This window comes from Papaver somniferum, chromosome 7 (genome assembly GCF_003573695.1).
Source record: "Papaver somniferum cultivar HN1 chromosome 7, ASM357369v1, whole genome shotgun sequence".
Classification (NCBI taxonomy): Eukaryota; Viridiplantae; Streptophyta; class Magnoliopsida; order Ranunculales; family Papaveraceae; genus Papaver; species Papaver somniferum.
The window spans coordinates 79,913,313-79,985,401 of NC_039364.1; the positions used below are offsets into that span (position 1 = coordinate 79,913,313).

The window sequence follows — 72,089 nt, forward strand, 5'->3', positions numbered from 1 at the left end:
GAATACGTGTGATAAATGCAGAATATGAAGAGGAAAACAGCTGCGACATTTCTCACATCATTCTCTACTTCGCAGAGAAGATATGAGAAGATGCAAGATGTAGGATCAGAATCTCTCAACAATAATGTCTCAGCGAAATTATTAAAGGCACAACACAATAGCGTCGCAGAACAATTTTAGGAAGAATATAACAAACGACGTCAGCTAGGATCATGAGAAAGATGTGATAGTCCTGCGAAAATTAGAGAACTTGCGAAATTAACATTTGTAAGGTTGGGAGAATGTCGCAAGCCATATCCGAAAATAAAGGACAGATTAGTTGTCATCCACTATGTATTTCCCTATAAATAGTCATTCAAGTTGTAAAGATGAGGGAGATCTTTTTTGAGTAAGAAACAAGTAAATAGGAGAGAGAAAATCTAGAATAGAGGTCATTCTTGATTTCTTTATCTTTTCTTGTAAGAATATTCAAAGATTGTTCAATAAAATAAAGAGTTTAAACCTAAAATGATTTGATTAATAATGAAATCATACGAGGGGTGTAGTGTAGGATTTCCTGCAACTACAATGATGATGATGATGAGGATGAGGATGATGATTTAGATGATCCAGAACACTTATTTTGGTTTGGGCCAGCGCTTGAGGATGAAGATGAAGACGATGATGTTGATGAAGACGATGATGTTGATGATGACGATGATGATTGTCCATACAAAGATGTGGTTACGATTGTCGACAGCAGCAGTGAAGAAGAAGGGGATTATAACTGATCTAGTCCTCTGTTTTCATGGTTCTACTATGCAAGAATGGTATTCAATCATATCTTGATCCATCATCTTTTGTTTAGTTAAATATCTTTTTAGTTTTTGTGTTATTAGTGTAATCTTTTTTTTTGTATGTTTAATTAGTCTGTTTGTAAAGCTGCTTGGAAGTATAGTTTTTGTGAATGTTTAATATTTACGGATGCAATATTTTCTTTAGATTCCAAGTGCATATGTTGTTTATTTTATGTCCATTGTTCATCTGTTGGAGTATCAATCTTTTGACAAAACAGAATGAACGAGTAATGTGTTTAAGGGGGCTTGGTGTAGAGATTTAGATGTTAGGGTTAACCATGATTTTGTTGTGGGTTTGTTGTTAAAGTGATAGGATCATGAATATGATAGGGATTGTATATTGAGTCTTGTATCCGAGAAAATAGCCAGATTTTTCATAAATTGCAGTGCCAAATCTGACAAACTTTACCAAAAAAAATAATCAGAATTGAGAGCACAATTGATCAGTAGGCCTAGGACTGCTACATAATTGTGCTTACACATTAATAAAATTAGTATACTAAAAATAATGTAAAAAACTTGAATTTAGTCAATGCCGAGTGCTCAGCCATAAATTTGTTTGTCTTGGTGGCTTCCCATGTTCTTATTCATTGTAATCATTATCCAAATGTTCACCATAGCTTTTCTCAAATGCATCCCAAGAAGCAAAACCCTTAGGAGGAGGATCATTTTCAACATGGATAATTTTCTTATTATGAACTAATTCCCATTCTTCATCGACAAAATCTTCTAGTGTATCACCAATGCTTTCCACAAAGTCATCCCATGAAGCAAAGCCCTTCGGAGGAGGAGGATCATTATTAATAAGACCATTGGCAGGAACAACACATTTCTCATTAGAACTCATCCTCTCAATTCCTTCTTTCTTTTACTTACGAGCGAGGTATCTAATTTCTAATTTCTAGGATCCAAATCTAGCTAAATATAGTGTTTTTTTTTCCTATACATATCTAGTATGCAAATCTAAATATAGTGGGTGGGTTATGTTTACCATGAATATAACAAACGAAAATCAAGGTGATATATGGAAAGTGGGATTTTGCGGATTTTGCGAGACCGAGCATAAAAATATTGCATTTAGGATTGTAGGATTAGACTACTGATTGTCAGTTCTAATTAGACGCCTATAATCTTGCCGTAACCCTAAAGATATCTCTAAATATCCTGACACGTTAAGCATTCATGTCAATGAGATAGATAGTACACTTGTTAAAATTAAAATTTTACATTCCTTATTTAACAAAATACTCCTTCCTTATTGAATTTCAGACGCAACTTTTCCTACTACATTATTACTACAATAATAATTGATTTTTTGCAAAATTCATAGACACCAGCATTTGTTGATCATGCACGGTTTACCAGGGTTTACGCGTTTTTCATAGAGCCAGCACATGTTGACATGCATTATGTGACGCTGGTGTATTCCAATATCTTGAACTGCAGCATGGTTTGGCTCATGTTTCATGGTTTATTTTTATGTTGTTGTGAATTGTACCCTGATTTGAGAATCTTTTGGTGATTATGAACATCTCATTTGCATGATTTATGAACATCTCAGATTGTAGATTCAGACTGTAGGTGATTTAAGATTATGAACATCTCAGATTGTAGATTCAGACTAGGTGTGTATATGCCTCTCCATCAAGTGAATTAGACTGGATAGAGAATAATGCTTATTTTTTTTTCAACATACACCACAGTTGAAATCACAAAGAGAAACCGAAAAAAGACAATTGCAATTTCATTAACCACATTTACAAACATCATCACCATTACAGATCAGACCACTAATTACTAAGTAGTTCCATTTACAATCAAAGCATAAGAAAAAGAACTAGACACACTACCAATTCCAGTTCGACTTACACCTGAACAACCAACTCTGATGTCGTCCGATAAGCAAAATTCCCATAACCTCCATAACAAGTACCAGCAAAATACCTACCACTACTACTACCGAGTTTGATCTTTGTCAACACCAAAACAACACCTTTACAAGATAAAACCTTGTGCCGAAATAAAAAACCCCAAAAAAAAACACTTACCATGCATTAGAAGATGTATCATGTATTACAGAAGACTAGACCTCTCCTTCAGTTCCAACAGCACCAGCAACTACAAGCATTAGGAAAATCTTTGTGAATTTTCACGAAGATGATCTGAAGACTTCAAGGAATGAAATCCTCCTAAGTCTTCCTCAAAAGATTTTCCAAATTCTCTTCAGATGATCACCACTGATCATCGTCATCGTCGGTGTTAAAGCCCTCTTCTTCATAGGAGAAGTCTATGCCTCTATCAGTGCTGGTAGAAGCTGCAGGACCATAACCTCCATCCTCATCATCTTCATCATCTTCACCATATTCTGATCCTTCATTTTCTTCTTGTTGAACCTCTGCTGCAATAGGATTTCCATCTACATCCTTCATATGTCTGGCGAAACTTGGGCCAATCCGAGGAACCCGACGAACATAACTTGGGCGGACTTGGGGGATGGGTTTTTATTATCAGATTAAATTTGAACTTACTTGTTTAATTTCATGAATGGGGGATGGGTTTTTCTTAACTTAAAATCACAATCGCTAGGGTTTCAGGCAGGGTCGGCCCTGTGGTATAAGCAGAGCAAGCACCACTTGAGGCCACAAGCTAGAGGAGGCCACACAAAAAAAATTACTCGTGATAAATTATTATTTTTTACTCTTAATATAAAATATTAGATGAGGATTTGTTTCCCTAAGGAAACTGGGAATACCGAACACGTTCTGAAAATAAAATCAAAGGGAAAGTGAAAAAACACCGGCGAAAAAGCTTCTTAGGGTTCATAAATCTCAATCAGAGTTACTACCTGGTAAGAGAGATTACTTTGTTTTCTTGTTTCAACTTGAAATATTGAATAGATTATATTAATTTTATAATTTTTATTGAAATCTGTTTGGAAATTGATCTTGATTTGTTTTGTTTTGATTGATGTGTGTGATTTATTTTAGTTTCTTCTGTTGATTAGTTTTTATTGATGTTAATTTGGTGACAGTTTGAATTTCGTATTGACGATTGATCCGATTGTTTCTCATCTTGAATTGATTATGTTGCACCTTTATCAATTCAATTGTGTATGACTAAAATGCATTATGTGGTCACAGTATGATCAGAGTAATTTGCAAGAAAAAGAACCAAGATCCACAGCCTTCACTCACAGAAACCCTGATTTTGTTTGTTCAAATCATCATATTTTTGGACCACGTCCCACAGTAGCAAGCTAGCAGCAGCAACCTTTAAATGTGGGCAGTGGGCATTTACGGTGAGTCATGGAACACAATCATCGTTAAGCAATTAAGGAGCTCTTTATTTACAGTAATGGAAACGTATATGATACCTTAGACCATATCATAATGGACTCGGGGAGTATAAATAATGACTCTTGATTCATAGAAGACCATCATTATAAAGTGAGAAGACACTTTTTAACGTCGACCAGATAGATATTAAGCACATAATCATTGAATAATGAAGGTAATTACATAGTGAAGGTAACTACATAGTGACTACTGACAACCTTGCATTGTGTTTCTCTTCTAGACCTTAGCTAATTCAGCACATAACTTGCCTTCTGCAATCCTTAGCTGGTTCAAGCATATGAATTTATAGTTCGCTCATCTCCTTTTGGTGCTAGATAGAGGATAATTTGATGAAAACTATTGTTCAACATTCCCAAGGAATTCCTTAAATATTTAAGAATCTGACATGTTAAATGTCCAATTCCTTATTGAAATTGTTGCAGACTAATTGTGGTGGTGAAATTTGGGTTGAGGTTGATAATCTAGTTGGTGTGCTAATTCTGAACCTAGGCTAGGAGTATGATGTATCAGTATGCTGGTACAACCGCATGAATTAAGAACATAGCCTCATTAGTCAAGAGTTGATTGTAAATCTTTATCTGTTGGTTTTTAGTTTCGTGCTTGATGTTTTCCTTGGCTTTTCTTTTTTGTTCAAATATGTTGTTCATGTATCTCATTCATAACCATTTCTTCTGCTTTCTGGTATAGTGTTTTGGGAGAGGCTCTCTATTATCTTTTCTGATAAGTTTGAGATGTTTGATTTTTTTTTTGCTTTTATTCCATTACAATTACCCTGCCCATCCTCCTTGAAAATCTTGGATGTCTCTTTTTCTGTAAGTGAGATCACTAATTTGGGTTATCTTTTCATATATGTATGGATGGGGTAATAAATCAGTGAATCCAAGTGTCGTAGTTTTCTAGTAACAAAATTTGCAAACTAAATACCATCTGCACTCCACTTGTATCCTATTATAGAACCTACTCATTCCCTACCTCCACATACGACAAATGGCATCGTTTGACTCCGCAAAAGATTTGGCAATCACCAAAGCATGGGCAGCCGAAAGTCGAGTTGTAGATCGCTCCTCGGCCGAGACCTTTTGGGCGAAGATACATAACAAATTTATCCAAGATTATGGGAACCCGAAAAGAAGAAGTGTTCAACAAATCGAGGATAGGCACAACATCATCCTAGATGCGGTAGCTGGGTTTTTTAAAATCAAACATCGGATATCACACGCAAGCCACCATAGATTGTCACCTCTACAACTTGTACGTATCTTTATGGTTTATTCGGCACAATACTTTTTTCAACTTATACGTAACCAAATAAGTTGTTTTTGTAGCACGAAGCCGTGAAAGCGTGCTACTTAGAGGAAAAGGGGGAAGCATTCACATTTGATGAAATCGTTTACTTCATAGTATTCATATTTTCGGAGTACTACCAGCTACGGAGTACCACCAGAACTCAATGGTGGGTGAATCGGACTTCATACTCTTATTTGGCATTGCAATCGTTTACTTCATTGCATTGTAGTTTGTGTAATCATCTTGTGGAATCCAGTAATCACATATTCCTTGAATGTGGTTATGCTAGATCTATTTGGTTGGTTTTAAATATAAATATTACCTTTGGTGCAGGAATTACTAGACATGAGATTAATAAATTGCTAATGGTTTCAGTTTGGACAATTTTTGGTTTTTAAGCATCAGTTTGGATTATTTGATGTTCAAAGATTTTTCAGAACATAACTCCAAATAGGTCAATGTCAATAGATGGCATTAATAAACTTGTGTCTCCTGGAACTAATCTTGTTTCTTCTACATTTTGATGCTTCTTTGATCATCTGATTCATCTCCTGGATAAACCATATATTCCCCTGTCAGTTTTGCTTTGTGGAATAATCGGATCGACCGTGTAAGTAATTCTTTTCAGTACTGCTTTGTTAACTGAGATTGTAACTCTAATGGTCATAGTAGGGTAAATATTGTCTTCACATGCAACTGTATGTAGGTAGCTAACTTCTGATTATTTGTATGATTCATATATGATAACTGAACTCACATTGTGATTTGTGATTACTCTTTGTGTACGTATTACTCTTTGCAATGATATTTCGTAGTTTTATTCGGACCACAATAGCATTTTCACAAGATGTTCACAAGTTTTTTCTCCGTCCAGGTATCTGAGAATTCATAATGGATCCTAGAGTAATGGATAAATCTTGGATGTATACCGATAGAACCAAACCTCGTTATCAAGACGGAGTTGATGCATTTATAAAGTTTGCTACGGATACATACCAACAGGATATTGCGAATGGGAAACGGAAACCATACCACAAGGGCAAAGTTAAGTTTTTATGTCCATGTGTGAAATGTCTCAACCTCTACGCGCATAAGGCAAGTAAAGTTAAGTATCATTTATTTTCTTCTGGATTCATTCAAAATTATGCGGTATGGACTAAGCACGGAGAAGGAGATGAGTCATCAATGTGGACACTTCTGGATGGTAATGGCAGCGACGGTCCGCACTCTGATGAACCAACACATGCTGCAGAGACTAGAGAAATGGTTAGTGCTTTATTAGGAGACAACTTTTCAAAGGATTCTGAGAAGATGCAACGGATACTCGAAGATGCTGGGAAACCCCTATACAAAGGATGTGCCGATTTTTCAAAGATATCTGCTTGGAAAATAGATGACCTATTTATAGCTGGATAGGGATTGCTTTCCGTGAACTGTTTAACCTGAAGAGCAAGCACGGAGCTTCCGACAAGTTATTTAATGAACTTCTATCGCTGTTAAAATCCATGCTCCCTCCAGGAAATGAGATGATGAAAACATATTAAGCTAAGAAGGTGATGAGATATTTGGGTTCAGGTTACGAAAATATACATGTATGCATCGATGACTGCATTCTCTATAGGAAGGATTACGAGGATCACATCAAGTGTCCCACCTGTGGGGAATCAAGATGGAAAGTTGACGACACCACCCACGAGGTTTATGAAAAATTCCGGCAAAAGTCTTGTGGTATTTCCCAATTATCCCAAGACTGAAACGGATGTTTCAATCAAAGAGAAATGTCGAATATTTATTGTGGCACGACACCAGAAAGAAAGAAGAGGGTGTTTTACAGCATCCGGCGGACTCACCAGCATGGAAAAATATAGATGAAAGATATCCCGTAATTCGTGATGATCCTCGAAATCTGCGGCTAGGAATTTCGGCTGACGGGGTTGACGTAAACAAAGGCATGCAAAAACAGCACAGTGTGTGGCCAATTATGGCAGTGATTTACAACCTTCCGCCAGAGTTGTGTATGAAGAGAAAGTTCACCATGCTGTCATTAATTATCGATGGGGGGCCTTGTAAGGACATTGATGTTATGTTACAAACGTTTGTCGAGGATCTCAAGGAATTGTTTGAGGGAGTCCAATGTTTTGATGCGCTGAAACAGGAGATGTTTACTCTACGTGCGGTTGTTTTATGGACAATAAATGATTACCCTGCTCTCGGTACACTGTGTGGTTGCCCCTACCAGGGACGAGACGCCTGTAAGGTGTGTGGGAGAAATAATTACTATGTCAGGCTAAAACATTATAGAAAATAGGTTTATACCGGGCATAGAAGATACCTACCATACGATCATCCATTCAGGCGTCAGAAGGGGTTCAACGGAAAAGAAGAAACTGAAAAGGCTCCGGAACTTATGACCCCGTCACAAATATACAATGAGGTAAAGATTATAAAGAATAAATGGGGAAAGGGACGGAAGAACATTGTGGTGGAATTCGTGCAGGATAACCCTGGAAGAGGTGGAAAGATGAAGAGAATCGAAAAGACCATCGACCCAAAAAAGGGAAAGGAGAAGGAGACCGAAAGGCGCTACTGGAAAAAGTTCAATATATGGTTCTGGCTCCTCCCCTACTGGAGGTATCATGTTGTCCACCATTGCATAGATTTCATGCACGTCGAAAAGAATGTATGCGAGAGTATCGTTGGAACATTGTTGAACAATGAATTTCAGTCGAAAGACCACCTTGCTGCTCGAATGGACCTGAAGGAGATGGGTTTTAGAGACGAGTTGCAACCTCGGGAAATGGCAAAGGGGGATATATACTAAAGGCATCATGTCACTCATTAATCCCGGAGGAAAAGGACAAGTTTTGTGCAACATTATCCGAGATAAAGGTTCCACAAGGGGTATTGTTCAAACTTTTCAACACTGGTGAATCGAAAAGATCGAAAGCTTATCGGACTAAAATCGCATGATTATCACATACTAATGCAACATTTTTTGCCCATTGCGATTAAATTAATTATGCCGCAGCCAACAAGATATGTTATTATCAGGTTTTGTTTCTTTTTCAGGGAAATATCTAGCAAAGAAATCAAGGTGGCATAGCTAGAAAAATTGCAGTCGGATCTCGTTGTGACGTTGTGCTTGCTCGAGAAATACTTTCCTCCATCCTTTTTCGACATCATGGTTCATTTAACTGTGCATCTTACCAGGGAAGTGCAAATTTGTGGTCTTGTATTCTTTCGATGGATGTATCCGTTTGAAAGGTGCATGAAGGTCATAAAAGGCATGTGCGAAACAGAAACAGACCTGGAGGAAGCATTGCGGAAGAGACAATTGAGGTTATCAGTGAGCACCAACAAAGCATGAATGATACAGTCGGAATTCCACCAGACAAACTCAACACATCTGACAATGGCGAAGATTCTTATTCTTTCAGGGGAAAACCAATGTCAAATCCTAAGTTTCCTCGTGTTGATAAGGATCCATTTGATAAAGCGCATTTCTGTGTATTGCGGAGGTCGCCTGAAGTTGCTCCTTACGTTGAGTAAGTATAACTAGATCTAACCAGATTACCTCATTTTTTATTTAGTTTTTGATTTTGTGTCCGAATTTCTGTAAAGATAATAACATTAATCATTGCACTGTCCAGCCGACACCAGAATTTTTTGAAGGATAAATATCTTGGTATGAGTGATAGACATCTAGATCAAAAACATCGTGAAGAGTTCACCAATTGGTTACAAAAAGTGGTAAGAGTTTGCAGAAAATGTCACTCTTGCTATGTAACTTTTGCGTTGAGATGGAGGCTAATCCTTATAATGTATTTCAGGTTGTGGGCAGACTCTAGGGAAAACTTCAATCAGGACTTAAGGTGCTATCAATCCCACCGAATGCACAAGTAGAGACATACGAAGCATATCATATCAATGGATACCTGTTTCGCACAAAATCTCATGATGGTTCTGTTAACCAGAATAACGGGGTTTACGTAGAGGCAACTGACACGCACATTAGACAAGCGGGAATTACCCTTAATCTGGCGGATTATTATGGTGTTTTACAAGATATATGGGTGCTGACATATCATTCGCTGAAAGTGCCACTTTTCAGGTGTAAATGGGTTACCAAAGCAGGGGTCTCAAAAGACAAACTTGGCTATATTTTGGTTGAGCTTGATAAGTTGGGACTCCAGGATGATCCTTTCGTTGTAGCCTCCCAAGATAAGCAGGTATTTTATGTGCCAGACCAGGAAAATAAAAGAAACTCTATTGTGTTAGGTGCACCTACCCAAATCTGGAAATATGCTGGTGGTGAAGTCGACGAGGAATTCAGTACGGCAGTTATTTGTCGGAATGAGTATAAATTTCCAAAGGTATATAAACTTGACCTACAAAGGACATCCAGGGATGATTACTATCGGGACGACATTAAGGGTAGAACTGCAAGGAAACCACCAGCACCAACAGAAGTCCCTGCTTCTCAAACGACTGTATCTAAGCAACCATTTCCAAGGACTAAGCGACAAGCCAGGTGATAGAATGTAGTTGTTTGGATTTTTCTGTTAACTAGAGAATGAATGTATGGATTGTTGAAAAAAATTGATTCTTAAATCATGGTGGGGTTTTGTATGCAGATGGGTTTTAGCAATGTTGGATGAGTTTGGATTTGGCTATACTGATTATTGAATTAATATTCTGTCATGCTAGGATTAGTAGTAATAGTACTAGGCTTGCACATAGATTTTTTTTTTGGAATTGGGCCTAAAATAGTCTTTGAATTAATATTACTCCAACAGCATTTTATAAACTGGAGTAATACCCACCATCTTAAACAGCATTTTATATACCCTATTGATTCATTAATTCAGTCATTCCTACCTATCTCTACTTAACAATCATTGGAATTTTAGAATCATTCACCAAGAACATTGCTTGTTTATACATTTACAAAAACAAGAAGACAATAACAAAAACAAGTCCAATACTACAAACATTCCTTTAACATTTATCAGCTCATTGAGCATTATATCAAGTTTTTTCAATTTCCGCATCAGCACCACAAGTTCACACAACTATCAAACCCTCAAAAGATCAAAGCTTTAAACTACCATTACAACTACCATTACATTTTCTCAAAATACCTTCACCAAAAGGCCATAACCCAAACCCCTTTCATTACAAACCATTACTACAAACTTGAAACAACGACTACCCCTTTCAACTTTACAATCCAAACACAAGAAAATTCCATGTATCTTACTACTTGCCCACAAAATCAAAATAAAAGGAAATCCAAAACCGTTCGCATCAACTTTCAAAATACAAAGAAACTTACCATCTTTCGCACCAACATCAGGAAGAGTAGAAGGAAGGAAAATTACCAGAAAAGCTGTTTTGTAAAAAACTTGTTGATCGTTTTTAAGATTTATGCAATGCCTGAAAATCTAGCCTTTCCTGGTAACTCTGATGAGCTTACCACCGTTCATCCTCATCAGTATCCAGACCCTCTTCACAATAGTCCTCGTTATCAGATGGTGCAGGATAAGTCCCACTGGATGATGATTCATCATCACTATCCTCATCCCCTTCTTACCTTTCTTCCTCACTTGATTCATCATCGAGATCAGCGATTCGACGGCTCACCTTCACTGCAACAGGTTCACCCTCACTCATGGTGCGAGCAAAAATCTTGGGATTGGCAAGTTCATATTCAAATCGCCTTCTCGTCTTCTCATCATGATAATAATTCATCCTTTGCTTGTCCCCCGCAGCATCCGAATCTAGGTCACTGGTATCCACTTCCTCCACTTCATACTCATACCCTTCTGAGGCCTCGAAATCACTTTCTATTGAACTGACAAACTTTAGGGTGTTGGCCTGCTTCTCAGCCTTTTCCTCATCCTTCCGTTCTTTCCATTCTAAGAACTTGGGTAGCCATGCATTGTAGAGAGCCTCAAATCTCTTTTTCTTCCGCTCCTTAACATCCTCTTCTGCCTCTCTCTGACGAGTTTGCTCTTGAATCCGATGATCAATTTCAGACTGTGCATCTTCTCTTAACTGCTGCAATTCCTCTATGCTCAAAGAAGGGAGAATTGACTTGGCTTGTGCAAATTCAGGTGTTATTGGTGGTGCATTTGGAAGATTTCCGATGGAATTGGTTGAATTCTGGGCAGGATCAGCCATACTCTCAATTTAGTTTGTTAAACCTAAACCTTTCCTCTTCTGTTAAAAATCTCTCTGAAAATGGTAATCTCTCTGCTAATTAACCCCTAAAATACCCCATTGTGCCAATTCAATTCCATTTATGGCGCTTAGTTAGCCGTCATGTCACTTTGTTAACTACGCCCATTCAAAGCCATCGGTATCCCCTTCACTCTAATAACCATCGTTACCCTATCAAGACCTATTTTCAACACCTAATTGTCATTAAGACTTTTACCCTCTTTGGAACTGCCATTAAGGGAGTATCTGGTGGGTCACCAATTTGATGTTTATCTTTGGGGTCTAATTAACTTTTTATGTTTTATGCATACTAGGAGATGGCAGCACCAGTTGGGAGGCTTCATTGCAACCTGTTAAAAATGCTCTTCCTGCTAGAACAGTCCTTCATATAATAGCGTGTCCAAAAAAGGAAAATTTTGGCCATATTACGTTTCCAAAGTAATATTAACAATAATTAAAGAAAATACTAATTAACCACTAAAATCAAAATGGATATTAAGAGAAGTAATAAGGGAGAAGGGAGAATTTCTTATTCACTTAAGAAATTGGGATACAAAATACAATAGCCTAAGGGAGCTATTTATACAAGTCTTAAGGTGTTAGCTTGTATACACCACCTAGTATTACATGTCACACTACATGTAGGATGTTATGTAGCAATAACACCTCTAGATTGCAAACCATGCAATTCAACACCCACTAGCTTTAGGTGTTAATCTCATCCAACAAAGTAGCTTACTATTGCTTAAGTAGCTTATACAAGTTGCTTATACAAGGTGCTTGGTGTCACAAGGTGCTTATGCAAGGTGCTTGGTGTAACTAATGGTGCTAAGTGGATAGCCACCATATCCCATGCATATTATAACAGGCCACACTTTGATTTGGTGTGTTTATTAAAATGTTGAGTAGCTGAACTAGTAACACCCTATAGACGCGTCTAAAGATGGGCAGCTTGGTGGATTGATACGTTACCTAACTTCTTTGAGGTCATGCGTTCGAATATTGTGTTCGAAATCTTTTTATTAATTTTTTCAGAAGGATGGCCTTGTTCAGAAGGATGAAAGCGTCTTCTTTTATAAGTTTTAAGGTAATTGGGCTTCCACTTGCCACTTCAATCCCTTCTCTGACGAAAATAGTTGAGGGCAGCTACGGTTCGGTACTGGGTTTCGACTTCGGGTCACGGGTAGCCCGCTTAGAGAGTTCGCTTGCCAAATAGCTGCCAAGTGTTTGTTGCCGCCTCTTAACGGACAATAAGTTGGGGTGGCGTTCAATAGGTCTTTGCATGCACTTAGTAGGCATGTGCCTCCACGATATCTCAACTAATTGATCTCGAGGATTGAAAAAGGATGGGTGAGATGTGTTAACTGTTGGTCTTCTCGTCCATAAGGCCTGTTTGGAAGAAATCAGTTTTAATTTCCAATTCTGTAACTCTGTAACTTCCACATTCCATCTCCGCAAAATCCCTTTAGTGTTCCAATTGTTGAAGCTATGTCTAAGCGAGGTTATAATGCATATCTAAATCTGAATGATTGCCCATCCATGTCTACAAATCAGGAATCCATTGGTAGACCAGAGAAAAAGAAGGCTAAGATGAATATGCAAGAAAACCAGGTATTGATTTTTGATAATCATGGAAGAATTGTTGGGTTCAAGGTGTTGAAAGTGAATTTCATAGTTTTAATTGGCTTTATTAGTAACTGTGATGGTGTTATTGATTGGGATTCCCCCATTTCTCCAATTTGACAGGTAGTAGAGATAAGCAGTAGCAGCAGTGAGGAACCAAAGCCAAACATGCAAGTTGGTACTGGAGGTGTTGGAGAAGTCAAAGAGGATAGGGTTGTTATGCATGATAGTGTCAGTGTTTATGCGTTGGATCCTCAACTTCCTCAACTCCAAGTGGCTGATGAAGGGTGGGTGGTGTATGCCGTTCATCCTGAAAAAGGTCGGTTTGTGATTAATGAAGGTGTGGTGCTTGTAGGGGAGCAGCAGGTGGTTTGTGATGGTGCTAGACAGGGGTTCTATTCTGCACCAGTTCCAGTTGCATGCAAAGCTAAGATTCGGGAGAATGACACTCATGGTCTCCCCAATGATGTGGTAGTATTCCCCAATATCTTCATGCTGGCACCAGTGATGCGACAGTTGGCAGAGGATGCTTATGATATTGCAATCTTCGGACCAGGGGAGAACTGATTCTAATGAGATTCCTGAGGATGTAGTAGTGCCTATGCCTCCTCCTAGGGGAAACTATTATGTGCCAAGGAGGAGGGCTGCACCAGAAAGGAGTGGAGCTAACAAGAAGGTTGTTGGAAGTGGTGTGGGGACCTCTGGGGTTGCACCAGGAGCTTGACCAGTATTCAACCATCCCCTTCCAGATGGTAAAGTAAGTATTCCTGTAAATGTTTTTTGGCTGAATATTGCATATGTTTCTCATGGATAAACAGTTAATGCTAGTGGTGCTGATTTTGGATTTGATAGTGTTGGTTTTAAAGACAATGATGTTCAATTGAATGTATATGTGGTTCTGGGTTATTGTATTATGCTTGGTTGAGTGGTGTTGTGTTTAATTTTGGTTTTGAGCTTGATATGGTGACTATAGTAAATAGCAGGGGGAATTTGAAAGGGGGTTATGCCCAAAAGTGTTTTCTACAGAAAGTTATTTACTAAAAATGTCTAGTTTTTTAAAAATTCCGAAAAAGGTATAATGTGTACACATTATAGGTGTGGATTCTTGATATTGTGTACACAATAAGCAATGGGTACATATTCAAACATTTTTGGTAATTTATAACATTTTTGGGAATAACTAAAGAAAACTAGACACCTTTGGAAATTTTCGTTATCATGAAGGTTTGAAATTGTTTTATGGGGTTAATAGTTTTATCTGGGCATTCATATGAACTACTCCAACTGGTAGCATAGGCAACTTTGAAGTTATAGAGATAGAATAACATATTAGTACAGGAATGCTTGAGAGAGCAATGAAAAATCTTACCAGAAATGCAGTGTGGTAGCTGAGAGGAAATTTTGATAGCACACATAGTCCAGGAGTAGGATCTTTTAGAAACCAAATTGCAGACTCCCAAGTTTTTTATTGCTTTCCAATGCAACGGATTACCAAATAAATTTTGATTATAGGTGTTTAGAAGATTTGCAGAAATAGTTTTGGAGAACCCAATAACTTGCAGAACATGCAAGTCAGAATCTATTCCAGAGAAATCTAGGGAATTAGTCTTGAGGGTTTTGGGTGTACTTTTTGGCCACACTTTCAACTTGGCGTGTTTATTTAAATGTTGAGTAGTTCAACCAATCTAGTATTTTCAAAACACTAATCAAAAACATCTAAAGATGGGCAGCTTGGTGGATTGGTACGTTATCTAAATCCTTCGAGGTCATGCGTTCGAATATGGGCGAAAGATTTTTATTAATTTTTTCAAAACGAACCTTTTAGCCACGCTATAAAACCGACGTGTCTATAGAACGCACACTATGGACACACATATACTAGCGTGTCCAAAGAAGAACTTTTTGGCCACACTTTCAACTTGGCGTGTTTATTTAAATGTTGAGTAGTTCAACCAATCTAGTATTTTCAAAACACTAATCATAAACATCTAAAGATGGCCAGCTTGGTGGATTGGTACGTTATCTAAATCTTCGAGGTCATGCGTTCGAATATGGGCGAAAGATTTTTATTAATTTTTTCAAAACGAACTTTTTAGCCACGCTATAAAACCAGTGTGTCTTTAGAACGCACACTATGGACACACATATACTAGCGTGTCCAAAGAAGAACTTTTTGGCCACACTTTAAACTTGGTGTGTCTATATATCCTACACTATGGACACGATATACCTGGCGTGTCTATAAACGCATTAGACCGTACACCTATGTACACACATATAACCACCTAGGCCAACTTGGCGTTCTACACGAAGAACTTTGACTTGTTTTGGCCACACTTTGAATTTGGCGTGTCAATCATCGTACACTATGGACACGCATATGCTGGCGTGTCTAATGACCAACTTTAAAACCACACCTTAAATGGCGTGACTAACCTTTTGGACACGCCACAACTCCCTAATGTGGCCATAAACTGGTCTATAAACACGCCCAATACCTAATGTGGCCATAGACTGGTCTATAAACACGCCCAATCAAAAATTTGAAGTTAATGTGACTAAACGGTTGAAATTTTGACACGCTAGTAGCCCTGGTGTGGCTGAAAGCACTTATATGAACACGCACATTGAACATTGTGTGTCTATAGGGTAGAAGTATACCCTATAGACACGCCAAAAACAAAAAGGCGTGACAGGCAAATTTATATTTGGCATGGCTAAAGGCCATTTCTGTACTAGTGATACTATCCAGATCATTTTCACACACACAGCATCTAGATGCTAGTTCATACCCCTTGCTTGTCATAACAGCATCATCAATATATATTCCCTGCACCAATTTCCAAATATTGCTTGCAATGCTTGGATGGAGATAAGAATTCCATACATACCTTGACCAGTGTTTTTTGGATTCCTTGTGTCTAAGTTTATTAGTTCCTGCAGACATTGTAAAGGCTCCTTTAACATCTCCATTCCATATCACTTCATCTTTATCTCCACTAATCACTAGCAATGATTGGTTCATTAATACTAATTTAATTTCAGGTGGAATAGACCGTGTACCATTCACTAAGATGTCAGTTATCCTCATCTTCTTGTTTTTTAGGAAAAATTGAGAGGATCTCATTTTCTCAACTAATGGAGTGTCACCCATCCAAGTATCATACACACAGAGATATCTTGTCCTTGTACGATGTTCCATCTAATATCTTCTTTTAAGATTTCTCATGCCCATTTAAGTCCTGGCCAAACTGAAGACAGTTTCCACTTTGTACTCCATTGCCCATTTTTATCAATGTATTTAGCCTTGAAGAAAGTTGCACATTCTTCTTTTGAGTGCAAAATTTTCCATATCATTTTCATTAAAAGTGCTCTGTTGATGATCTCAAGTCTTTGAATACCCAATCCTCCCTTTTCAAATGGAGTGCACACTTTTTCCCAAGATAAGGTTTTAAATTTTCTGACATCTCCATCTCCAGACCATAAAAAATTTCTAATGATTTTTTTCACGAGTTTTAATAACTGACACAGGCCATTTGTAGATTTCCATATTGTAAATGGGAATGCTACACATAACTGACTTGATAAGCACTAACCTTTCTTGAAAAGATAGAATTCTCCCTTTCCAAGCATCCAATTTACCTTGTAGCATCTCAACCATGGGCCATACCATTGAAGATTTGACTCTACCAGCTGATAATATAACCCCAAGATACTTATCAGGAAATTCACTTCTTTGCATCTGCATTAAGTCTTGAATCACAGTTTTTCTTAACTCAGTGGTGCCATCAATGAATATTTTGCTTTTACTCTTATTGATAATTTGCCCTGAACTTTTTTGGTAGTCTTCCAGTAGCTTCAATAAATATTGCATACATTTTTTTTGCTCCATTGCAGAAGATGAAGACATCATCTGCAAAAAACAGATGAGTTGGACCAGTTCCATTTCTGACAACCATAGGAGATATGAATCTTTCTTTTACCAATTGTGTTAGTCTTCTACTTAGAACCTCTTCCATTAGAACAAACAAGATAGGAGAGAGAGGGTCTCCTTGTCTTAATCCCCTACTTACAGAGAAAAAACCACAAGGTCCTCCATTTACTAAAACTGATATTCTTGCAAATTTAAAGATAGTGTGCAACCAATTGCACCAATCACTGGAAAAACCATACCTTTGAAGTAATTGAAATAGAAACTCCCATCTAACAGAATCATATGCTTCAGAAATGTCAAGATTAAATCCAACATTGCCTCCCCTTCTTTTCTTTTTCATTTCATTGACCATTTCAGAAGCTAATAACACTTCTTGTATGTTTCTACCCTTAATGTAAGCAGCTTGTTGAGGAGCTACCAATTTTTCCATTAAAGTACTCATCCTTGTGGTTATTATCTTTGTAATAATCTTGAAACTTACATTGCTCAGGCCAATTGGCCTAAATTGATTTGGGGATTTGGCTCCTTGCACCTTAGGAATTAGAAATAAGAAACTTGAATTGAGGCCCTTGGGAATAAATCTTTTGTTCCAGCAAAATTGAATTGCATGAAATACATCTTCTTGTATTATTTTCCAACATTCTTTGTAGAAAAAACCAGAGAAACCATCTGGTCCTGGAGAGCTATCAGGATCCATGGAAAATATAGTATTTCTTATTTCTTCAAAGCTTGGAATAACATCCAACATTTCTTGGTCTTCTGCAGTAATAATTTTTGGGATCACCTCCAATAAAGAATTATTAGCTTCAGTTTTTTGAAATTTGAATTTATCTTCAAAGTGATTTACTAAAAGCTCAGCAATCCTCTTTTGATCTGAAATGATATTCCCATTACCATCCTCCAATTCACTTATATAATTTTGTGCTTGTCTTATTTTAAGAGAAGTATGGAAAAAACTTGTATTAGAAGCTCCTTCTTGAACCCATTTTGTTCTAGATTTTTTGTTTTAGCATTGCACATAGCTGAACTTCTTTGGTGTTATACTCATTTTGTGCAGTTACCAACTTATCTAATTTTTCTTCATCAAAAGGATTATCATTAGAATTCACCATAGCTTCTTGTACTTTCATTTCAGCTTCTTTTAGTTGGATATTAACATTCCCAAAAACCTTTCAGTTCCAATCTTTAAGAACATGTTTTAACCTTTTCAACTTTGTTTGCAGTACAAAAGCAGGATCTCCTACAGTATTCTCTGACCAGCATTGTTGAACTACTTCCATAAAGTTAGGATATAACAGCCACATTTTCTGAAACTTTTGAGGATAATTTTTTGGCTTTGGAATATTTGCACAACCACCTAGAATAGGAGCATGATCTGAAGCTACTCTTAATCCAACTTTATAAATCCAATCTTCATAGTTTTGCAGCCATAATTGATTGAATAATGTTCTATCTAAATTACAAAGACTTCTCTTGCTACCATGCTGACAGTTCGACCAAGAATGTTAAAGACCAGATTTTGGAGCATGGAGAAGTTCACACACATTTATACAGTTGCTAAAATCTAACATAGATCTTCTCTTAAGTGCTTTACCTACAACCTTTTCCTCTGAACAAGTAATAGCATTGAAATCACCCAAGACCAGCGAAGGCTTTTTCAATTCACTTATTTCCTCCATTTCAGACCACAAATATCTTCTTTGAACAATTCCAACATGTGCATGTACCCCTGATATTAAATAATCTCCTATACTTACATTAATCATTTGGCTTGACATGGAAACGACTTGTGGAGTTGGTAATGCGTTATTCCAAAATAGACATATATCTCCCTTTTTATTTGAAATTGAATTGTGAATCACCATGTGTTACATACCAGGTAGATTCAACTTATTGCAAAAAGAAGAAGTACAAAAAAAATTAGGTTCCACCACCCAAACTAAAGAAGGATTGAATTGATTTACTAAAGACCAAAGTTTATTTTGAGCCCTAGGTCTTTTAAGGCCCCTTAAATTTCAAAATAGGACTTTCATTGTTTAGGTAGAGGGCCTTTGATGCCCCCTTTTCCTAAAATTTTATTTACTTGGAACTTGTTGAGTGGTTACCTTTGTTTCTGTAATTATTTTTGGAGCAACTGAAGAAGAACTTTGTGTTGCTGATATTGGTTTTTGAATGACTCTAGACCAAGAGGTAGTAGGAATTCTCTCCTCTGAAGCTGGACCATTTTTTCCATTGATATACTTAATTACACTTTCTTCATTAGAGTTATCTCGACAATTTTTAAAACCTTTGCTAGACTTAGAAAATCCATGTCATTGTTTTGTTTCTCTTCTTCTACATGTTGCAGTGAACCAAACCTGCCAGAATTTATAGGAATGTTACTTGATCCCCTCTGAGTAGCTTCTTCAGAAATGCATATTTGAGTTACAGGTGTTTCACATATGTCAAACTTCTCCATAGTTTGCTTTGGAGTTACATTAACTGGATTTGCTGAGACATTACTCTCTACTTTCTTATAGGTAACTTAGTAAGTAATACTCCTTGCATAAAACCTCCATATTTAGTTTTGATCCACATCTTGTTAGGAATTTTCTTTGCCAAATCAATTTCAACTAAAACTCTTGCATATAAACCATTTTCATAATTCAAAGTAACTTCATTAACCTTGATTGGAGTACCAATTGCTCTGCTAATGGTGAAGAGAGTTTTTTCATCCCAGTATTCTAAGATGAGACCAGGATAGAGAACCCACACCATAGCTAGAGATGTTGATTCTCTGGTCTAAAATTAGGTATCCAATTTCGAACTCTTAAATCCTGACCAAGAACTTCCCATTTACCAAACTTGATTAGATTTTTGTCTTCAATATTCTCCAACTTGATTGTAAAGAATCCCTTTCCTAATGGAATCATTTTACATCCACCCACTAATTTTCATTGTTTTTCTAAAATCTCAACAGCATCAACAAATTTGATTTTAAGAAAATCAAGACGACCAATTAATGAAAACTTCCACGATTCATATCTATCTTCTGAAAAAATATTAATAAGATCAATTGATAAACTTGTTTCGACTGGGTTTATCAAATCTACTTCAGACGTATCCATCGATAAAACCCTATTATCTTTCAGAGAGAATCATTACAGATAAAATTGACTCAAACGCTAAAATAAGGACCAGATTTAATTATTGAAACTTCAATCATTGAAGATTTATGTAAGAAAACCACCTGAATTTATGACAGATTGACCTGAGAAGATGATGTTTTCGAAAAACAAATCACCAAGTTGATCTCCTATCCGCAGAGCTCCGAGTCAACCGAGTTTCCTTGATTCAGTTTAGAGTATGATGTTTTCCAACAACACAATATCTCTAACACCCTACCTGCTAGCCTACTACAACTATCACTTGTTCCTGATCAAGTCTGGCAACATATAAGTATGGATTTCATTACTAGGTTACCAAAGTCAGAGGGCAAATAAGTTATTTTGGTAGTGCTGGATAGGTTCACTAAATACATCAATTTCCTTCTCATCAGTCACCCATTTATAGCTTCATCTATTGTTAAAGTATTCTTGAGCACAATCTACAAGCTGCATGGTCTTCCTTCTTCTATAGTGTCAGATAGAGACAACATTTTTTTGGTCAGTTTTTGGCAGAAATTGTTTTCCAATTTTGGTACTGCTTTGCATATGAGATCATCCTATCACCCACAGTCTGACGGTCAGACTGATAGAGAGTGAATGCATACCTTGAAACTTATCTCAGGTGTATGACTAGTTACAGACCAACTAAATGGGTGAGTTGGCTCCCAATGGATGAATGGTGGTTCAATACCACTTAACACACTAGTCTCAAGCTTACTCTATTTCAAGCTCTGTATGGCTACACTCCACCACAGTATGGTCTTCATTATTCTTCAGCCATCAATGCTTCAGTTGAAGATTACTTGCAGTGGCGATAGGAAGTTGGCATTGTTGTGAAGTCTTCCTTAGAAGAAGCACAACATCGCATGAAACAACGGGATGATAAAAAGAAAGTCGAGCGAGAATTCCAAGTGAGGGATTGATTTTATTTACGGCTGCAACCTTATCGTCAAACCTTTGTTCAGCTCAGAAGGAATCTTAAACTAGCTGCAAAAAAAATTGGCCCTTACCAAGTACTGGAAATAATCGAGACAGTTTCTTACAGACTTCAACTTCCTTCCACTTCGAAAATCCACCTGATCTTTCATGTTTCTCAGCTTAAGCTCAAGTTGGGGTATATGTTACTTCCTCAAACCACTCTGCCCACATTGGACTCTAATGGATGCATGAAGGTGATTCCATTGCAAGTGTTGGATTCTCGTATGGTGCTCCGTAACAAGCAGTAAGTGGCTCAGGTTTTGCTTCATCGGTCCCACTCTACTCATGCTGAGGCCACTTGGGAGGACTCACTTTTCATGAAAAAGAGTTTCCCTAAACTAATTCTTGAGGGAAAAAATCGTTTCAAGGAGGAAGCAGTTTTCATGAACTAGTTGTTAGGTATCTAGCTTATTTAGGCACCCATTATCTATCTAGCTTGGTAGACATTATCTTAAGTAGTAGTCCCCTTGTAGAGACTCATATGTTGTACGTGAGTAGTTGTTATATGAGATGTTTTGCTCAGACTTATCTTTCATGAATTATTAATAAAACTTATCCTGCACCTCTCATCTTTAATCTCTCTCTCTTCTTCTTCATCTTCTCTTCTAAATCTCCTCTCAATCTCTATCCTTCTAACCTTCGACCCTTCTCTCATTAACTAACTGAATGTATTTGTAGTATTATCAATACAGTGTCCTACAATGGTTGGTGATGGGGGAAAATCTGTATGAGAAGAGAGACTTGTAGTGGGAGCGAGCATGGATAAATATAGGATTTCTAGGGTTCGTATAGAATAAGCTATAATTCTTGATGTTCTTCAAGATCTTGTCTAAAGTAGAAGCAACCATGGTTGTGGAGGTTTGTGGAAGAAGAAGAACAAAGGAAGAGCTAAAATCTTCGTAGTGGGTTATAAACTAGCTGGGTTATAAATATGTCTTGTTGTTTCTAAGTCACTTATCACTAGTGGGTTATAAACTAGCTGATTATATGATGTGTATCTATATAATAACTTGTTATGATAATGAAAGATTCTCGGAGTGGTTTTGGCCGTGGATGTAGCTTACAAGGGTAGGTAAACCACGTCATCTTTGTATCGTGTGCGATTGTCTATTATCGTATACTTTTTATATATGCTAATATTATCAACCATGCTAATCTGAAGATATAAATAAAGGATTCGAGCTAAGTTATCTAAAGTAGGATGTTTCATGGAATTTACTTCTATGGAAACATGGCGGTTCGAGATGAACGTAACCTCGGTTTCCCGACAGTTACAAATCTTTCATTTTCAGTATCAGTGAACATTTGATGAATGTTGTGTTACTAGTAATTTTTTGTACAAGTATGTTTAGGAAGACCTTAATTCTCTCAATGAAAACCAGTGCAGGATTAAAATAAGTCTTATACTAGAATCCAAGTTAAGTTTGGGAGAATTTTGGATGATCAAGTCTAATAGTTCTTAAAAATCGTGTTCCAAATACGTTCAGGATCTTCCGGAGAGAGTTACAAATCCAACCTAAAGCATTTTTTTTTACAATGAATGCCTCTTGACACCTAGTTTGACGGTTTCAGAATGTTTAATAATTTTGAGCTCTTTTTTTAACCGTTGATCTCGTGGTTTAAGATGGAGGGTCTCTTTGGAACCCCCACCAGTAGACTTGTTCTTCCATGATTAGTGGCAAGGATTTCTAAGCAGACTAAAATCACTTGAACTATAGTTGAATGGTTGCGCACACTCTTATCTAGCCTGACTGATGACCTGTCTCGTGATGTAACTATGCTAGTATATGGTTCGTTGTTTGTCTTAACAAAAAAACTAAGACTATAGAAAAATTGCCACTAGCCAACTGAATTGTCTTAACAGAGAAACTAACGACATGTTTGTTGTTTGGTGACTTGGCGTTTGACATCTGACTGGGCCCCAGTCAGATGTCGTATAGTTCTTTTTTATTAGAGTTAGATCTGACTCGCGATCTGAGTCAAACCTAACCCCTGACTCGGATCCGTTTGAATCAGGTAATAAAATACTCCTCACTCATGGGAACAAACCACTGACTCATATTTTTGACTCAGATCCAGAAGAGTCAGGTGATTTCAGTAAGATCCAAACGAGTCAGAAGAAAACAGACAAGGTGAAGGTGCAATGCTGGTAGAAGCTTGCCACAAGTCAACTGAGTCAATTTAGAAATTTACATGGTCTGATAATATAAAGATAAAGATTATTTAGAACAATGATTCTAAACGAACCGGGCGAAAAAACCACACGAAAACCGCCCCCCACATGGGGGCGGGTTCCACACCCCTTTGAAGTTAGCAGGGGGCCCCACCATGGGAAGATTTGTGAGACACCCGGTTTTGTGTGGTTTTTCAAACGGTTCGTTAAGATTTTTTGTATTTAGAAATTCTCACGGGAGTAGGTCGGCACCAAGTTACTTAGCATCAAATACCGAGCAGCTGGGTAAAATTCTGTTTGAATACTCTTGAATGAGATCACCGATTAATTTTAGGGAAAATAATTATTTGGTCCTTTTTTAGGTGGGCCCATGTCAGTTTAGTCCTTTGGTCAAACGCCCTTACTGTTTGGTCCATAATTATTTAAAAATATTAAATGGACAAAAGTACCCTTCTGGGTTAATTTCTACTTATTTTTTGTAGCAGTTCATTCGTCAAAATGAACTCCTGTTAATTTCTACTTATTTTTTCAGAAATCACCTAAAAATCAGAGTTCATTCCAGAAATGAACTCCGTATAATCACCTAAAAAACAGAGTTCATTCCAGAAATGAACTCCATATAAAAACCTAAAAAAACAGAGTTCATTCTTTACATGAACACACAAAAAAATCCATAAAAATCAGAGTGCATTCGTAGAAATGAACTGCAGTAGCATCATCTTCGTTGTCTTCAAACAGCAGCAGCCATAGATCCATGAAATCGTCGTCATCGTTTTCTTCTTCTTCATCATCATCAACAACAACATCAAATTCAAGATCTTCAACATGAGCAGCAAACATCAAAAAATCAAGATCTATCGTCTTCATCGCCATCTTCAACATAAATCTATCGGCATCTTCATCTTTTTCATCATCATCTTCAAAAGAAAACAGAGTTCATTTCAAGAATGAACTTCATCAAATTCATCATCTTCAACAATAGCAGCAGCAGCGATGAAGAAAAACATAAATCTATCTTCACCAAGAAAAAACATCAAAATCTTCATCACAAACCAGCGTTCATTCCTGAAATGAACTCCGTCATCTTCATGTTCTTCATCAGCAACAACAACTCATCTTCATCATCTTCATCCTCTCAATCATCAGCAACAACAACAGACGGAAAAACATCAAAATCTTCATCACAAACCAGAGTTCATTCCAGAAATGAACTCCGTCATCTGCATCTTCTTTTGTAGATCCGAAACTTAGCCAAGCATGTAAGATGATAAAGGTTCATCATCATCATAAATAGCAGCAGGATCTTCAACCTCACCGTCTTCATCATCAAAACAGAAGCAAAACATCAAAACAAAAAAAAACCCAAAACTTCATCGTATTCATCATCATCATCGTTCATCGTTCATCTTCTTCATCACTAGCAGAGAAAAAAATAGAGAGAAGAGAGAATCGTTCATCATCATCTTCATCTTCATCATCACTAACCGGAAGAAAATAAAAAGAAAAAGAGAGAGAGAAATTCTAGATCTAAAAATATAGGAGAGAGAAAGTAAATCTTAGAATGATTTTTTTTCTTTTACTTTTTGACTATATATATAGTCCTTATCCAAAAGGGTATTTCTGCCACTACAAGATGACATTTACATCGTCCATGACATCACCCTAGGACCAAACTATAATTTTTAGGACCAAACTATAATTTATATTACCAAATAGGACCAGACAGACAATTGAATAGGTCAATTGGACTAGACTCTCTAATATATTATTTGTAGGACCAATTGGTATTTCCTACTTAATTTTAGATTCACAGGTAGGAAGGAGATGAGCCATATTAAAAGCTTTTTTAGGAGTATTACTCTATTAGTCCCGCTCGATCGATCCATCCATCTCCTGTTAAGATTAGGTTCTAAAAATGCTAGGACGTCATCACAAAGGATGTAAGATACTCTATTTGGAACAATTACAAATTTGGTTTATAGGGGTCAACTGCGATTACTTGGCATTTTAGATGCCATATATACAACTGCGATGAAGCACATTGAGCAATATTTGTGCGACAGTGTGCCAAAACAATATTTGTCCACTTGGAATGGCAAGTGGCGAGTGGTTAAGCTTCGTAAATTCTATTATCATTTTTCTGGCTTTTGGGGAGGTAATATTCACATAAATTCTACGACCATATTAATCCAATTTAAGTTACAGGCCTGAGTAGTGGCTGTACTGAAACCAAGAGATTTAAGGTGCAAAATTCTGCAATCAGCACTGTTTCAACATATGCTACAAACAGAAAAAAGGAACAGAAAAAATCAGCAAACTCTGAGATATTACATTGCTAAGTACAGCAAATGAGAAGGTACTTCACCGACCGCTTCACAAATGTACAGTTCTAAGAAAATGAACAGAGACGTCTAAGGGTAACCATCTGATATCACAAAAAGTCTCCTATCGTTGCAACAGTTTCAACTAAAGGGTTTTACATAAAACTACCCCCAAATCTTGTGTATTGTTCGCAAAAATGCATCCAAGAGTGCTGAGAGAAACTATTTAACAAAGGAAAAAATCAAGAACACGCAATTATTAATAATTTTGTTAATAAAAGAAAAAGAAAAAACTTACTGTACAGGCAAGAACTGTACAACAACAGGCCTCCCACCCCCTAAGAGCCAGAACAGTTCCGATCAGTTCAGAACTTAATATTTCGCTCGCGAGGAAGACTTCTGCAGCGTACATGGTAACTGTGGTAGCTCTAGAAGAATCCTACATCAGGATCTGTTAATCATCCAACTCGATTAGTTGGGCTCGCTTTTCAGCAGCTTTTTTCCTGATAAAAATTCCCCATCTCATGGCGGCCTTAATCTTTAGCCACCCAACAACAGCTTTTCCAGATGGACGACCACGATCTTCGTCATAGCTGTAATTTGGTGATGGAGAAGGTAGGTAAGACGAGAAGGGATTCCCATCTTCAGTTGGGTTAAAAGAAGCGTGTCCACCCATGTTGAAGAGACGAAGCAGATGTTGCATGTCTTCATTTTCGAGGATCTGATGACTTCTCATGCGGATATCTTCCTCGGAGAACATGTCATCTACTCCCCTATTATCACGTTGGAGAGCCCAGTCATCATAAGGAACATTTGATGGTTGCACAGCAGATGGACCGCCAATCTGGAATCCTGAGGTGGATGGTTGTGGCGGACCGAGAGCCAACCCAGACGCATTATTACTGCGTATGATTTGATTTTCGTTGGAAGTGTTGCCATCAAACTGAGCACGGCTGTTAGAGTTTACTTGGTGAGGTTGCATCGGGTATCTGTTTGCTGGATTGTCATTGTAACCTACAGCTGAAAGAAGCAGACATTAACTTTTCCACTTAGGAGTGCAACTTAATTTGTTAAACATAAAGCAGTGAAGTAAAATCGTAACAGGGTGCTGGCATCAAACTTCATTAAGTTCACTAACATGATCTTATTATCATCAAGGCAGCAGGCAGAAACCCCAACTCTCCGATACCTATATGAAGCTATATCTTCACTGATTGACACCCTAATTTCTTCTCTCTTCGGAAGTGAACTAATAAAAATGTTCTGTTTGATATTAACTTGTCCACCTAGGAGTGCAACTTAAGATGTCAAACATAAAGCAGTAAAGTAAAATCGTAACGGGGTGCTCGCATCAAACTTGATTAAAACTAACATCATCTTATTATCATCACGTCAGCAGGCAGAAACCCCAACTCTCCGAGAACTATATGTTTGCTGATTGACACCCTAATTTCTTCTCTCTTCAGAAGTAAACTAATAAAAACATTTTCTGTTTGAAATTCCAAGACACCCTTCGAAATTACAAATATGAAATATTTAACCGCCTCAACTTACTAACAGTAGATAAATTTTACCCAATAACAGGTTAAATATGCTCACCACCGACAGTCAAGTTTGGCTCCACTGTAGAATGTACTGTAGGACCTGGAACTGGAACTGTAACTGGAACAGGACCAGGTAACCGAGGAACAGAGACTTGCTGATGTTGATCATATGCAGTAGTATAATCTGGTACATTCATCGCAACTTCTGATCGAGTAGAAGGACCTCTTTTGTTCTGGTTGAAACCTAGAAGATTCTTGCCATCATATTCCACAACATGCATCCAATTTTCATATGCCCTCTTTACCAAGGTATCCACATAAACCTGTAATACATGCAGGGATTCAGCTTTGGATAATACTAATGACTCGGGATTTATTTTTTCCGGTAAGATATCAATGACATCACCATGTTCAAATGCTTCAGATCAGAAATTTTTGAAAAGAAAGTTCATAACCAAGGGTTTGATAACCTAAAACTTTAAATACCCAATAAATAGAATTATACAAGCTATCCCTCCGAACTTTTACAGCAAACCCTTATTCACGCAACTGACTAATACAGACTCAACGAGTTCAGGATAGCTCTGTCCTCATAAAATTTTAGGCTTCCTTGCTTGCCTTCTTGCTTTTATCCTGCTGGATAAGCTGGATATTTCATACAATCCAGTACAAAATTCTAACAGAACACCACTTCACAATCATGACGGCTAAGGACAATGTTCAGCTTTCAGCACAAGGATTGGCGTAACAAACAGGACAATGGTGAAACTAAAGCAAGAGTCTACATCTAGTTCCACAAAAAAGTTCAAGGTAAGTAAAATTACCTTCTGAGATTCAGTTACAGAATCAGGAGAAACATACTGCCCAGAAGAAATAAGACCAGTGAACTCATAGATATTATTAAAAACGACACCCACATTCCTTGTATCATCAGCATAATAAACATAAAGCATTCCACCCAGGACACAAGTCTTTGCATGATCCACAAGAACTTCCCACATCTTGTTCGACATGCCACTGCCAAGAATCTACAAAAATCAGATAGACGCATCAGACAAAAGCAAGAAATTAACATACGGGGTTAATAACTCAGCAACCATATAATACATCCTTACATTTCTCAGCTTTTGAGCATCTCTGACTACGTAACGGAGAAACTGTTCGACATTGTATATCCCAGACTTATTCAACCTCTTATGAAATGACCCGTCCTTTCCAATCTTTTCCAATCTCCACACCTCATCATTTAGCGCAGGTGGGTAGTGCTTCTTGTAAACTGAGAAGAACAAACAAAAACTTCAGGGCAATGACGATAAAAATTAAATAACATAGCATCAAGTTATGAACCTACGTTCTCCTCTGTGATCTTTCACGGTAAATGCATCTGTTTTGGCTTCTCGGATTCGAACACCCTCACAAAATCCAGAAGAAATTTTAAGGCCAAGCCTAAACTTCCTGCTTCGAATCCAGCTAGAATTGTCAGTAAATGTGAGCTCCCCTAGGGTTCCTACACCTTCCCTGAGTGTTACATGCACATCACCTGTCAGAAGCGGTCTCTTGCCCTCCCGCTCTTTGACCAAATGTTTTTCAAAATCATCTTGAGTCCACCCGTCTTCGTCATCGTTATTGAAATCTCCTTCAAGGACAACAATATCGAGTTTAGCTGAGGACTCTGGTCCTGATGTAACGACACGGCGTGTGCTTGCATCAAACAGAACGACATGGATTGCTGCACCCTGCTCCCCTTCTACTTTCCCTCCGGTAAATAGGGGCAGCGATAGCCTGGACCTGAACTGCAGCTGCAGGTTTCTTCCATCAGGCCCTTCAATTCTTACTGGAGAAGACCTGGAAATGCATAGGTTAAGAGTTAGAAGTAGAACAGACAGGTTTCTCAATCAGCAACATCTTAGATGACTAAGAGGTCGGCAAGGTAATGGCTCTTTGGCTGAATATCAAGAGAGGCCAATTTATTTTAACCGACCTTATATAAGAAATTGTGAAATAAATTACCCAGAAAAAAAATTGCGTTCTGAATCTTTTGATATAAGCAATAAATCCTAACCTGAACATTTGAATATGCTCTACTTTTTAAATTTATCAAAAAGCATATGTTGCTCATTTTGTGTCACTCCCTTCAGAGCTAACCTTATGATATATGCACGCTGCGAAATGCAACTTATAACATATAAAAGACAAGTTAATTCATATTTTCTGAAATAAAATCAAGATTATCTCTCACCTTCCATTGATCCTAGAAGGACCTAACTTTGCAAGAGCACGTTCAACCTCTTCACTAACCTGTCACAGAATGGTCATCAATCAACAGGACAACAAACCATACACACACTAAAACAGTGCATCCAGTTAACAAATAGAGGAGTCGGCATTTGACTATCTTATCAGCTCGCCGAACTTTAAAAAAAGAACCAGTATTACATCTCTTTCGTACATCTAAATACTACATATGTGCAGACTGTAGAGTCCTACAAGCCAAACGATTCACATAGCGATTAAAGATTTAGAGTCCATGAGAGAGAAATAATAACATTAGAGCTTGGAAGAATGATTTAAGAGTACATCTATGTTTTAAGCTACCCGAAATTACATGCGGCACAACACATAAATCATGATCACAGTAAAAGAATTGTGGTTCAACAATAGCCATAACTACTTCAATTTCTCCTGCTAATTCCAAAAAGTTCCCCTATGAAACTAGGGTCGCGATAGGCTTGGCGAGCCAACGATAGACCAATAGAGGGAGAGAGGAGTACCAAGATGGGTGACTGCTTGGGAAGTTCTCGTGTACCTTTGTTTGGTTGAAAACCAGCCATTCCCTTAGGGAAGGGAGGGAGCAGTACCAAGATGAGTGACTGCTTGGGAAGTCCTCGTATTCCCTTTCTAGCCTACCAACTTGTTTGGGACTAAAGGCTTAGAAGAAGAAGAAGTTATTTCTCTTTTCCACAGTTCAATCTAATACAAAATATACTTTCTTACAGAATAAGGACATATTCTTTCTGTGTTTTGTGATCAGTCTTTTCTTTCTGTGTTTTGCGAAGTTTCTTATATCATTTATAAGAAGATCAAACTGGCTAGTGTGTTTAGAGCATAGATCCCATCTTCTTTGAGAAGTCTCTACACCCATCTCCACAATTAGGTGACGGAAGCATACCAACCAGATAGCAACTTAAGAATTGAGGATAGCTACATAAATACATGCTAAAAAAATTCTATGTCACATCTCCGAGAATTGAGGATAGCTACATAAATACATGCTAAAAAAATTCTATGTCACATCTCCACAAGAATTTTAAGAAAGATTTCAGCATCAAGGGTTGTGTATCTTACAACTCTACGAAGAATGGGCTCCAGAGATGAGCAAAGCTTCTGAAGACTATCCACCTTGAGAGCTTCCACAATAACACTGCATTGCATACTTATTAGTGAACAGTGGCCTAGTAATTACAAAGCAAACGAGAAAAATACCCCACTGGAGTGTCAAATAAAAGATAATAAATATAAGAAAAGCATGCCTATAGTACTGCTGTAGTGTAGAGAAAACCTAAATCCAAGCAGAGGGTTCACAAGCTAGAATGCATACAACTAAGACGGAATCAGATTACACATCCAACCATAACTATGTGACAGAAAATGACAATATATCTGAGTCTTAGAGATTCAACATCAAGACAAGACAATATTATAATACAGAAAGAAATACAGTACATGAAAAGTTGATACATAAATAATCATGAGGTCCGTCTAAGGTACTCAATCTAAACAATGATTATATCATAATGGGAACCACTTTCCATTTGTCATGTACTCGACATGACATGATGGGCGTGTACCAAACTCAGGTAATAGAACCATAGATACTATAAATTGCAATCCTAAGTGTATTTAATGCAGATTAGCAAATATTTTTAAACATGCCAGATTCTATACAGTTCCAATTGTAAAGTTGTAGGGACTCAAGAGTTGACCCCAAACCCCATTGAAGCCAAACCGAAAAATGACATACTAAACAGCTCCTAAACTGTGATACTTTTCTGGATTTTCTCCCCAGTCCATCATCTAGTATATACTAGTAAAATTATGTTTTCACAGTTACTTCAAAGTTTACTGTTCTTCTCGTAAATAAGATCTTAAAAGTTTATTAGTGCAAAACTAGAAACTTAAATAGACCGTTCTGCACGAGCAAAATTTCCTAATATGCAAAATTAGAAAATTAAATAGACCTTTCTTTAACAAACCACTAAAAATTTCCTAATTAAGGAAATCAACTAAACCTTATCACGCAAAAATTCCTAAAGTCTAACCCAAAATAAATTATAGACAGTCACATATAACAAACAAACAAAAAACATCAGTTTATAGAACTAAATCGAAGACTAAATTATTACCTAGCAAGAGCAGGTCGTTTCTTCTCAGGCTGACCCTCTTCAGCTTCACTTGTACCTAAACCCCGTTTTTCTCTATTCATAGTCGGTCTCTGCATTTCCCCCCAAATCAAAATTTCACAGATCTGAATATAACAAAATTTACCGAATCAAATCACTTCAAGAAAGTCCAAATTCTTCTACAGAGTCAGAATATTATTCCAGATTCAATTCAGATCTAACTAAGAAAACACAAAAGACTCAAATTCCTAAACGAATTTCACAAGATTCAAAGCGAAATTAAAATCATCGAGTGAAGAATTAAACAAACCAACCTTAATAAGTAACTAAGAATTTAATTGACTAAAAACTAAAAAAAAAAAAGTGATTAAGTCAAGCTTTACTTCTTCTTCTTCTTCTTCTTCCTCTTGTGTTTTGTTGTACACTCTCTTTATATTGTATCTTCTTCCGAGTTTGAGTTTACAGTGACGGCTAAAGAGAAGAGTAGAGAGAAACAAATGAAAAGAAAAATCTAAATCTTATCTCTTATTTTTCTCTCTCTCTTAGTCGTCGCTTAAGGTTATTAGATCTGAACCGTTGTTTTTGTTTAGAACGTTGATAATTTATTTAATTTGGGCTCAAAATGACTTTAATATCCTTTTGCTTTTCAGGGAAAAATAAATATTCGCACTTTGAGGAGGAATGTTAACATACGACTAGGATGATAATGGTATGGGTATAGCCGTATAGGTGAGGTGAAGTACTGGTCCGACTGGTAAAAATACGGATATAGACCAGCTCGTTAACAGGCTTATGTCACTCCTATATACGTCACTTTGTTCGTGTACTTGTGTGGTGGGACATTGGCGTGCTCTCACGAACATCGTGATCTTTGTCTCGTCTTTGTTGCTGTTAAATTATCGGTAAAATATGGAGACATTTATCGTCAAATTTCATACCACTTCATCAAGTAGTTGATAAAAACCTAGCGTCATTAGGGACGATCCTGAAAGAATTAGGGGTGTCTAATAAGACAAAATAGGATCACCCAAATTTAAAATTATGTCATTTCTTATCGGTGATTTTTCGAAATGGCAATTATACCTTCCATAATCGGTAGATAAAACTACAATCGGTAGTTTAATTTCGTAATCGATAGATGCTAGGATAATCGGAGGTTATTGTGTACATATGTAGTTTGAAAGTTTTGTTATTTTGAAAAGAACCTATAATCGGAAGGTATTTAGTTACCATGTCTCCTGATTATGAAGTTGCCCCAAAATTGATATTTGAAAAAATCTCAAGTTTTTCGAATTTGGGAAAACCTACAATGGAAGGTATTTAGTTACCATGTCTCACGATTATGGAGTTGCCTCCAAAATTGATATTTGAAAAAATCTCAAGTTTTTCGAATTTGGGAACTACCATAATCGGTAGATTATGAAGTTCACCTCATTTACCGATTTTAAACCCCGCGTTAATCGGTAGACAATGATAAAATGTTGTGTCCAATTATAAGGCTATTTAGATTCAGAAGACCAATAAAAATGAAGCAACTATAATCGGTAGAAATGGTTAATATTTGTACTTCCGATTATGGACCTGCCTGACTTGTTTTTTGAAAGTCATCGGAATCGGTAGTTAAGGTTGATAGCATTACTACCGATTCTGAACATATCTCACAGTTTTTTGAAAATGTACCAGAATCGGTAGGAAAAGTTGATATGTATCCTCCGATTATGGTGAAAAATTAAGCAGTTTCAGATAATCAAGTAATAAACATAACTCAAAATACATTATCCATAAACTTAAGAACATATAATCCAAAACAAGTATTTAAAACACCATAATCCGAAAGAAACTGTTAAAACAACATAATCCATAACATCGAACAACACATTATCACCTAATTCCTAGTTTTCTTCTTAGTATTGTCAGCTAAAGTTTTAGAACGCTCAACACGACCCGGACGACCCACATTATCACCAGCATCACCTTCATTTCCCTCAATATTTCCTTCAACATGAGAGCTTGAAGAAGCCTGGGATCTTTTGTTCTTTTTTGATGCTTTTTTCTTGTGCGGGTTCTTCGTCACTTTCTCCCCAAACTCAGCTGCATACTCTTCATTATCAATCATCTCCCTGTGCTTTTTTATCTTCATTATCCAGCCGTTATGCAATCAGCGCACCATTTGGACAAAGACGTGAACCTATTCATCTGCATTTTTAATTGACAAAACATCAAATGGAGTTCACCTATGAAATTGAGTCGTAATATTAGAGGGAAAATTCGTAACCATACGCACCAGTTTATCATAGCCTGGGGGTTTTTCTTTGATGATACATCTGTAAATAGAAGACGCCGAGGTCGACTTTGCTTTAAGTTCACGGATTACTTTTAGATGTGAATGCTCCCGGTACCACTCCATGTAGCCTGGAGCATTTTCATCACTCGGGTGATAGCTCTCCCAGTGTTCAGCAAGTGGTACTCCCTCTTATCCCAATGTTCAGTAACAGATGGTGTACCAGAGTAAACTACCTTGATGTTGTCCTGGTTAGACTCGCTATGCTCCAAGTCCAACTTGAACTTGCCATTCATGTGATGCCATGGTACTGTTTAGCAAGCACCATGTTGACGCATCACCCTGGAGCCATTGTACATCATATAACCTGTGTGGTGCCACAATGGTCCAAAATAATGGAACAACTCGAAACGAGGCGCTATATGTCCACTAGCTCGGTCTTCCTTGTATGGATCAAAGCATACCTCTAAGGCCTTAAGTGAGTCTAATTTCTCCCTCAAGCTAACCAACTGCTGCTCCTTTGACCTTGAACGGTTCTTTGTGAACATGTACTTTGTTCCTATCGGTGCACCTCTCTCCCACGTTGTGTTCACATCTGCCAATTCTAGACCGGGGTAGTGGTCACAGATCCATGTCTACATAGATATCAAACCAAGTATTAGAAATTGATTCTTAAAGTAGAAAAAAAATAATAACGATCAATGGATTAATAGAGTTGAGAATATACCTGGAATAGACTCACGTTCCCGGCAATTTGGCTAGTTCTAAGCCTCGGCGCTTTTCTCAACTCTGCCATCAAGAATGCAATGGTTGTCGTGCCCCAAGAGTAGTCTGTGACCTTATTGAGAGGATGCAATAGTTGTAGAAGGTTGGCGTCTACTCGGTTGCCACTGGTATTGGGGAATATGACACATCCCAATACAACCAAGAGATAGGCGGTGGCCGCGGCATCCACTTCGGCATCACTTAACGGTCCTTTCTGTTCTTTCTCGGCAGTGCCTTTGAACAGCTTGATCAACTGGCTCATGTTAAACTGTCTAGTTTTGTAAGAGGAGCACATGTTGAACTCAATGTCTGTTGTCTGTTTATCCCAACCAAAACACTTTTTACACAAATCATAAAGTTGTTCCCAGGTTAACTGCTTTGTGTACTCATACTTGACAGCTACACCATGGTCATTGAGATTAAGAATCTGCTTCGTATCATATGGAATAATGGCCATCTCTACAAACGGCATATGAAAGGTGTCAGTCTCGGGATACAATCTCTCCACAAAAGCCGATATCGCGACCCGATCATGGTCCAACATTGAGTTCTCGGCAGCACTAGCTAATCCAGAGTTGGCTATAGTTCTCTTGAACCTCTCACATTCACCGGATAAAGGCCAATCTTTCAATACTTTTGCTGGTGCGGCAGTGGGCTTGAGTAGACGAATCGCATCGGAATGATACTATTAAACATACAACACATTACAAAATTAATAGAGTATTATTAAGAATAAAACGACAATATGTTAGTAAAAAAGAATACGATTATTACCTCGGTATTGTAGATTTCTTTGGCCTAGGAGTCTTTGTAGACAAATAACAATGCTCCTCCATCTCTAAGCAGCCTAGGGATTTATTCTTCAAAATCCGTCTTCTTCAAAGAAATGGGTATAAGGTGTGATGCTTTCTTCGCGATTGGCTTCCTTGTAACTCCTCCTTCTCCTTGGGTACCACTTGGTTGTCCTTCTTCTTGAGTGATTACTGGAACACTTTGTCCGACTTCTTGTTGAATAATTTCTAGAGTGCTTGCTCGTACTTCTTCTTGAGTTCCTTGTTGAGCGCTTGGTTCCACTTCTTTTTGGCTCATTTCTCTCCTCGCACTAGCGCTTAGTTTCTTACCCCCTTTTTGAAGAGGCCATGTAACAGTTGTATCTTGGTCTTTCTACCTCGCCTCTCCCTAAACAATAAAATTTAATGAGCCGAATCACATTACAAACTCCACAATCAGAAGTCATAAATAAAATATAAACTTCCGATTATGCACAATCGGGAGACATGGTAAAAGCTTTGTTTCCGATTACACACAATCAGAAGTCATATTCTAATCTTGTTCTCCCGATTATACATCAATTTGGGTTCAGAAACTTCTAAAGTCATGAGACATATATAATCGGAACAAAACAATATAACGTATCACCGATTGCATATACTCGGAAGTAAATAAATAGCCTTTGGCTTCCGATTAAAACGTACCCCCGAAATAGAATTTTGCTAAAATCACAAAATTTTCAAATTTTACAACTTATATAATCGGTAGTATATTGAATTCGACTAACCTACGATTATACACAATCGGAAGACAAATACTATATAGTATCTTCCGATTCTGGGTACCAATTGTGTGTCCCTACATGTTATATTCTCTGTTACAATCGTAAGTCAACATATAACCTATCTACCGATTATATCAATTTTATGGTTCAGTGGCAAACAAATTTGTATAATCGGAAGTAATCTATAAAAACTAACTCCCGATTCTGGTCGATGTTACCGAAAACCTAGAAAATGGACAAAATCGGGAGATAAAAATAAGATTTAACTACCAATTCTGGGAAATAACTGAATACCCTAGAACTTATTTTCATGGATTCGTCAAATTGAAGCAACATAAACACATAAAACGATAGAAAATTACCTAAATGGGGCCATTTGCTGGAGAGTTTGATTATCAGAATCACCACCACCACCTACATAAGCGGCGTCATCCTCTTCATGTTCTTCGTGTTCGTGTTCTTCGTTGTGTTCTTCGTCGTTTGTAGCCGTTACAATCGATTTGTTCTTTAATTTTTCTAGAGCTCTTGTGGGTTCATTAGTATCAGTCATCGTTTTATAGAAGAATCGATGATGTTTTTGATTCGGCAATGAACGACGACGATGAATGAAGTTTGAATAGGGGGGAATAGTGTTTTTACTCTCCACAATCGGAAGGGAAGAAGAAGAGGAGAAGAAGAGTTGAAAAGAAAAGAAAGAAAATGAAATTCCTAGGTTTTGGGTGGTCTTAATCGTCCAAAGGTTGTGTCGGAAATTACAATCGGGAGTCATATGATGTTCATTTGCTACCGATTATACACGGTTGCCCCAAATTCATTTTTTCTTAAAAACAGATAAAACTGAGTTTTTCTACTTTAACAGTCGGTAGATATGATATGTTAGTATTCTACCGATTATGGCAATTTTTTTGAATTTGGGAACTAGAATAATCGGTAGGTTAATAAGTTAATCTTACGTCTGATTATAAAGCTGCCCCAAATTTCGTTTTTGTCGAAATCACCAATTTTTCAAATTTGGGAACTACTATAATCGGTACTTAATCAAGGTAACTTAACCTCTGTGAAAAAGCGGGGGTCTAGCAACACCACCCAATATTTTGCTTAGCAATCTGTATGGACTAACTCCGAAATACTTTGCTAGAGAATCAACTAGACAGTCAGACTCAATCCAGATAAAAGTATCTCAAGGAGTTAATATCTCTCTCTTGATTTGATTTTTCTCAAGCTAAAAACAATAGCGAGTCTTTATCAAATACAATGAATAACTTGGACGGTACCAAAGACCAATGTCTAAGTGTTAATCAATGAAATCAACAACCACAAGGTAGGATCTCTAATTGATTAAACTTTAACGCACAACCTGTACTATTTCAATTATAAAGAGAAACAATATAACGCGGAAAATGAAATAACACAGACACCAGAAATTTTGTTAACGAGGAAACCGCAAATGCAGAAAAACCCTGAGACCTAGTACAGATTGAATACACACTGTATTACGCCGCTACAGACACTAGCCTACTCCAAGCTAACTTCATACTGGACTATAGTTGAACCCCAATCAGTCTCCCACTAATTCAAGGTACAGTTGTACTCCTACGCCTCTGATCCCAGTAGGATACTGCGCACTTGATTCCCTTAGCTGATCTCACCCACAACCAAGAGTTGCAGCATCCCAAAATCGCAGACTTGATAATAAACAAATCTGTCTCACACAGAAAAGTCTATCAAAGGATAAATTTGTCTCCCACAGAAAAACCCTAGGTTTTTGTTCCGTCTTAAGATATGAAATCAAGGTGCACATGAACCAATTGATAATCCGGTCTTATATTCCCGAAGAACAACCTAGATTAATCAATCACCTCTCAACAGTCTTACTTGAATACACAAGAGGACGTCGAGGAATCACAAACAGTGAGACGAAGATGTTTGTGACTTCTTTATCTTGCCTATCGGAGAACTCTCACGATCTCAAGACAATCAAAGATTGTACTCGTACTATAGAAGATGCAAGATCAGATCACACAACTACGATAAAAATAGTATCGGTCTGGCTTCACAATCCCAATGAAGTCTTTAAGTCGTTAACCTGGTTTTAGAGAAGAAAACCAAAGGTTAGAGGAGAATCGACTCTATCGAGCGCACTAGTATCACACAGATGTGTTGGGATTAGTTTTTCCCAATGCTAGATGTCTCATATATATAGTCTTCAAATCAGGGTTTCGCCTTAGTTACAAATCAATCAATATTCACCGTTAGATGAAAACCTGATTTAGATTCAATCTAATCTTTCTCAACCGTTAGATTGAAAACTTAGCTTGTCACACACACTTGAGATATACGTTTACTGGGTTTGTGAAAAACGTGCCCAAACGTGTACGTGTATGTTGATTCAACATAGTAACCCAAAAGGTCAACCATATGGCATTTCATATTAACCTTGTTCTTTTTCACCATAACTAGTTCAATTGACTCAAATGAACTAGTTAGAGAGTTGTTCAATTGCTATGAGATCTTATGTAACTACACAAGACACAATTGAAACAAAGATGATTCGATTCGATTGAATCGGCTCATGAACTTTATAGCCACGGTTTGCATACTGCATTCCTTAGTAATTTAAGTTTCATGTTCAGAGCACATCTTTAGATCATAACCCGCTCAAGTACGCAAAAAATTTCACAAACTTAAGACAACCGACAGAGTTTTCCAAACTCAGCAGAAAATCTTGGCAAGGAGACTTCTGCCAGTTCGCGGACTAGGTTCGTGGACTGAGTTCGCGGACTAAACACGCAAACGAGTTTTTGGAAAATCCCAGCAGAAATTCTTGGCAAGAGAACTTCCGTCAGTTCGCGGACTGAGTTCGCAAACTGAGTTCGCGGACTTGGCAAAGCCAATTCCTCCGGTTTCTCTTAATCAACAAAGTTCGCAAACTTCGGATTAAGGAATAGGAGTTATGCACATATGTGTTTCCACACAATGCTTATATTCATCATTGGTTATATAGACCTAAACTCTCATTCCAACCATTGAAACATTCTTAGAGGACGTTATATAGTTGTTACACTATTTCTCGTCAAAGCGATTTTCAAAGTGATTGAAACATTATGACTTTCGTCATTGGGTGAAGATAAACCCGATTAAAGCGAAACGCTTTACCAACACATGATTTCGAGATATAGATAGGCGAGATATACTCGGCTCGAAATATCAAATGTGTATGATCCAGTCTATATAGCATACGACTTTTGTCTCATAAGAAGTAGGAGATATAAGAGATAGACTTTTGAATGATAGATAAGTTCAAGTCTCCGCATACCTTTTTGTTGATGAAGTTCCACGGTTCCTTGAGTAGATCTTCGTCGTTGTATGATGAATCGCCATGAAGTCCTTGAGCTCAACTACACTTTTCTATCCTAGTCTGAGACATAGCTATGTATCTAGAAATCAAGACTCATAGTTTTGATCACTAACATTGACAAACATTCTTGATATAGAAACGCATGCGAGGTTGACTGAGTTATGCTCCAACAATCTCCCCCTTTGTCAATTTTAGTGAAAGAACTATTAATACATATGGAATACAAAAAAGATAAACTTTAGTGGCTCCTATTCCATAGTCTAATCTTCAACATTCCCTGCAATCTTCGTCCTTCCAAGTACTCCAATGATCCCAAAGGTTATAAGCTTAGCATCACCGTTGTTGAAGATCCGTAGATATAGCAATGAGAGAAATCGAGATTCTCGATCATCATTATACAGTGACATAGTATTATTATGTAACATCAAAGTCCAATTGCATTACGACTTTAATAATAATACTACGGTGATATGTATCACTCCCCCTTAGTCAATACTCCATCTCACATGGAAACCACTCCCCCTTACACAATGATCCGAAAACCATATGTATACGTAGTAGAACTACACATTAATTCTCCCCCTTTTTGTGAATAAAATTGGCAAAGGTACAAGAATGGGTTCCTAATGAAATTTCTGAGAATAGACGTTTCATAGACTAAAAGAAGAAATACATACCAACTTAATTTAGATGAAATCATAAAGTCGAAGCTAAATGCATTCATCAAGTAGTTTTAAGATACAAGATAACCCCTATAAAATTCCACAGCCGCACACCCCGCAAGATATTACCATTAAGCACAAGTTCAAAAGAACTCTCCCCCATTGATGTCATTCCCGAGAGAACAACAAGAGCGACCTTAATTTCGAAAGAAAAGAAGGATTTTTAATTGGACACCAAAAACCCTAGGAAAATTATTTTCAATATTCAAAACTCAATCAAATTAATCATAAGTAAACCCATGATTAATTTAATTGGAATACGCAACTAACTCAAACCACAAAAGTGATCAATTTAATTGACTGTGCTCAACATAAGTAAACTTACGGAGCTACGACCAAGGTAATCATACGGAGATGACTAACTTAATCGTTCACATACTCAACATAAGGAAAAGCTTACGGAATATACGACTACATCAACCAATAGAACATAGTTAGTACAGACGTTCATATATTCAACACAAGAACTTGTGGAATATATGAAAACTCAACTAGACTAATTACAAGAGAACCCATAATTAATCTAATTGGAATACAAACAACCAAACTAATCACGAAGGTAAACAATTTAATTGTCAAAAGTTTTGCTCGACAAAAGAAGACTTTCGGAGCAAATAACTAAATAACCAATCGAGATGATTAATTTAGTTCATAATGCTCAACATATAGCATCTTATGGAACAACCAACAAAGCCAATAAGAATAATCGACTTAGTTGTATCGTGCTCAACATAAGACACACAATGGATCCTTCACGGTAATACAAAAAGAATGGATCAATGAAGATCAATACCGTGGAATACATAAAAGGATCTATTCTATCTTTCCATCACTATATGCATAATGACATAATAGACTTTATCCTTGTCACACAAAAGATTTTATCCTATTTTCCATCAAATAAATGACTGCATAGGCATAATTTGTATTTGTCAAAAGTCCATTCGTCCTTTCATCAATACGAAAACCAATTCATGAACGACTTTACTTTTGACAACATATGTGACCTTCAAGTTCACGGACGCAAATAATACATATCCCATAAAAATATTGCAATATCACAAAATCATAAAGATTAATACTGCAATAACATCACCCTCCAAATATTTTTAGAATTTAAAACCAATAAACCTAAAAAATAAACATAAGAAGATGAAAACAAAATAGCTATGTGTAGTCACAATCTTCGCTATTGAAAACGCTAGTTATTCTTCCAACTACTCCAAAAAGAAGATATACTAGGAAACAATTCCTTTGAGAAATTCTTTATCATTCCCGAACTCCTTGTTATCGACAGCCATCAGGACATAAGGTTCACGGAGATTGTTAGAGCATAGCTCGGTCGACCTCGCATGTGTTGCTATCTCAAGCATGTTTGTCAATGTTAGTGATCAAAACCATGAGTCTTGATTTCTAGCCTATATAGCTAAGTCTCGGACTAGGATAGAAAAGTGTAGTTGAGCTCAGGGACTTCATGGTGATTCATCATACAACGACGAAGATCTATACAAGGAACCGTGGAGCTTCATCAACAAAAAGGTATGTGGAGACTTGAACTTATCTATCACTCAAAAGTCTATCTATTCTATCTCCTACTTCTTATGAGATAAAAGTCGTATGCTATAAAGACTAGATCATACACATTTGACATTTCGAGATGAGCATTCATTGCTTATCTTTTATCTCGAAATCGTGTGTTGGTAAAGTGTTTCGCTTTGATCAAGTTTATCTTCACCTAGTGATGAAAGTCATGAAAAGTTTCAATCACTTTGAGAATTGATTTGACATGAATCGGTCTGTGAATAACGGCTACATAGTGTCCTCTGAGAATGTCTCAATGATTGAAATGAGAGTTTAGATTACATAAACATGTATTCCTTGAACCGAAGTTTTCGAACTTTGTTGATTAAGAGAAATCGGGAGGATTGTGGAATTTGCTTGCCAAGTCGGCGAACCCAGTCCGCAGACTCAGTCCGCGAACTGTTGGAAGTTCTTGACCGAGAATTTCTGCTGGATTTTCCAAAACTCGTTTGTGTGCTAAGTCCGCGAACTCAGCGCGCGAACCCAGTCCGCGAACTGGCGGAAATTCTACGAGAATTTCTGTTGAGTTTGGAAAACTCAACCGATTAACTTAAGTTTGCGAACTTGTTTGTGAACTTAAGAGGTTATGATCTAAAGATTTGCTCTGAACATTTTACTAAGGAATGCGTTATGCAAACCGTGGCTATAATGTTCATGAGCCGATTCAATCGAATCGAATCATCTTTGTTTCAATTGTTTTTTGTGTAGTTACATAAGATCTCATAGCAATTGAACAACTCTTTAACTAGTTCATTTGAGTCAATGAACTAGTTATGGTGAAGAAGAACAAGGTTAATATGAAATTCTCATATGGTTAACCTTTTGGGTTACTATGTTGAACCAACATACACGTACACGTTTGGGCATGGTTTTCACAAACCCAGTAAACGTTTACCCAAGTGTGTGTGACAAGCTAATTTTTCGATCTAACGGTTGAGAAATATTAGCTTGAATCTAAATCAGGTTTTCATCTAACGGTGAATAAGGATTGCTTTGTAACTAAGGCAAAACCCTGATTTGAAGGCTATATAAAGGAGACATCTAGCATTGTGCAAAACTAATCCCCACACGTCTGTGTGATACTAGTGCGTTCGCTAGAGTCGATTCTCCTTTAACCTTTGGTTTTCTTCTCTAAAACCAGGTTAACGACTTAAAGACTTCATTGGGATTGTGAAGCCAGACCGATACTACTTTTATCGTAGTTGTATGATCTGATCTTGCATCTTCTATCGTACGAGTACAATTGATTGATTGGCTTGAGATCGTGAGAGTTCTCCGATAGGCAAGATAAAGAAGTCACAAACATCTTCGTCTCACTGTTTGTGATTCCTCGAGAACCCCCTGTGTAGTCAGGAAGGATTGTAGATAGGTGATTGATTAATCTAGTCTGTTCTTCGGGAATATAAGACCGGATTATCAATTGGTTCATGTTCACCTTGATTTTATATCTTAAGACAGAACAAAACCTAGGTTTTATCTGTGGGAGACAGATTTATCCTTTGATAGACTTTTCTGTGTGAGACAGATCTGTTTATTATCAAGTTTGTGATTTTGGGTTGCAGCAACTCTTGGTTGTGGGTGAGATCAGCTAAGGGAATCAAGTGTGTGGTATCCTACTGGGATCAGAGGCGTAGGATTACAACTGTACCTTAGATCGGTGGGAGACTGATTGGGGTTCAACTATAGTCTAGTCCGAAGTTAGCTTGGAGTAGGCTAGTGTCTGTAGCGGCTTAATACAGTGTGTATTCAATCTGGACTAGGTCCCGGGGTTTTTCTGCATTTGCGGTTTCCTCGTTAACAAAATTTTTGGTGTATGTGTTATTTCTTTTCCGCATTCTATTTTATATAATTGAAATAATACAGGTTGTGCGTTCGTGATCATCAATTGTAAATCCAACCTTTGGTTGTTGATTGATCCTTGGACATTGGTCTTTGGTATTGTCCAAGTTATTCCTTGTATTTGATAAAGACTCGTTATTGTTTTTAGCTTGAGTAAAAATCAAATCAAGAGAGAGATATTAACTCCTTGAGATACTTTTATCTAGATTGATTTTGACTGTCTAGTTGATCCTCTAGCAAAGTATTTCAGAGTTAGTCCATACAGATTGCTAATTGAAATATTGGGTGGTGTTGTTAGACCCCCGCTTTTTCAGAGATAAGTGTCAATACCCACGAACTGTCTTGGCTGAAGAGGTCGAATTAGGGTCCTCTGAATTTCTAAGGATTTAGACACGAAAGTCTTTATTTCAAAAATCTCCCTTCTTATTTCCTTTAACTTATCAAGAACATCGGAAAACTTCTGAGAGTTAGAAGGAACAACCCTGGGTTTTCTTGTATTCCTTCTTTTTCTTTTCAGGGACTTAAAAACATGAGATTTCTCTTTTTCCTTGATTGATGGCTTAACAATCATGTTGACATCCTTTCCATCTGATGACATAGTGCTTTGAGAACAGTTATGAACAACTGGATTTATGTGATGAAATCACTTAACTCAACAAGCAGTCTTATAAAGGATTTCAAAAGGGAAAAAGGAATGTAGGGTTTGAAACCTATTGACAGGTTCGCATACGCCCAACTCTAAAACCCTATAAAGAGTAGAATTTCCGATAATAACATTTTCTTTTTTTTGATAGACAAAAATAACAAATCTAAGAAAAGAAGGAAAAACTTTTCTGAAGCCTGGATCAGCACTCAATCTTGTCTATTTTCGATCAGGCACATGAGACTAGATTTTCCTAACAACATAATCAAGTTGTGTTGCGATGAACAACGATTTGTCCATTTTTTCCTCATGAGAGGAATCCTCTGATCTATGTATATCAAAATGATTTTATTTTCAAATGGTCTTATTCTATCTCTGGAAACCAACTTCTTAGACGAAGACAAGATCCTACATACCTCGGCGGTCTTCTGAGCAAGTTTCAGCTTTCTTGCTAATCGATCTGCTCTTCGTTGAAGTTTGCTTGCGTGCCTTATTTGGTGCTTGTATTTGTAACACCTTGATAGTTCATGTCCCTTCATCGAACAAAACGAGCACGTCAATCTTGGATAGTACTCAGGCATCTGAGATGTGCAAGCAGACATACTGTTGATCCTGAAACATCACTGATAGGGTTTCCAGTTACCGGATTCAGTGAATCTTCCAGCTTGATTGGGTTTCCTTCTTTTCCGAACCCATTGAGGTTGATATATGTATTGCTACAAGTATCAAAATCGATGTTTTCACAAAGAAGGCCTACACTTGATTTTCTATCTTCATCAGAATCATAGGATTCAGACATTTCATCAAGTGTTATAGCTAGACCTTTGTTCCTAGTGTATTTTCTACGATTTGGGCATTTGTTAGCAAAATGGACAAAACCCTTACACTTAAAGCACTGAGGCATGTCCTCGTCATCAGCCTCGTCAGCATCCCTGTTTTTAGGAGGTACGCGACCGTGAGGTTTGTCTGATGACTTAGGTTTGTCTCTTGAAAACCGTTTACTTCTCTTCAACTGAAGATCCCTAAACTGTCTTGTGATCAAGGAGACTGATTTGTCAAGATCTTCATCCGAAAAATCATCCTTAGACTAATCATCCTCAGAGACATGAACACTTTTACCTTTGACAAGTAATTTGGTGTTCTTCTGTGCTTTAAAGGCAACATTCTTACCGACTTTGGATATATGCTCATGGTCAAAGATATTTAGCTTTCCAACCAAGGTGTTTCTGGAAAGATTATCGAGGTTATTCCCCTAAACGATGGCATGCTTCTTAGACTCGTATCTAGATGGCAGCGATCTGAGAATTTTCATCACAGTGTCCTTTTCAGGAATAGTCTTACCCAATGCAAAAGATGCATTAACAATTTCAGACACTTTGTGATTAAACTCATCAAATGATTCTTCATCTACCATACGAAAGTTTTCCCAATCGGAATTAAGGTTTTGAATCCTAGCTTCCTTTTCACTGGAGTTACCTTCAAATACGCTTTCTAAGATATCCCAAGCATCTTTAGACCTAGTGCAATTAGACACATAGTGTTGAAGACTTGGGGAAATGGCATGTACGATAGCATTTAACCCTTTAGAATTCTGCTTTGCAGCAAGAATCTCGGCAGCATTATATTCACCAATATTCTTGGGAACGTTTACGTCTCGGGCTGCAATAACAGGCGCATCATAGCTATTGACAACATATACCCATGATTGAAAATCACGCAACTGGATGAAGGCTCGCATATAAATTTTCCACCATAAGTAATTAGAGCCAACGAAGACTGGTGGTACGTTAGTAGAGATATCACCTCTGTCCATAGAGTCGGATCGCTACAAACACAGACTGATGAGGTCTTAGTGTGTTTGCCTACTCTGATACCAATTGAAAAAGCGGGGGTCTAACAACACCACCCAATATTTCACTTAGCAATCTGTATGGACTAACTCCGAAATACTTTGCTAGAGAATCAACTAGACAGTCAGATTCAATCCAGATAAAAGTATCTCAAGGAGTTAATATCTCTCTCTTGATTTGATTTTTACTCAAGCTAAAAACAATAGCGAGTCTTTATCAAATACAAGGAATAACTTGGACGGTACCAAAGACCAATGTCCAAGTGTTAATCAATGAAATCAAAAACCACAAGGTCGAATCTCTAATCAATTAAAATTTAATGCACAACATGTATTATTTCAAGTATAAAGATAAACAATATAATGCGGAAAATGAAATAACACAGACGCCAGAAATTTTGTTAACGAGGAAAGCGCAAATGCAGAAAAACCCCGGGACCTAGTCCAGATTGAATACACACTGTATTAAGCCGCTACAGACACTAGCCTACTCCAAGCTAACTTCGGACTGGACTATAGTTGAACCCCAATCAGTCTCCCACTAATTCAAGGTTTAGTTGTACTCCTATGCCTCTGATCCCAGCAGGATACTGCGCACTTGATTCCCTTAGACGATCTCACCCACAACCAAGAGTTGTTGCAACCAAAGCACAAACTTGATAATAAACAAATCCGTCTCACACAGAAAAGTCTATCAAAGGATAAATCTGTCTCCCACAGAAAAACCCTAGGTTTTTATTCCTTCTTAAGATATGAAATCAAGTTGAACATGAACCAATTGATAATCCGGTCTTATATTCCCGAAGAACAGCCTAGATTAATCAATCACCTCTCAACAGTCTTACTTGAATACACAAGAGGACGTCGAGGAATCACAAACAGTGAGACGAAGATGTTTGTGACTTCTTTATCTTGCCTATCGTAGAACTCTCACGATCTCAAGCCAATCAAAGATTGTACTCGTACGATAGAAGATGCAAGATCGGATCACACAACTACGATAAAAGTAGTATCGGTCTGGCTTCACAATCCCAACGAAGTCTTTAAGTCGTTAACCTGGTTTTAGAGAAGAGAACCAAAGGTTAGAGAAGAAAACCAGGGTTAGAGGAGAATCGACTCTAGCGAGCGCACTAGTACCACACAGACGTGTGGGGATTAGTTTTGCCCAATGATAGATGTCTCCTATATATAGTCTTCAAATCAGGGTTTCACTTTAGTTACAAAGCAATCAATATTCACCGTTAGATGAAAACCTGATTTATATTCAAGCTAATATTTCTCAACTGTTAGATCGAAAACTTAGCTTGTCACACACACTTGAGATATACATTTACTGGGTTTGTGAAAACGTGCCCAAACGTGTACGTGTATGTTGATTCAACATAGTAACCCAAAAGGTCAACCATATGAGCATTTCATATTAACCTTGTTCTTCTTCACCCTAACTAGTTTCAATTGACTCAAATGAACTAGTTAGAGAGTTGTTCAACTGCTATGAGATCTTATGTAACTACACAAGACACAATTGAAACAAAGATGATTCGATTCGATTGAATCGGATCATGAACTTTATAGCCACGGTTTGCATACTGCATTCCTTAGTAATTTAAGTTTCATGTTCAGAGCACATATTTAGATCATAACCCACTCAAGTACGCAAACAAGTTCACGGACTTAAGACAACCGGCAGAGTTTTTCAAACTCAGCAGAAAATCTCGGCAAAGAGACTTCCGCCAGTTCGCGAACTAGGTTCGCGGACTAAACACGCAAACGAGTTTTTGGAAAATCCCAGCAGAAATTCTCGGCAAGAGAACTTCCGTCAGTTCGCGGACTGAGTTCGCAAACTGAGTTCGCAGACTTGGCAAAGCCAATTCCTCCGGTTTCTCTTAATCAACAAAGTTCGCAAACTTCGGATTAAGGAATAGGACTTATGCACATATGTGTTTCCACACAATGCCTATATCCATCATTGGTTATATAGACCTAAACTCTCATTCCAACCATTGAAACATTCTTAGAGGACGTTATATAGTTGTTACACTATTTCTCGTCAAAGCAATTTTCAAAGTGATTGAAACATTATGATTTTCGTCATTAGGTGAAGATAAACCCGATCAAAGCGAAACGCTTTACCAACACATGATTTCAAGATATAGATAGGCGAGTTATACTCGGCTCGAAATATCAAATGTGTATGATCCAGTCTATATAGCATACGACTTTTGTCTCATAAGAAGTAGGAGATAGAAGAGATATACTTTTGAGTGATAGATAAGTGCAAGTCTCCACATACCATTTTGTTGATGAAGTTCCACGGTTCCTTGAGTAGATCTTCGTCGTTGTATGATGAATCTCCATGAAGTCCTTGAGCTCAACTACACTTTTCTATCCTAGTCCGAGACTTAACTATGTAGACTAGAAATCAAAACTCACAGTTTTGATCACTAACATTGACAAACATGCTTGATATAGCAACGCATGCGAGGTCGACCGAGCTATGCTCTAACACTCTGATTATTAAGTTGCCCCAAATTTTGTTTTTGTCAAAATCTATTTTTCTGAATTTGGGAACTAGAATAATCTGTAGTTTATGAAGTTATTTATGAACTTCACCTATCTACCGATTGCTAACGGCCACAAGATTGATAATACTAGTAATCGGTAGATAATACCACTTTCCTAATTACCGATTGTTTACGGGTACTTTGGTAATCTCCGCAAATTTAGACATTCCTTAACCTTGTCTATGGGTTTGGAATAAAAAAGTCGCCCCTAATTCTTTCAAGGTAGCCCCTAATGACGTCGGGGATAAAAAAATTGAAGATTTTAGATTAACTTGAATTTCTCTTTCGCAAGTCGTAATGCCTTGCAAAATTCCACGCAACATGAAAAAAATCAGGCTTTAAGAGTTAGTTTAATTTTAATGAATTAAGAGCAATTGGAGTGGGGTTTGCTTTGTAATGAACTAGTGTTCGGCACGCACGTGCAAGCTTAATCCGGGTCCATCACGTTTGTCTATTGATAAAAGAGTAGGCAGTATACACAAACAATAATGCTACATGTTTGACTATTATACCCTCACGTTATTTATTTCTCATTAGTTGTAAGGGCATAACATAAGGGAAAAATGGTCCAAATGAAATTTGCAGCTTCAAAACACTGTTCATTTACAGTGCCCAAGGAGTGTTTCCTTTATAATAGTAATAGATTGGGTCTCCTAATCTTGTAAATGTTAAAAATGAGATTTCTATTATTGAAGACTATTTTGTAAAAAGGGGTATGAAGTTAAGTTGCAAGATAATTCAGATTGCAAATTTGTAAAGTTTTTTTTGGAGAAAATGAATCCTTCCATAGATAAGCTTGATGATATGGGCTAATTTTCATAATTCACTTCCTATTTTAAGTGTGTTCAAGCACATAGGAGTCAATATTCAAAATGATTTATGTAATATTTGCAAGAAGCGGGTAGAAACTTCTGATCACTTATTAATTCACGGTGATTATGCTAGAGAAATGTGTAATTATTCATTCAGTCTTGCCATGTAGGTAGTGGTACTTATGTGACAGTGTTGGACTTGTTTGTGTTCAGGAATGGTGTTGCTTTAAAAGGAAGATGCAATAAAGTATTAAGTTAGTCTTAAACTCTCTCCCAACCTACCAGATGGGTAGTTTCAAAATTCCTACAACTATTATTGGTAAGTTAGACTCCTTACTGAAAAGCTTTTGGTGCGGGCATAGAGCAATAAAGGGATCAATTTTGTTGCTTGGACTAACCTCAACAAGCCTAAGGAATTAGGGGGGGTTAGGTTTTAGGAATTTGGAGACCTTTAACATAGCACTTATTAGTAAGATTGCTTGGGAATTTTTTTTAACTCAGATGACTTATTTGCTCAGATTTTAGATGCTAAGTACTTTAGGACTACCAATCCTCTTCATTTAGAAAAAAATGAGTAATAATAGCTCTTGGTTCTGGAAAGGTATATGTAGACAGATAAATACTATTAATTAAAGATAATAGTTGTTGGTCTGTTAGGTGTGGAACCAATATTAAAATCTGGTTAGACAAATGGGTAATTGTTCTAGATCATCCACATGAACCATCAGTTAGCACTAATACTCCTTCTACTCTTGTTTATGTGCACATGATCTATTTTTTCCAGGAACCAAGATACTTTCAGTATTAATTCTGCTGACAAGATTTTGTCCATGCAAATTCCTAGACATGGTAATGACACTCTTAACTAGATCCATGACAGAAAATGTGTTTTTACTGTCAAAAGTGCCTACCAGATTCTTAGTAACAAACACTACTGAGTCTGCAGGTACTCAACAGATAAGTAAAGAAAATTGGGAAGTCCTTTGGAGATGTAAAATTCCCCATAAAGTTAAACTATTTGTTTGGAAATATCTTAAAGAAATAGCTCCAACTAGGGACAAGATTGCTAGATACAAACATGATATTGAAACCCATTATAGTGTTTGTAATGCTCCATTGGAAACAATTGATCATCTTTTTCTAGATTGTCCTTATGTTAGATCTATCTGGATGGATGTATGTTAGTACCAAAACAAGTCTGCACGGTAATTTGTTAATTGTGGTAGAGCATTTCTCGGTCGAACTCGCATCCGTTGCTATCTTGTCAATGTTAGTGATTAAAACTATGAGTCTTGATTTCTAGCCTACATAGCTAAGTCTCGGACTAGGATAGAAAAGTGTAGTTGAGCTCAAGGACTTCATGGAGATTCATCATACAACGACGAAGATCTACACAAGGAACCGTGGAGCTTCATCAACAAAAAGGTATGTGGAGACTTGAACTTATCTATCACTCAAAAGTATATTTATCTCTTATCTTGAGACAAAAGTCGTTTTGCTATATAGACTTTGATTATACATATTTGGTATTTCGAGCCGAGTTTATCTCGCCAATCTTTTCTCGAAATATGTGTTGGTAAGCTTTCTCTTTAGCCAAATTCATCTTTACCTATTGACGAAAGTCATGTTATGTTTCAATCACTTTGAAAATTGCTCTGACTATATAACCTCCTCTGAGAATGTTTCAATGATTGAAATGAGAGTTTAGATTATATAAACATTGGTGGATATAAGCATTGTTGTGGAAACACATATATGTATAAGTCCTTATTCCTTAAACCGAAGTTTGCGAACTTTGTTGATCAAGAGAAACAGAATAGTCCGCGAACTCAGTCCGCGAACTGGCGGAAGTTCTCGACCCGAGAAAATCTGCTGGAGTTTGTGAACTCCTTCCGGGAACTTAAGTCCGCGAACTTGAGTTGGTTATATCTAAAGACGGTTGTTCTTGAACTAATGTTTATATAAACTAAGGAATGCTTTTGCAAACCGTGGCTTTAAAGTTCATGAACCGATTCGAGTGAATCAAACCGTTTTTGCTTCGATTGTGCCGTGTGTAATTACGTAATATCTAAGCAATTGAACAACTCTCTAACTAGTTCATTTGAGTCATTTGAACTAGTTATGGTGAAGAAGAATATAGTTGATATGAAATTGCTCATATGGCCAACCATTTGGTCAACTATTGTTGAACCAACAAATGTACATGTTTGGTACGTTTACACAAGCCTAGAAACGTGCATTTCATTTGTGTATAACAAGCTAAGTTTTCGATCTAACGGTTGAGAAATATTAGCTTGAATCTAATCAGGTTTTCATCTAACGGTGAATATTGAATGCTTTGTTACCAAGCTAACATTGACTGCAAACCCTGATTTGAAAGACTATATAAGGGAGAACTCTAGCAACTGGGAAACCTAATCCCCACACCTTATATGTGATACTAGTTGCATAAGCTAGAGTCGATTCTCCTTTAACCTTTGGTTTCTTCTCTAAAACCAGGTTAACGACTTAAAGACTTCATTGGGATTGTGAAGCCAGACCGATACTACTTTCTCGTAGTTGTGTGATCTGATCTTGCTGATTCTATCGTTTTGAGTATAATCGTATCGATTGGCTTGAGATTTATATCTTCGATAGGCAAGATAGAAAAGTAGTTACAAACATCTTCGTCTCATCGTTTGTGATTCCACAATATATTTTTTCGCTACGTCAATTAAGACTATTGTGAGGTGATTGATAATACTAGGTTGTTCTTCGGGAATATAAGTCTGGGTTATCAATTGGTTCATGTTCACCTTGATTTATCAAAAGACGGAACAAAACTCGTAGGTATATTTGTGGGAGACGGATTTATCTATTACCGTAGACTTTTCTGTGTGATACAGATTTGTTTATTAAAGTCTTCGACTTTGGGTCGTAGCAACTCTTAGTTATGGGTGAGATCATCTAAGGGAATCAAGTACGTAGTATCCTGCTGGGATCAGAGACGTAGGAGCATAAGTGTACCTTGGATCAGTGTGAGATTGATTGGGGTTGAACTAAAGTACAGACCGAAGTTAGTTTGGAGTATTCTAGTGTCTGTAGTAGCTTAATACAGTGTGTGTTCTATCTGGACTAGGTCCCGGGGGTTTTCTGCATTTGCGGTTTCCTCGTTAACAAAATTCTTGTGTCTGTATTATTTCCTTTCCGCATTATATTTTATTATATAATTAAAATATCACAGGTTGTGCGTTGTTCAATCAATTAGAATATCCGAACTTTTGGTTGTTGATTTAAATTGATTGACACTTGGATATTGGTCTGTAATACCATCCAAGTTATGTCTCTAGTATTTGACAAAGACTCGCAAATTTCTATTTGCTTGAGTATATATCAAATCGAGAGATTGAGATATAAACTCTTTGATATACTTTTTATCTAGATTGAGTCTGACTGTCTAGTTGATTCTCTAGAAAGTATATTGGAGTTTGTCCATACAGATTGTTAAGCGAAATATTGGGTGTGGTTGTTAGACCCCCGCTTTTTCAATTGGTATCAGAGCATGCAAACACGTTCATGACCTTACAAGTTTGTGTTTGTAGCGATCTGACTCTATGGACAGAAGTGTTATCTCAATAAATGCACCATCAGATCCAGGGATTCAGAATTCTCTTCCATGACTGATTTAATTAAATTTTAGAAGAAATTTTGTCTAAACCTCCACAAAGTTTAAAATCCCTTGAAGTTTTTTCAGGAATTGAAAAGAAACTTGAAAGCTTAACTTCTGATGTTGATTTATTTCTCCAGTTAGAACAAGAATCTCTTGACAAGCTAAATCAAGTCATTATGAATAATATTCATGTTGAGGTTGATATTGATTCGTTAATCAGTGAGTGTAATACCCCTCCTCTGCGTAATTCAATTAGTTGTAACAAATTAAACGAGTTACATGAGGATTTTGAATCTCAGTCATCTGAGTATATCACTCAAAGCATGAATCGATTCATTGCTCAAGTCCTGATACTTTTTATCAAGATAGTAGTATTGTCTTATTTTATGAAGAAGCTAGGACGTCTCTTTTTATCAAAAGAGTTTCCCTTCGCAGTACTAAAAACTATCTGCAGAAACTGTTTTTTATAAGTTGGAAAACAAGAAATCAGAAACACAAATCTTTTTGGGTTCTCTTGAAGTTCTTTGATAGACTTATAAAAACAGTTCCTTGGGTGTTTCTCAACACTATAAGATGTAAGAGTAGTTGGAAAAGAAACTCTTTCTTGGTACCATGGTGAGCAAGACATTGTTCACCTCAACACAACTTGATTGTGTTGGAAGTGCATCCTCACCAAGAAATGCCCTGCTATGTATACGGTGATGGAAGCACGAGAATTGGGGCACACAGATTATGTTCAGTAAGGCTGTAAAATTCGATTGGATTCTTCTAAAAAGGTATGTATATAAACTTGAGCAATATTTGTGTTTTTACTTGCTTAGAGTACTTATAATGATCCAGGTACCTTGCTTATCGTTCATTTCTACCTAACTTGATATGTGTTTAAGGTTCTTATATGTTTAGGTTTGAAAATAGTAGTTAGGGATGTTTGGACTTCATGGTACACATACTAGGTATGCATACCATCATGAAAAATCAAAATCCAGGGACTTAAGTACGCATACCTCTTTACATACTGCTCCAAGTCATGAAAATTCGTTTGCAAACCCGTATGCATACTTTCCCGTATACGTTGATATTCGATAAACTTGTTTTGGCCGTATCTTCTTCGTCCGAACTCGGAATGACCTAATTCTTTTTGCATTCTCTTCCTCCTTGAATTATCTTCAAAATGGAAATGAGAATTATTGAATTTGGATGAGTTAATATTGGTATTTGTGTTGTCTCTTGTTTTTGTGTGTGTTGCTCCGTTTCGTCACACTTGTTCCACTTCTCTTGGACTTGGGCACTTGGACTCTTGGAGTAATACTCTTATAAGATAATTTTTAGCTTTTACAAGAATGTTGTTGGTGAATCACAAAGAAGGAAGTTCAAGAATGGGGAGTAGTACGCATTGCTATGGGATTCTTGAATGTTTACAATCATCCTTTGTAAACTACGGTGCATGGTCGTTAATGAATTTGTATGTTCTTCTTTGTTAAGAAAATCCTTTTATACGCCTTTGGTAGCTACTCTTGGTGTAAATCCGTGGGAAAAATATTGATTCTACCCTATAAGGACAAATCATCTTATATGTGCATTACGAGTTTGTCTTAACGCCTAGGAAAATTCTTATGAGAATTTATTCTTGTTTTTGAGAAGGATTACTAGAATTTGGAATAGCCATTATTGTGGGTACACATAGCTATGTCCAACGTTTTCATATGTTTTTAGATTTATTGGTTTAAATTCCAAATTATTTGGAAGATGATTTTTGCAGTATTAATCTTTATGGTTTTATATATTGCAAATTGTTTATGGGATATGTGTGTTTACGTCCGTGAACTATGATTTTCCCATATCTTGTCAAAAGTAAAGCCTTTCGTATGTCGATAGGCATATATTGATAAAAGAATGAATGGACTTTTGACAAATACAAAAGTTAAGCCTATTATGTCAATTATTGATGGAAGATAGGTTAAAATCTTTTGTTTTCAAGGATTATGTCTATTGTATGTCATTGTGCAAATGGTGATGGAAAATAGAATGAGTCCTTGTGAAAAAAGTGGGGGTACAACAACCACACCCAATATTTCTCTTAGCAATCTGTATGGACAAACTCCATTATACTTTCTAGAGAATCAACTAGACAGTCAGACTCAATCTAGATAAAAAGTATATCAAAGAGTTTATATCTCAATCTCTTGATTTGATATATACTCAAGCAAATAGAAATCTGCGAGTCTTTATCAAATAGTAGAGAGATAACTTGGAAGATACCAAAGACCAATATCCAAGTGTCAATAAATTTAAATCAACAACCAAAAGGTCGGATATTCTAATTGATTGAACAACGCACAACCTGTGATATTTCAATTATATAACAAAATATAATGCGGAAAAGAAATAACACAGACACTAGAATTTTGTTAAAGAGGAAACCGCAAATGCAGAAAAACCCCGGGACCTAGTCCAGATTGAACACACACTGTATTAAGCCGCTACAGACACTAGCCTACTCCAAATTAACTTCGGTCTGGACTGTAGTTGAACCCCAATCAATCTCACACTGACCCAAGGTACAGTTACGCTCCTACGTCTCTGATCCCAGCAGGATGCTACGTACTTGATTCCCTTAGCTGATCTCACCCACAACTAAGAGTTGCTATGACCCAAAGTCGAAGACTTTAATAAACAAATCTGTATCACACAGAAAAGTCTACGGTAATAGCTAAATCCGTTTCCCACGAATATACCTATGAGTTTTGTTCCGTCTTTTGATAAATCAAGGTGAACAGGAACCAATTGATAAACCGGACTTATATTCCCGAAGAACAGCCTAGTATTATCAATCACCTCACAATAATCTTAATCGACGCAGCGAAAAAAATATTGCGGAATCACAAACGATGAGACGAAGTGTTTGTGATTTCTTTTATATCTTGCCTATCGGAGATATCAATATCAAGCCAATTATTACAATTGTACTCGTACGATAGAAACAACAAGATCAGATCACACAACTACAAGAAAGTAGTATCGATTTGGCTTCACAATCCCAATGAAGTCTTTAAGTCGTTAACCTTGTTTAAGAAGAAAACCTAAGGTTAATGGGGAATCGACTCTAACTTAGCACAAATAGTATCACACAAAAGGTGTGGGGATTAGGTTTCCCAGTTGCTAGAGTTCTCCCTTATATAGTCTTTCAAATCAGGGTTTGCAATCAATGTTAGCTTGGTAACAAAGCATTCAATATTCACCGTTAGATGAAAACCTGATTAGATTCAAGCTAATATCTTTCAACCGTTAGATCTATTCTTCTTCACCATAACTAGTTCAAGTGACTCAAATTAACTAGTTAGAGAATTTTTCAATTGCAAGGAAATCTTATGTAACTACACAAGACACAATTGAAGCAAAAACGATTTGATTCACTCGAATCGGTTCATGAACTATATAGCCACGGTTTGCAATTTGCATTCCTTAGTTTATATAAGAATAAGTTCACAAACATCGTTTTTAGATATAACCTACTCAAGTTCGCGGACTGGGTTCGCGGACTTAAGTTCCCGTACGGAGTTCACAAACTCCACCAGAATTTCTCAGGACGAGAACTTCCGCCAGTTCGCGGACTAGGCTCACGCCACCACTCCGTCTCTCTTGATCAATAAAGTTCGCAAACTTCGGTTCAAGGAATAAGGACTTATACACCAATGGTTATATAATATAAACTCTCATTTCAATCATTGAAACATTCTTAGAGGACGTTGATATTCTATAGTTGTTATTCACAAACTATTTTTCGTCAAAGTAAGCAATTTTCAAAGTGATTGAAACTTGTCATGACTTTCGTCACTAGGTAAAGATGAACTTGGTTAAAGCGGAAGCTTACCAACACATATTTCGAGAAATAGATAGGCGAGATAAACTCGGCTCGAAATAGAAAATGTGTATAATCTAAGTCTATATAGCAAAACGACTTTTGTCTCAAGATAAGAGATAAATAGACTTTTGAGTGATAGATAAGTGAAAAAACGGGGGTCTAACAACCACACCTAATAATTCGTTTGGCAATCTGTATGGACTAACTCCAATATACTTTCAAAGAGAATCAACTCTACAGTCAGACTCAATTCTAAGAAAAGTATATCGAAGAGTTATATCTCAATTTCTCAATTCAATCCGTAATCAAACAAATAGGAGTTTGCGAGCTTGATTGAATATAAGAAATAACTTGGACGGTATCAAAAACCAATATCCAAGTGCCAATCAATTTAATCAACAACCAAGTGTTGGATTCCTAATTGATTGAATTTACGCACAACCTGTGATATTTCAATTATAAAGATAAACAATATAATGCGGAAAATAAATAATACAGACACCAGAAATTTTGTTAACGAGGAAACCGAAAATGCAGGAAAAACCCCGGGACCTAGTCCATAATAAACACACACTGATTATAAGTTGTTACACCAAATTCCTACTACCTATTCGGACTAGATGTAATCACTCCTTCAGCACAAATAAAACTCCTAGCACAACACCGATTGTCTTTAGGAATTCTTTTCGTAAATCTTCTAGCAGAACCCAAGGCTCTCTTTAGAAGATACAACAACACGATTGATACGATTCGATATTTTTTTTGCACAAAACACCGGTTTGATTTCCCTTTAGATGTGAATCAAGGTTTTGGAAATCTTGTGTTTATTTTGATAAAAAAAATTACTAGGTAAAAGTAATATCAAAACAAACTTGTAGATTAGGGATTATTATACTCTTCAATAATGGAAGAGAAACCTAATTATTCTACCACAGGAACAACTAGAATAAATCTAGAGATATCTTGTTTAAAACTTCTTAAGGATTTTTACGAGATGCCTTAATCGAAGTTTTCTTTATAGCTTCCGATTTCGACTAACAATTGTTGGTATACCATCGGAGACTGAAATCTATCAAAACCTAGGGTTTATGATCAATAACTCTTGAATGGTTTTATATCAGAAGAGAAGACCTTAAAATAGACAAGAGGTGAAAAATCTAGATTACAAGTTGTATAATCAATCACGAAGATTAATCCAACTCGGCTTTGTGATCCCAAATACAAAGACTTTTATCTCACTCTTGTTCACGAAGAACAGAAGACATGGAAAACAACCTATGAAGCTTACACCAATTTTTCAAAGTTTCCTTTTTCAAGACTCTCCTAATTTTGGGAGCCTTTCCTAAGTTACAACTCTTGCCAAAATAATTAAATAAATAATTAATTAGCAAATATTGTATTTTTGTGAATAAATCACATTTTAACTTAGACAGGAATTTAAAGTTATCACAAACACTTTAATATGGTAATCAAATATGTTTGGATTAATATCCATCTTGCCTAGATAAGGAAACATCACCAACTTGACCAAAAATGCCTTTCAGTCACGTAATTGGGTCCAAATCTGTGAACCGTTACAAACAATCCATGGTTTGTTTCCTACTAACGAACTGTAACAATTACAACAACACTTATAATTGTTACTTTAATAATCACTCATAACTTCATCGTTATAACTCGGAATTGAGTGATTCTTGGCTCGTTGAATTCGTAAGCTCATTCACTATAACATGAAAACCTTTCCAAGGATAAAGGTTATTGTCACAAAAATCGTGGCTCAAATAACCTCGAGTATATATACGTAAATGTATATTAACCGTCATAGGAATTGTTCCATAGAGTGAGCATTTGTTTCGATAGATTAGAAAGGTAGAATTTAACAAGAATACAAATGAAATCATTCACCACATACCTTTGTTGATGAAGTCCTTGTTGATGTCTTCTTGTAATTTTCAGTCTTCATCCTTCAAGAATAACTCTTCTTAGACCTAATCTAGTCCGAAACTATCTTTAGTATACTAAATCAAGAATGCGTTTTGGCAACTAAATTTGACAACTAGATTGACATACCAACGCTAGTGGGTTCAAACAAGCAATGCTCTAATAATAAGTTCAAGTCTTCACATACCTTTTAGTCGATGAAGATCCACTGGTTCCTTGATTAGTCCTTCGTCTCGTATGATGATTGTCATGGAGTTCTTGAGCTCAACTACACTTTCTATCCTAGTCCGAGACCTTAGATATAGTAGACTAGAAATCAAGACTTATAGTTTTGATCACTAACATTGATAAACATGCTTGAGATAGCAACGCATGCGAGTTCGACTGAGCAATGCTCTAACACCTTGCTTATTCCACGGTATTAGGTCGATCTCCGATCCACAATTTTTGTGTAAGTATTTTGTTGTTCCATAAAGTGTCTTATGTTGAGCTCTAACGACAGAGTCATTGTTTTGGCTTAGTTTTTGCTCCGTGGGGTACTTTATGTCGAGCATGTTCAACTAAATTAATCATCTTGTTTGGTTATTTAGTTGTTGCTTCATAAGTTTTCTTATGTCGAGCATGACCAATTAAATTGATTACTTTTGTGGTTAATTTGGTTGTGTATTCTGGTTAGATTAGTTATAGGTTCTCTTGTGATTAATCTAATTGATTTTTTGAGTCTCCATAAATTCACTTATGTTGAGCATTTCCGGTTAAATTAATCATGAATTCTCTTGTGGTTAATTTAATTGAGTTTTTTGGATTCAAATTCATACTTGTATGTGATTTGTTATGTCAAAAGAAATCCTTCTTTTCTTTCGAAATTAAGGTCGCTCTTGTTGTTCTTTCGGGAATGACATTTAACGGGGGAGAGTTCTTAATTGAACTTGTACTTAATTGCCAAATCTTTGTGGGGAGTGCGGTTGTGGAATATTATAGGGGTTATCTTGTATCTTTAAAACTCCTTGATGAATGTATTTCGCTTCGGATTTATGATTGCATCTAAATAAGTTGATATTTGCTTTCTTTTGGTCAAGAAATGTCTCTTTCGGAAATTTCATTAGGATCCCGTTCTTGTACCTTTGCCAATTTTATTGACAAAAAGGGGGAGAATTAATATGTAGTTCACACTACAAATACATATGGTTTTCGGACCATTATGTAAGGGGGAGTGGTTTCCATGTGAGATGGAATATTGACTAAGGGGGAGTGATACATATCACCATAGTATTGTTGTTGAAGTTGTGATACAATTGAACCTTAACGTTGTGTAATGATACTATGACACTGTATAACAATGATTGAGAACTCTTGTTTTATCGTTGTTATAGCTACGGATTTTCAACAACGATGATGTTGCACTTACAACCTTTGGGATCATTGGAGTACTTGGAAGTGACGAAGATTTCGAGTAATGTTGAAGATTAGACATGTGGAATAGGAGCTACAAAAGTTAATTTATTTATTTTTTGTATTCCATATGTATTGATAGTTTTGTCACTAAAATTGACAAAGGGGGAGCTTGTTAGAGCATTGCTCGGTCGAACTCACATGCGTTGCTATCTCAAGCATGTTTGTCAATGTTAGTGATCAAAACTATAAGTCTTGATTTCTAGTCTATTATAGCTAAGGTCTCGGACCAGGATAGAAAGTGTAGTTGAGCTCAAGAACTCCGTGGCAATCATCATACAAGACGAAGGACTACTCAAGGAACTGGTGGATCTTCATAGACTAAAAGGTATGTGGATACTTGAACTTATCTATCACTCAAAAGTCTATTTATCTCCTATCTTGAGACAAAATTCGTTTTGCTATATAGACTTTGATTATACACATTTGGTATTTCGAGCCGAGTTTATCTCGCCTATCTATTTATCGAAATATGTGTTAGTAAGCTTCCGCTTTAGCCAAATTCATCTTTACCTATTGACGAAAGTCATGTTATGTTTCAATCACTTTGAAAATTGCTCTGATGAAAAATGGTTTGTGAATAACAACTATATAACCTCCTATGAGAATGTTTCAATGATTGAAATGAGAGTTTAGATTATATAACCATTGGTGGATATAAGCATTGTTGTGGAAACACATATATGTATAAGTCCTTATTCCTTGAACTGAAGTTTGCGAACTTTCTTAATCAAGAGAACCGGAATAGTCCGCGAACTCAGTCCGCGAACTGGCGGAAGTTCTCGACCCGAAAAAATCTGCTGGAGTTTGTGAACTCCTTCCGGGAACTTAAGTCCGCAAACCCAGTCCGCGAACTTGAGTTGGTTATATATAAAGACGGTTGTTCTTGAACTAATGTTTATATAAACTAAGGAATGCTTTTGCAAATCGTGGCTTTAAAGTTCATGAACCGATTCGAGTGAATCAAACCGTTTTTGCTTCGATTGTGTCTTGTGTAGTTACATAAGATCTAAGCAATTGAACAACTCTCTAACTAGTTCATTTGAGTCATTTGAACTAGTTATTGTGAAAAAGAATATGGTTGATATGAAATTGCTCATATGGCTAACCATTTGGTCAACTATTATTGAACCAACAAATGTACATGTTTGGTACGTTTACACAAGCCTAGAAATGTGCATTTCATTTGTGTGTAACAAGCTAAGTTTTCGATCTAACGGTTGAGAAATATTAGCTTGAATCTAATCAGGTTTTCATCTAACGGTGAATATTGAATGCTTTGTTACCAAGCTAACGTTGATTGCAAATCCTGATTTGGAAGACTATATAAGGGAGAACTCTAGCAACTGGGAAACCTAATCCCCACACCTTACGTGTGATACTAGTTGAATAAGCTAGAGTCGATTCTCCTTTAACCTTTGGTTTCTTCTCTAAAACCAGGTTAATGACTTAAAGACTTCACTGGGATTGTGAAGCCAGACCGATACTACTTTCTCGTAGTTGTATGATCTGATCTTGCTGATTCTATCGTTTTGAGTACAATCGTAACGATTGGCTTGAGATTTATATCTATGATAGGCAAGATAGAAAAGTAGTCACAAACATCTTTGTCTCATCTTTTGTGATTCCACAATATCTTTTTTCGCTGCGTCGATTAAGACTATTGTGAGGTGATTGATAAGTCTGGGTTATCAATTGGTTCCTGTTCACCTTGATTTATCAAAAGACGGAACAAAAAACTCGTAGGAATTTCTGTGGGAGACATATTTATCTATTACCGTAGACTTTTGTATGTGATACATATTTGTTTATTAAAGTCTTCGACTTTGGGCCGTAGCAACTCTTAGTTGTGGGTGAGATCAACTAAGGGAATCAAGTGCGTAGTATCCTGCTGGGATCAGAGACGTAAGGAGCGCAACTGTACCTTGGATCAGTGTGATATTGATTGGGGTTCAACTACAGTCCATACCGAAGTTAGTTTGTAGTAGGCTAGTGTCTGTAGCGGCTTAATACAGTGTGTTTTCAATCTGGACTAGGTCCCGGGGTTTTTCTGCATTTGCGGTTTCCTCGTTAACAAAACTTCTGGTGTCTGTGTTATTTCTTTTCTGTATTATATTTTGTTATATAATTGAAATATCACAGGTTGTGCGTTGTTCAATCAATTAGAATATCCGACCTTTTGGTTGTTGATTTAAATTGATTGACACTTGGATATTGGTCTTTGGTACCATCCAAGTTATCTCTCTAGTATTTGATAAAGACTCGCAGATTTCTATTTGCTTGAGTATATATCAAATCGAGAGATTGAGATATAAACTCTTTGATATACTTTTTATCTAGATTGAGTCTGACTGTCTAGTTGATTCTATAGAAAGTATATTGGAGTTTGTCCTTACATATTGCTAAGAGAAATATTGGGTGTGGTTGTTAGACTCCCGCTTTTTCAAATTGGATTGTAAATTGGTTTTCTCCTAATGTTGTTGATGTTAATTTCCCATCTTCTGACAATGAGCAAACTTTATTTTTGCTTATGATTACTGTATGGTCCATCTAGAAGGATAGATGCATTGTTGTTTTTCAAAACACTAGGCCGAATAAATTTTTTACTATAAACAATATTCTTGTCTTACTTTCTAATCCTTTGAATAATCGGGGGAAGCAACAGCTATCATTGGTGTCCTAAATGTTAAAAGAATGGCAAAGATATCTTGGTATTACGCTTTTCCTGGAAAAAAAAATAAATCTCTTTCAACATTTTAATGGAGAACATGCATAAAAGATTATCTAATTGGAGAGGTAACATGGAATCTCAAGCTGGCAGGTCAGTTATGGTTTAAAATGTTCTTAATATTATTCTCTTACATCAAATGAGCTCTTTAAAAGATCCAGAACAAACAATGAGGAAAATGCACTCTCTCTAACTACAATTCTGGTGGAACAAAAAAGAAAATAAGGGCCTTTATCTTCATTCTTGGGCAGGGAATTGTCGTACTTTTGTTGATGGAGGCTTAAATTTTAGAGAATTACGTCTCTTCGATCAAGTTTTACTTTATAAATCAGCTTGGCGACTGTGTACAGTCAAGGATAGCTTATGGGGTGGTTAAATCTAACAACTCTTCATGCCCCTAAAAAGGCAGAGTCTACTTGGTCTTGGAAGAGCATTAGTCCAGCATTGGGTTTTATCTTCAATTACAACTTTTGGTCATTTGGTAATGGAAAACAGATTCTAATTTGGCAAGACAAGTGGATACTCAACACTGGTAGTCCTCTTACTCCAGCTATTACTGTTATTAACTCAACCGAATTCAAGTTCGTTTCTGAACTTATTGATCAAGAGAGGAAAGTATGGAAACAAGATCTTATTCTTCATATTTTTGACCAAGATACTTCTACTAAGATACTGAACATGAGAATCCCTCTTAGTAGCAAGGATAAATTAATCTAGTCTAAGACGAAGAGTGGTAAATTCACAATTAAATATGCATATCAGGTTTTTTACAACAACAAGTATCATAATGAAGAAGGCCACAATCCTGCTATGAATAATAATATATGGTAGAAAATATAGGATATTGATACTATACCAAGGGTAAAATTGTTTATCTGGAAATATGCCAAGGACGTTGTGTGTTCCAAAGAAAGAATGAACAGAAGATTTCCCAAAGAATCTTTCATGTGTGGTAGATGCAAGTCCTCAACAAAAAACCACTATGCACATACTAATGGAGTGTTCATATGCAATATCGGTTTGGTTTGGTGCTAATTATGTCCTCCAAATTCAGCAAAGGAACTCACCAAAAGATTGGATCTTGACATGGATTAACCTACCTGACAGAAAACTGGTCGCAAAGATGGTTGTTATTTGTTGGCAGTTGTGGAGAGATAGATATTGTGTGGTCTTCGTTAACAAATACACCACCCTAATCATTCTCTGCACTGCATTAATTTTTTTTTAAACGATCAGTCTTCTATTACTAAGTTAAATACTAGCCTGGATAGGAATGTAGAAACCCCTAGTTGGTCACCTCCTGGCATATGAACTATTAAAATAAACAATGATGATTCTTATGACCACTTATCTCATAATGGAGGATATAAACTAATATTTAGAGATTTTGCAGGGACGCACTTAGTCTCGAGGAGTGTGGTCTTTAATGGAGCTTCTGGATCGGAACAACTAGAGCCTTACAGTCTTAGAGTCTATCAAATTGGCGCAGCAGATGTAATCGAGACAGATTACCAGGCTCTAGTCAAGGTGATTCAGAGAGAAGAGGAAGATGTTATATGGGAGCATAGAGGCTTAGTTGAGGACATTTCTATTATTTTAGTTTTGTTTGAGAGTTGGTTTTGTTTGCACACAAATGGGTTAGCCAATAAGTGTGTTGATGAATTAGCAAAACTAGATCTGTGACCGTGCTATGCACCGAGCATATTTTTTCTTTTGATTTGGTGTGCGCGGGGATTCACCCCGCCCCGTGGCGATGCATTTTTGATTTGGTGTGCATGGGGCTTCCCCGCCCCGTGGCGATGTATTTTTGATTTGGTGTAGCGGGGCAAATGCATTATGAAAAAGCGGGGGTCTAACAACCACACCCAATATTTCACTTAGCAATCTGTATGGACTAACTCCAATATACTTTTAAGAGAATCAACTAGTCAGTCAGACTCAATCTTAATAAAAGTATATCAAAGAGTTATATCTCACTTTCTCGATTCAATAGTTACTCAAGCAAATAGAAATCTGCGAGTCTAATTGAATACAAGAGAAATCACTTGAACGGTACCAAAGACCAATGTTCAAGGATCAATCAATTTCAATCAACAACCAAAGGTTGGATTTCCCAATTGATCGATTCAACGCACAACCTGTGATATTTCAATTATATAATAAAATATAATGCGGAAAAGAAATAACACAGACACCAGAAGTTTTGTTAACGAGGAAACCGCAAATTCAGAAAAACCCTGGGACCTAGTCCAGATTGAACACACACTGTGTTAAGTCGCTCCAGACACTAGCCTACTACAAACTAACTTCGGTCTGGACTGTAGTTGAACCCCAATCAATCTCACACTGATCCAAGGTACAATTGCGCTCCTTACGTCTCTGATCCCAGCAGGATACTACGCACTTGATTCCCTTAGGTGATCTCACCCACAACTAAGAGTTGCTACGACCCAAAGTCGAAAACTTTAATAAACAAATCTGTATCACATAGAGAAGTCTACGGTAATAGATAAATCTGTCTCCCACAGAAATACCTACGAGTTTTTTGTTCCGTTTTTTGATAAATCAAGGTGAACAGGAACCAATTGATAGCCCGAACTTATATTCCCGAAGAACAACCTAGAATTATCAATCACCTCACAATAATCTTAATCGACTAGCGAAAGAAGATATTGCGGAATCACAAACGATGAGACGAAGGTGTTTGTGACCTCTTTTATGTATTGCCTATCGGAGAAATCAATCTCAAGCCAATCTTAAGATTGTACTCAAATACGATAGAAACAGCAAGATCAAATCACACAACTACAGAGAAAATATGGGTCTGGCTTCACAATCCCAATGAAATCTTCAAGTCGTTAACCTACAGGGTCTCGAGAAGAAACATAAGGTTAAAGGAAAATCGACTCTAGCTAATAGAACTAGTATCACGCATAAGGTGTGGGGATTAGGTTTCCCAGCTGCTAGAGTTCTCCTTTATATAGACTTTCAAATCAGGGTTTGCAATCAATGTTAGCTTAGTAACAAAGCATTCAATATTCACCGTTAGATGAAAACCTGATTATATTCAAGTTAATATCTTTCAACCATTAGATCGAACTTATCTTGTTACACACAAATGAAATGCACGTTTATTTAGGTTTGTGTAATCGTACCCAAACATGTACACTTAGTTGGTTCAACAGTAGTTAACCAAATGGTTAGCCATATGAGCACTTCATATCAACCATATTCTTCTTTACCACAACTAGTTCAAATGAATCAAATGAACTAGTTAGAGAGTTGTTCAATTTCTTAGATCTTATAGAAGTATACAGGACACAATCGAAGCAAAAACGATTTGATTCACTCGAATCAATTCATGAACTTTATAGCCACGGTTTGCAAATATGCATTCCTTAGTTTATATAAGTTTAAGTTCACGAATAATCGATTTTAGAAAATAACCAACCTAAGTACGCGGACTTAAGTACCCGGAATGAGTTTGTTTTCAGTTCACAAACTCCAGCAGATTTTCACGGGACATGAACTTCCGATTGTGCGCGTACTGGTACGCGAACTATAGTTCTGGTTTTCCTGAGCAGCAAAGTACGCATACTTTTGTTCAAGGAATAAGGACTTACACACATATGTGTTACCACACAATGTTTATATCCTTCCAATATTATATATTTTAAACCCTCATTTCAATCATTGAAACATTCTTAGAGGACGTTATATGATTGTTATTCACAAACCATTTTTCGTCAAAGTCATTTTCAAGTAATTGAAACTTAATATGACTTTCGTCATTAGTAAAGATGAACTTGGCCAAAGCGAAAGCTTACCAACACATATTTCTAGAAATAAATACGCGAGATAAACTCGACTCAAAATAGAAAATGTGTACAATCAAAGTCTATATAGCAATACGACTTTTGTCTTAAGATAGGAGATAGAGTAGACAGACTTTTGAGTGATAGATAAGTTCAAGTCTCCACATACCTTTTAGTCGATGAAGTTCCACAAGTTCCTTGAGTAGTTCTTCGTCTTTGTATGATGATCGCCATGGATTCTTGAGCTAAACTACACTTTCTATCCTAGTCCGAGACTTAGCTATAAGTATACTAGAAATCAAGACTTATAGTTTTGATCACTAACATTGACAAATATGCTTGAGATAGCAACGCATGCGAGTTCGACCGAGAAGTGCTCTAAAAATCTCCCCCTTTGTCAATTTTAGTGACAAAACTATCAATACATATGGAATACAAAATAAATAAATAAACTTTGTAGCTTCTCTTCCACATGTCTGATCTCCTTGGTTCTTCAACATTATTCGAAATCTTCGTCACTTCCAAGTACTCCAATGATTCCAAAGGTTGTAAGTTTAGTATCATCTTTGTTGAAAATCCGTAGCTATAACAATGAGAAAACAAGAATTCTCAATCATTGTTAACAGTGTCATAGTATTATTACACAACATCAAAGTTCAATTGTGTCACAACTTCGACAACAATACTATGGTGATATGTATCACTCCCCCTTAGTCAATACTCCATCTCATATGGAAACCACTCCCCCTTACATAATGATCCGAAAACCATATGTATTTGTAGTGTGAACTACACATTAATTCTCCCCCTTTTTGTCAATAAAATTGGCAAAGGTACGAAAACTAGTGGGATCCTAATGAAATTTCCGTAGAGACATTTCATGACCAAAAAAAAGCACATATCAACTTTTTAGATGCAATCATATAGCCGAAGTTAAATTCTTTCATCAAGGAGTTTATAAAGATACAAGATAACTCCTATAATATTCCACAGCCGCACTCCCCACAAAGATTTGGCAATTAAGCACAAGTTCAATTAAGAACTCTCCCCCATAATATGTCATTCTCGAAAGAACAACAAGAGCGACCTTATTTTCACAAGAAAAGAAGGATTTCTTTGGACATAACAAATCACATACGAATATGAATTTGAATCCAAAAATACTCAATTAAATTAACCACAAGAAAACCCATGATTAATTTAATCGGAAATGCTCAACATAAGAGAACTTATGGAGCCGCACAGTATATACATAAAAAATATGGATCAGGGAAGATCAATACTGCGGAATAGACAAGGATTCGTCCAATTTTCATCACTATTTGCACAATGACATACAATGGATAAAATCCTCATAAACAAAAGTTTTATCCTTTCTTCCATCAAAATATGACATAAAAGGCTTTTAACTTTTGTAATATCAAAAATTCATTCATTCTTTTATCAATACTTGCATATCGACATGTGAAAGACTTAACTTTTGACAAAGTATGGGACAATCATAGTTCACGGACGCAAACACACATATCCCATAACGCATTGCAATATATAAAACCATAAAGATTAATACTGCAAAAATCATCTTCCAAACAATTTTAGAATTTAAACAAATAAACCTAAAACAATGAAGATGAAAACGTTGTACATAGCTATGTGTAATCACAATAATGGATGTTCCAAACTCTAGTTATTCTTCCTAAAAACACAAGAATGAAATTCTCATAAGAAGATTTACTAGATGTTGTAAAGCTTTCTCAGAGCATATACCTTCCTTCTCATTATTGAAAAATCTATTGATTAGGGGATCGTTCAATTCCTCTAAATCTTCAGAAATATCTGTCAATTCACTAAGTTCTCTTTTTAGTTCACGCAGGGTGTTCTTTGCTAGAGACAACATTTGTTCATAGTGAGTTATCTTTTCTAAAGACGAAACAATTTGAGATTTTAAATCATTTCTTTTTTTGATGAAATCTTTCACCATACCTCTGAAGTTATTATCGAAATGACATACATACAAGAGGCAGTTAGAGGAACAACCTTCTACATTATTTGTAGCTTTCACTTTCTTCACCCTTGAGAAAGAGATTCCTTCATAGAAATACTCATTAACTTCTTCGATTGTATCCCTACTTGTGGTGCCTCTAGTTACAGGATCCATGATATTGTATCTTTTAAGAAGAAAAGAAGACTACAAACGATTATAAATAGACTTATGACCACTCAAACCCTAGAAGAATGTAAAACAAGTCTTCTGTGTTTTTATGATTCATTATATATAATATTAGGAGAATATTTTCTTAACATAAATAAGAACAACGTATAATGACACCACTTGAGTCACATAGACGCAAACCTCGTTTTCTCAAGTTAAAGATGAGGATGCGAAAACCACTGGTATTAGATAGTGACGATGTGAGCCAAATGCTCCCCTCTTTCACCATATAGTGGTTTATCAAGGTTTATTGTATAAATAGATTTCTTACCTCTTCTAACTCTGGAAGCACTGGTTTTAGGAAACCCTCGTTGATTATCCAGATTCTTTCGCATATTCTCTTGAAGTTTGGCAATTCTTTTGTTGTTCCTTTTGAATCTCCAACACGTGCTTTGAACATGATTTGCATTTCCACAAAACGAACAAATCAATAAAGATTCTTTGTCTTGTTGAATTGCCTTATGTTTATCACAACCATCAACCTTCATTCTTCCATGATCAGTGGGAACAACGGAGTTGATTATGCTTGCAGTTTTGCTTTTAAGTCCTAGACCATTTGTGTTTCCAAAGGATTTCTGACCAAATAACATTGCTGAAATTTTGTTAGAACTTCCGGATAATCTTTGTAGGTCATCCTTAAGAATATTGATCTCTTTCTCCTTTAGGGACATGGTTCCGGTGAATTTATCATTAATACAATCTATCTCAAGATCTTTCACCTGGATTGCTGATTCAAGTCTCTTCAATGAAGCTTTTAATTAAAGATTATCTTGAAGAACCTCTCTATTCAAGAATTCAAAAATCTCTGTGTCAGACTCAAATTCTGAATCAGAAATTGAGTAGGTGGATGTTTCTGCTACAAGAGCTAAGGATTCATTACATCCATCTGACGCATCCAAGACGTTGACACCCAGGAAGGATTTTTCTTGTGTTGAATCATCTGAAGCAAAAACTGACAAAAGACGTTTATCACATCTATTGCTTCTTTTTACAAATTCGTTGATCTTTTCTGTTACCAGTGGTTTACCAAAATCAACATGATTGGAACAACATTCATCAGCCCAAGACAAGTTAGAGGCTTCACTTGCGTTGGAGACAACATCGAATGCAGATGTTCTAACATAATTTTGATCAAGAATTTTTAACTTTCCAACAAGAGTATTTCTGGAAAGAATATCAAGGTTATTTCCCTCGATTATGGCATGCTTCTTAGAATCGTATCTAGCTGGCAGCGATCTGAGAATTTTCGTCACAATGTCCTTTTCAGGAATAGTCTTACCCAATGCAAAGGATGCATTAACAATTTCAGACACTTTGTGATTAAACTCATCAAATGATTCTTCATCTGCCATACGAAGGTTTTCCCAATCAGAATTTAGGTTTTGAAGCCTAACTTATTTCTCACTGGTATTTCCTTCAAATAAGGTTTATAAGATACCTCAGGCTTCCTTAGACTTTGTGCATGTGGACACATGATGCTAAAGATATGGGGTAATGGCATGTATGATAGCATTTAAGCCATCAGAATTTTGCTTTGCAACAAGGATTTCTTCTGGACTATATCTACCAATATCCTTAGGTATAGATACATCGCCTTCTGTATTAACCGGAGGATCATAGCCATTAACAACACATACCCATGTTTGAAAATCACGAGCTTGAAGAAAAGCACGCATGGCAATTTTCCACCATAAGTAGTTTGAGCCATCGAAGACTGGTGGTACGGTTATGAAGATAGAATTTATGTCCATAGAGTCAGATCGCTACAAACACATACTTATAGGGTCTTTAAATGTGTTTGCCTGCTCTGATACCAATTGAAAAAGCGGGGGTCTAACAACCACACCCAATATTTCGCTTAGCAATCTGTATGGACTAACTCCAATATATTTTTAAGAGAATTAACTAGTCAGTCAGACTCAATCTTAATAAAAGTATATCAAAGAGTTATATCTCACTTTCTCGATTCAATACTTACTCAAGCAAATAGAAATTTGCGAGTCTAATTGAATACAAGAAAAATCACTTGAACGGTACCAAAGACCAATGTTCAAGGATCAATCAATTTCAATCAACAACCAAAGTTTGGATTTCCCAATTGATCGATTCAACGCACAACCTGTGATATTTCAATTATATAACAAAATATATTGCGGAAAAGAAATAACACAGACACCAGAAGTTTTGTTAATGAGGAAACCGCAAATGCAGAAAAACCCCGGGACGTAGTCCAGATTGAACACACACTGTATTAATCCGCTCCAGACACTAGCCTACTACACACTAACTTCGGTCTGGATTGTAGTTGAACCCCAATCAATCTCACACTGATCCAAGGTACAGTTGGCACCTTACGTCTCTGATCCCAGCAGGACACTACGCACTTGATTCCCTTAGATGATCTCACCCACAACTAAGAGTTGCTACAACCCAAAGTCGAAGACTTTAATAAACAAATATGTATCACACAGAAAAGTCTATGGTAATAGATAAATCTGTCTCCCACAGAAATACCTACGAGTTTTTTGTTCCGTCTTTTGATAAATCAAGGTGAACAGGAACCAATTGATAACCCGAAGTTTATATTCCCGAAGAACAACCTAGAATTATCAATCACCTCACAACAATCTTAATCGACTAA

At 36.7% G+C, this 72,089-nt stretch overlaps 3 protein-coding genes across 9 annotated transcripts; all 3 read right to left on the reverse strand.

The window, feature by feature from the left end:
* Positions 1-16,549: 16,549 nt before the first annotated feature.
* Positions 16,550-18,937, reverse strand: LOC113294818. Its single transcript, XM_026543192.1, has 6 exons — positions 18,803-18,937; positions 18,303-18,427; positions 17,498-18,187; positions 17,335-17,389; positions 16,921-17,237; positions 16,550-16,817 (listed from the first exon to the last, which is right to left on the reverse strand). The coding sequence occupies exons 1-6, from the start codon at positions 18,935-18,937 to the stop codon at positions 16,550-16,552; spliced, it is 1,590 nt and encodes a 529-aa protein (XP_026398977.1).
* Positions 18,938-25,716: 6,779 nt separating this feature from the next.
* On the reverse strand, positions 25,717-32,359 carry LOC113297723 (calmodulin-binding protein 60 B-like). Of its 7 annotated transcripts, none has more exons than XR_003333622.1 (10): positions 32,204-32,358; positions 31,824-31,945; positions 30,766-30,841; positions 29,660-29,718; positions 28,772-29,265; positions 28,536-28,696; positions 28,245-28,448; positions 27,476-27,743; positions 26,175-26,896; positions 25,717-25,835 (listed from the first exon to the last, which is right to left on the reverse strand). XR_003333622.1 is itself a non-coding variant. In XM_026546298.1 (9 exons), exons 2-9 carry the CDS (start codon positions 31,916-31,918, stop codon positions 26,331-26,333), a joined length of 1,917 nt encoding a protein of 638 aa, XP_026402083.1. In that variant the 5' UTR covers positions 31,919-31,945; positions 32,204-32,359; the 3' UTR covers positions 25,865-26,330. The 7 variants fall into 7 exon arrangements, 5 of the variants coding, with proteins under 5 accessions (XP_026402083.1, XP_026402080.1, XP_026402084.1 ...); XR_003333621.1 differs by having other exon boundaries at positions 25,793-26,098; XM_026546298.1 differs by lacking the exon at positions 25,717-25,835 and having other exon boundaries at positions 25,865-26,890; positions 32,204-32,359.
* A 1,837-nt stretch (positions 32,360-34,196) lies between these two features.
* LOC113294819 lies at positions 34,197-36,971 on the reverse strand. The gene is made up of 5 exons (XM_026543194.1): positions 36,784-36,971; positions 35,988-36,045; positions 34,829-35,551; positions 34,469-34,736; positions 34,197-34,411 (listed from the first exon to the last, which is right to left on the reverse strand). The coding sequence occupies exons 1-5, from the start codon at positions 36,969-36,971 to the stop codon at positions 34,197-34,199; spliced, it is 1,452 nt and encodes a 483-aa protein (XP_026398979.1).
* Between the last annotated feature and the right edge of the window lie 35,118 nt (positions 36,972-72,089).

Coding starts and splice junctions, on each gene's coding strand:
- LOC113294818 (XM_026543192.1), bottom strand. CDS start 18,937: ATGGAGGAAATAAGTGAATTGAAAAAGCCTTCGCTGGTCTTGGGTGAT. Junction 17,238..17,334: donor TGTTTGTTCTAATGGAAGAG/GTTCTAAGTAGA, acceptor TGTTTTTTGCAG/ATGATGTCTTCATCTTCTGC. Junction 16,818..16,920: donor ATTCTATCTTTTCAAGAAAG/GTTAGTGCTTAT, acceptor AAAAATCATTAG/AAATTTTTTATGGTCTGGAG.
- LOC113297723 (XM_026546295.1), bottom strand. CDS start 31,918: ATGCAGAGACCGACTATGAATAGAGAAAAACGGGGTTTAGGTACAAGT. Junction 30,842..31,823: donor AAACGACCTGCTCTTGCTAG/GTAATAATTTAG, acceptor TATGCAATGCAG/TGTTATTGTGGAAGCTCTCA. Junction 28,449..28,535: donor ATGCTCAAAAGCTGAGAAAT/GTAAGGATGTAT, acceptor TGATTTTTGTAG/ATTCTTGGCAGTGGCATGTC.
- LOC113294819 (XM_026543194.1), bottom strand. CDS start 36,971: ATGACTGATACTAATGAACCCACAAGAGCTCTAGAAAAATTAAAGAAC. Junction 36,046..36,783: donor CAGCAAATGGCCCCATTTAG/GTAATTTTCTAT, acceptor TTTATTGTTTAG/GGAGAGGCGAGGTAGAAAGA. Junction 34,737..34,828: donor GGAACGTGAGTCTATTCCAG/GTATATTCTCAA, acceptor ATATCTATGTAG/ACATGGATCTGTGACCACTA.